Raw genomic sequence first — 72,089 nt, 5'->3', positions numbered from 1 at the left:
CCTCCGGCCAGCAGGACACTTGGGTTACACTGCAGGCGGTGGCTGGACGAGGTCTGGTGGCGGGTCTGCCATCTTCGGTAAAAGGCTGGAGGCCAAGGTGGTTCTTTGTGACGGCAAACGGCGGGGCGGGAGTTCGTACAACTTAGAAGGTGCCCACCAAATTGGTCAAGCCTAAGCTAGACAAGGCGACTGAGGACCGAGTGAAGAGGGTGAGGGATTGAAGGAAGGAGAAAGGAGTAAGGTGGGACGAGCTTGTCCTACGTCGGTTCTATTTGCCTTAAACTTGGGACCACAGCCGCTGGGAGGAGGTCCAGAAAGGAAGGAGTTGGAGGTGTAGAGGAAAGCGGAGGAGGAAGAGGAAAGGAGGTTGTTCGCGCGGGCGAACAAGTATAAGGAGTCCCAACTGGGGCCTGCTCCGAAGCCGGTCGCAAGAGAGCGGATCCGACAGCACCCCAAGCCGTTGGGAGAGAAAGACTTAGGCAGTTTTGTGCCCCGACCGCCCCCAGTGGATCCTGTGAAAGAACAGGCGAACAAAGAGGGGGATGCTCTGAAGAAGAAGAAGAAGAAGAAGAAGAAGAGGGTGAGGAGGAGTCAAGAAGAGCCTGCCCTGAAGAGAATGAGGGAAGTGAAGGCAAAAGAGACCAGTGTGGCCAATGAGGCAGAAAGAGGGGTAGTGGAGGAGACCCCAGGAAGGGCGGTCGTCCCAGAAGTGGTGGACATCGCGTTGGAGGGGATTGAGGTCGTCCCAGTAGTGGTGGGGATCGCCACAGAGGTAGCGGGGGCCGCCCCTGAAGTGCAAGTAGAAGGTGGGGCGACTGGCCTTGAGCCAATGAGGGGAAAACAGCACTAGGGGGGTCCTGCACCCCAAGGAGAGGGGTTAGTCTGACTACTGTGATCTACCACACTCGTGCAGTGGCTGGGCGGCTGGAGGGAGAAGAAGGCCCAGCCAGGACAGGGGCAGACCGCCTTGTGGGGATTGTGGAAGAGTCAGCCTTGCGCTCAGCAGCCAGATTCAATGAGGTTGAGCTGCTGAGGGGGTTATGCTCCGCTCAAATAGAGGTAACCACCTTAGTAGGGGCTCTGCTGAGAAAGGTGGGGGCTGCAAAACTCAAGGCAGATGAGACCAGGGCTCAACTTGCAAAGTTGAAGAAGGAGAGTGCAAGTTGGGAGAGTGCCCACGCTAATCTGCAAACGGTCAAGGTGGAGCTGGAGAACACACGCCGCCAGGTTGTGTTGCTCGAGTTCCAACTGGCTGGTGAGCAGAAGAGGTTGGATGAGGCCCAAAAAGCCTGCGCGGTCGCGGTCGAACGACATGAATAGGCAATGAGCAGTAATGAAGAGCTGGTCAAGCAGAAGGATGAGGCAGACATGAAGATTGACGGTCTGCTAAAGGAGCTGGAGGGCGAGCGTGCTAAGGCAGTGGAGGAGAAGGAGAGCCTTCAGAAGGAGTTAGAAGCAGAGAGAGCCAAGGCGGCTGCTGAAAAGGAGAGCCTTCAGAAGGAGTTGGAGGCAGAGAAAGCCAAGGCAACTGCTGAAAATGAGAGCCTGCAGAAGGAGTTGGAGGCAGAGAAAGCCAAGGCAACTGCTGAAAGGGCGACCCTGGATAAGGAGTTGGCGGAGAAGAGGACTAAGGCAGCCTCTGAAAGGGCGACTTACCCCGATCTTTATGTGGCAGCAGTGGACCAGTTCAAGGGGTCTGCTGAATTTCAGATGGCAGTAGATGCCGCGGTCGCCAGTAGCTTGGCGAGGGAGGAGTCTGGGGGGGCGGGTCTGTCGAGGACGACTGCTGTAGGAATGACTGAGGCAGAAGTGATTGAGAGCTTCCAGCGGCCAGACTTTTATAAGCACGAAATGGCTGAGCTCTGGGACAGTGGTTGGAAAATGTTCAAGCGTAAAGCTGAGGAGCTGTTCCCAGACTTGGACCTGATTAGTGTGAAAATCGATGACGACGATGTGGCCCAGACCCCCCTTGATGAGGGTATTGAAGAAGAAGACCTTGTGTCCAGTGAAGAGGAGTAGTTTGAAGAAGAAGAAGAAACCCTTGCACAGACCTTGTGTGTTTGTGTTTGTTTTGTTTGTTGTTTTGTTTTGAATGGCTGTAATGAACTCATGTACAAATTTCTGAATAAATAAAATTGCAATTATGTTTTCATTTGATTATCTGTGCTTGTGTAACTGAAATGAATGAGGCGTGGGCGAGGCGTGTGTATAACTCATTGTGAAGTGCAAAGTGGAGTTAAACTTGTAATAAGAACTAAATTTAAGAACTCCTCAATGTAGAGTGAAATTGAAGTTGTAATAAAAACTCAATGCAGGGTAAAGTTAGGAACTCCTCGATGCAGAGTGAAATTGAAGCTGTAATAAAAACTCAATGCGGGGTAAAGTTAGGAACTCCTCAATGCAGAGTGAAATTTAAAATGTAATAAAATTATAAGTTTGTGTTTGCCACGCTGCTGAAGTAGATTAGTGGTTTATTGGAGTGAGGTTTGGCTTGTAAGGAAACAGGCTAACTTGTAAGAGTTTGATTGAGAAGAAAATGACCTGACTTGTAAAGAAAACGTGTAAGAACGTCTTTGGAATTTGACTAAGCAAAGAGTGGTGTAAAGACTTGGACCTGGAATTGTAACTAAGTGTGTCTATTAATTCCACAAGCATGAAGTTTGCATAGATGGCTTTGATCGAGCCCTGCACGCGTGCTCAGTTGGGGCTAAGCTATGATTCACTAACGTTGTAAGGAACTCAGTCTGAACCTGAAATTGTGGCGCTCGGTCCGGCTGAGACTTGTTATGCTTAGGCTGGCTGAGGCTTGGTCTGGCCGAGTGTTTCATGCTCAGTCTGGATGAGGCTTTTAGTGCTCAGTCTGGCTGAGGCTTTTCGTGCTCGGTCTGGCTGAGGCTTTTAGTGCTCAGTCCGGCTGAGGCCGTTAGCGCTCAGTCTGGCTGAGGCTTTATGATGCTCAGTCTAGCTGAGGCTTTTTGATGCTCGGTCTGGACGAGACTTTTCGATGCTCAGTCTGGCTAAGGCTTTATGATGCTCAGTCTGGCTGAGGCTTTTCATGAGTGCTGTAATCAAAACGTCATTGAGACACCATACAGATAACTGAGATATATAATTGTTGGCAGGGAAAGTGTAACCCAGTTAATCAAAAAGTTACATTGTGTGAGGGGATAACAAGAATGTGTAAATTTGCCGAAAATAAAATACAATAACTGAGCAATACAAAAGTTGGAGCTTATTGAAAGTAACGTTTCAGGTGTTCGGCGTTCCATGGGTGGGGAGGTCTGGACCTTCCATGTCTTGAAGTCGGTAGGTGCCCGGACGTGGTCGGGCTTTCACAACGTAAGGTCCCTCCCATTTGGCTGCCAGTTTACCCTCAGTCGGATTTTTGGTGGCAAGAGTTGCTTCTCTCAAGACAAGGTCCCCTACAGTGAACTCCCTTAATCGGACTTTGCGGTTGTAGTGTGTTCTCATTTTCTGTTGGTATGAGACCAGTCTGACAGCAGTGGCCTCTCTGAGTTCTTCAATTAGGTCCAGGTCTGCCCGACGGCGCTCTTCGGTTAGTGCTGGATCCGGATGTAAAACCCTGGGAGTAGGTAGACTGACTTCTACTGGAATAACCGCCTCAGCGCCGTATGTTAAGCGGAAAGGGGTTTCCCCAGTGGGAGTCCGAGCTGTAGTTCGGTAAGCCCAGAGTACATTCGGTAGTTCCTCAGCCCAAAGTCCCTTAGCAGCTTCTAGCTTAGTTTTGATGATCTTTAGGAGAGAACGGTTAGTGACCTTGACTTGGCCAATGGCCTGGGGATGACCGGGGGAAGAGAAACATGGTTGAATGTGGAGGTCGACACAGAACTTCCTGTACTTGGCATTGTCAAATTGTTTGCCGTTGTCGGAGACGATAGCCTGAGGGATGCCAAACCTGCAAACGATCGATTGCCAGATGAACTTGGTTGTGTTCCGCTCGGTGATGGTGGCAAGGGGTTCTGCCTCTACCCACTTAGTGAAGTAATCAATGGCGATAATCGCGAACTTGGTCTGGCCTCGGCCGGTGGGAAGTGGACCGACCAAGTCGATTCCCCATTTGGCGAACAGATAAGGGCTGCTAAGTGTGATCAACTCTGTAGGAGGAGCATGGGGGATGTTGGCAAAACGTTGACACTTATCACATTTGAGCACGAAATCAGTCGCATCTTGATTGAGAGTTGGCCAGAAATAACTAGTACGGAGTATTTTGTGAGCTAGAGACTTGCCGCCCGAATGATTACCACAAATTCCCTCATGGATTTCCTGCATTACGTAGGTTGCTTGAGCCAAATTGAGGCATCGCAGTAATGGGCGTGAAAAACCACGTTTGTACAAGACACCACTGACCAGGATGTAATTGGACGACCGGGCCCTAACTTTGGCAGCCTGCTGTTGGTCATCTGGGAGTTCCCCCGTTGTCAAAAATAAGAAGATGTCGGACGCCCAAGGGATAGGTTCATTTTGGAGAAATTGCACTTCTTGTAGGTCGGGTGAGATGGCCGGGTGGGCTAGGTATTCGAGGCAGACACCGTGGCTGAGGTCGGACTAGTCTGCAGAGGCCAACTGAGCCATCTCATCAGCCTTGGAGTTTTTCGCCCGAGGTATGTGCTTGATGTGGAAGGTATTGAAGAGGCGAACAAGGGGGAGGGCCATATCCCTGTAAGCCCGTATTGTGTCCTCCTTGGCATCAAATTCCCCCGTAATTTGGCCGACGATGAGCTGGGAGTCGCTGAACACCCGGATGTGGCTACCTCCAATGTCCTTGGCGAGGCGGAGTCCTACTATCAATGCCTCATATTCAACCTCATTGTTACTGGCATTAAACAAGAAAAGAAGAGCACGTTTGAAATAGCCACCCTCAGGGGCGGTGAGAATGAGGCCAGCCCCACTACCTTCCCTGCGGGATGATTCGTCGATGTTGAGAGTCCATGAATACGGGTCTTCTGGCTCGGTAGGGGTTGGTGGGGGTGGGGGCGCAGCGGTTGGGGTAAGGTTAGTGAATTCTAGGATGAAATCTGCGACAGTCTGTCCCTTAATTACTGTTCGAGGCTGGTAGGAGATGTCAAACTAACTGAGTTCCACTGACCACTACATGAGTCTGCCGAAAAGTTTTGGTTGTTGCATGACCTTCTTCAAGGGTTGGTCGGTGAGAACCACTATGGAATGGGCCTGGAAATAAGGACGGAGCCGTCTAGAGGCGGTGACCAAGGCCAAGGACAATTTTTCTAACAGCGGGTAATTCTGCTCTGCTTCCCTAAGAGCCCGACTGATGTAGTAGACTGGCCATTGGACAGAGTCGTCTTCCCTGATAAGAGCTACGCTGACTGCGGTGCTTGAGACGGCTAAATAGAGGAAGAGGGGCTCGCCCGTAATTGCTTGTGAAAGGAGGGGGGATTGGCCATGAACTGCTTCAACTATTAAAAAGCCTCTTCAGATTCAGTTGTCCATTCAAAAGTTTGCCGAAGAACTTTGAAGAATGGTAGGCACTTATCTGTTGCGCGGGAAATGAAGCGGTTGAGGGCCGCAACTCGGCCAGTGAGCCTTTGAACCTCTTTAACCGTTCTGGGTGACTGCATCTCAATCGAGGCCTTGATCTTTTCAGGGTTAGCGTCAGTGCCCCACTGACTAACCATAAAACCCAGAAACTTCCCAGATCCTACACCGAAGGCGCACTTCTCTGGGTTGAGCTTCATTTGGTACTTGCGTAGGGTGGCGAAGGTCTGTCGCAGGTCAGAAAGATGATCAATAGAGAGTTTGCTCTTGACTAGCATGTCGTCGACATATACTTCCATATTCCGACCTATCTGATGATGGAAAACGGCATTGACCAACCGTTGGTAGGTGACCCCAGCATTCTTCAGTCCGAATGGCATCATGCGGTAGTGGTAGGTACCTCGGTCGGTAATGAAGGATGTATGTTCCCGATCGAACGGGTTCATCAGGATTTGGTTGTACCCAGAGAAAGCATCCATGAAGCTGAGCATTTGAGGACCGGCCGTGGCATCGACCAGCAGATCTATGCAGGGAAGAGGATAGCTGTCTTTGGGACAAGCTCGGTTTAGGTCAGAATAATCGACACAGAGTCGCCATTTGCCATTATTCTTGCGGACTAGGACCACGTTTGACAACCATTTAGGGTAATCCACGTTTTTGATGAATTGGGCCTCAAGAAGCTTGTCAACCTCTGTGGCTATAAGTGTATTGCACTCTAGATGGAAGATGCGTTGCTTCTGGCGGTAAGGTCGGCAATGCGGTTCGATGCTGAGGCGGTGAGTTATGAAAGAGGGGTCAATGCCTGGCATGTCTGAATGGGTCCATGCAAATACATCATTGTGCTCGATCAGAAGGGCGGTAAGGTCGGCCTTAGCTTGGGGGGATAGTTGGCTGCCGATCTTAGTAGTTTTCATTGAGTTGGTGGGATCGATGGGAACCTAAACGAGCTCCTCCACCGGTTCTCCTCTAACCAACTCGCCCTCATCTCGGACGTCAAGTCCTTCAATGATCATGGCCTCCTTCAGCTTGACTTCCTTGAGTGAGGCGACATAATATTCCCTGGCTACGATCTGCTCTCCCCTTACTGTCCCGACGCCCAGGTCGGTAGGGAACTTTATGGCGAGGTGATAGGTTGAAGTGATAGCTTGGAAAGCGTTGAGAGCGGTGCGGCCAAGGATGATGTTGTAGGCAGAGGGACAGTCGACCACAAAGAAAGTGAGAAACTTGATAGTCTGCCGTGGGTATTCGCCGATGGTGAGGGAGAGATCGATGGAGCCGATGAAGGTCACCCGGTCACCAGTGAAACCGACCAAAGGGATTTGGAGAGGAGACAGACTTTCCTTTCCAATCTTGAGCTAGCGGAAGCAGTTGAGAAATATGATGTCTGTAGAACTGCCGTTGTCGATGAGAATCCGTCTGACCTTATAGTTGGAGAGGAGAGCAGAAATGACGAAAGGGTCATCATGAGGGTAACGGATGCCTGTACAGTCGGCGTCCGTGAAGGTGATGGGCTCTGTCCACTGCTTGGGCTGTTTGGAGGGTCGGTCTACCGTGGCAACTGCTTTGTCCGAGCCTTGCCTTATCTTTCTGAGTTCTGCCCTTTGAGCGGAGCGGGATGGTCCGCCACAAGCAAGGCCACCTGAAATGACTCGGATTTCACCAACTGGCGGAGGGAGATTACCTGGCGGCCGGGGCTGTTGTGGGGGGCGATCATGGCCTTGGTTAGGTGGACTGGCTGCCGGGGTGGGGTACGCCGGCGGTTGTTTCTGAGGGGCTCGGTTCTTTGCCTCTACTGTGGGCGGGTGTCTGTGAACCGGCTGAGACGCCCTTGACGAATTAAGGTCTCGACCTGATCCTTGAGGTTGATGCAGTCATCAGTGTTATGGCCATGGTCCTGGGGGAAACCACAATATTTGGACTGGTCTTTCCGATTGGAAAGGGTGCGTGAGGGTAGGGGCCATTTGAGGGGGTAGTCCCGTTGGATCTGGTGGAGGACTTGTTCCATAGGAGAATTAAGGGACGTGTACCGCTCGAACCGACCGGGCGATCGGGCTGGTGCCGACCGGTCAACGCGAGGAGGTCGGTCGGTATAGTGAGGTGTTTGGCTGTTATACTGGGTGTTTCTGGATTCTGAGTCTTTTCTCTTTTCTCTGGGGGTCGGATTTTTAGGTATTGGATCCTGCCGAGCGGTTAATGAATCTTCAGCATTCATGTATTTCTGGGCTTTGGAGAGTAGGACTGCCATGGAGGTCGGGGGATTTTTGGAGAGGGAGAAGAGGAAATCAGACGATCGTAGCCCGGCCATGAAAGTCGTGAGGATGACCTTGTCATCGTTTTTCGCTACTTGCAGGGCTTCGGTGTTGAAGCGGGTAACGAAACTGCGCAGCGACTCCCCCTCGGTCTGACGGATGTTGAGGAGTTGGGTTGCAGGGCGGCGTTGGCGCTGGGCTCCAATGAAATGGCTAAGAAAGGAGTCGCTGAGATGCTGGAAAGTGGAGACAGAGTCTGCCGGTAACTGGCTGAACCGCAGTCGAGCTGACCCCTTCAGTGTCACGGGAAAAGCCCGACACATGATCTCGTCAGGAAAGGCATGGAGGATCATGAGGGTACAGTAGGTCTCCAAATGGTCGACAGGGTCCATTGTACCGTCAAAAGAGTCAATGGTGGGCATCTTGAACTTGGCGGGCAGAGGTTTGTCCCGGATGGAAGCAACAAATGGTGAGCTTGCCGTGGTAGAGGGTTTATGCTGAATATTCTGCATGACCCCTTGGAGTTGGAGCTTCATTGCTCGGAATTCAGCGTCCCAGAGAAGAATGTGGTCACCATGGTCAGTCAATGGGGGCTGGACGCTGCTGGCTTCCCCTTCAGGGGCTGGTGCCACGACCGAAGGATGTGGGGGTGGAGGTGGTAGATTTATATGCGGGGGAGGAGGTTGCAAACCTTCCAAGTTGGGTGGATAGGGTTGCGGAACAATATGGCTCGGGGCTCTTTCTTGGTTGGGTGGAATATCTGGAGGTGGTGGAGGAGGCATCGGAGGGTTTCTTTAGAGTAAAGCATTTATCAGGGCCTGGTTTTGTTCGGCCATGCGGTTAATGCTATTAGTAAACTCAATGATGTACTGTGGTGGGTTGTTTTGATTTGGAGGGTCAGTTTGATGGTCGGCAGCATTATGGTGAGAAGCTATGGATCTAGTCGTGACCATATACTTGGATGGGTAGGGGGAAAAGGTTGTTAAGACAAGGTCTCCGGCGACAATGAGCACAACTGGCGTCCGGATAAGAACCAGTTTTCCACAGACGGCGCCAACTGATGATACAGTTTGTTCCAGTGAATGGATCGGATTGGTCCAAGCTCCTCGGGTCCAGGTCCAAATGATCAAGTCCACCGGATAACCTGCAAACAAGTTCAACGGGGAACGGGGTAGTTCCCCAGTGAACCCTCTGACGAGCAAGTTAGGAAGGGAAGTAGAGTGTAGAGGGAGAGATTAGAGATAGAAAAACTTAACCTTCTTCTTGTCTTCAACGTTTGCTTATATCCTTTGGTAATCATTTCGCTGTCCCTTCCGACCTGACCTCCTCGCTGAAAGTCTATGCTGTAGCTTACCTTGTTCAAGGTAAGAGGGTCCTGTTCCGACGGAGATGTGTTGTCATAATAAATGCTGTGATGGACTACATTAATGGTGATGTGCAATGGCAATAACTTTACAAATCTTTGTCTGCTGATGTGGCTCGTCCTTCACCTGCCATGTGTCTGAATATCATTGACTCTTTATGCCATGTTGGATTCCAACTGTCCTGGACCTCACCAGCTGGGTTATGTATTGGACTCCAAATGATGGGCTTGGGTTGTTCATAGTGATTCATGCCCTTTATGGGCTTATACACGTCAGGCTATATAAAACTCACAAAATTCATAGTCTAATCCCCTCACCTATAAAGCCAAACAAACATGACCTAAGGTTTTTAATATTTGAATAAAAATAAAAAGTTTTAATTTTAAAACTCGAAAAAAAACCTACTAATATGACAAAGAATGAGGTCCACAATTTTTTCTGTTATCCTATTATTAAAACTCTTTTTAAAATTTTAAAATTAAAACTCTATCTCATTGTCGTTAACATTGGCCTATTTTGAAAAGATGATAAAAAGTGACTTTTTGACTTTTAACCAAACTTTTGACTTTTTTAGACAAATAATTTGAGAAGTTGGTAAAAATTTACTTTTGGCTTTTTTAATTAATATTTATTTATGATGTCAAATCACAATAAAATGATCAAACTATCCCTATTTAATTTAAAATATTTATAACTTCACCCATATAGCACATTTTGACCTATGAAAAATAAAATTATAATTTCACCATTAAATAAAAATCAACTTCTCAAATTAAAAAAAAAATCAAAAAAATCAATTTCTAACTTTTGCTATAAACCAAAAAAAAATTAACTAAAAACTTGTTCCAAGAGGGGCCATTTTTCCGACTGCAAAGCTTTTCCATGAAAACGCGGTGCAAATGACGAATCGGACATGCGTCAGCGCTCACTTGTTAGTTGCTTAAGTCATCAATTTATCATCATTCTCAAGACAACTGTGCCCAACTGCAACCACCTCTTAATTCTCGGTCACACGTCCCATTCACCGATATTTACGTATAAGTAGGACCCACCATCACCCCCCCTTCACAGATATATTCCCAGATTTATCATCAATTTTTTAATTTATTAAGGGATAAAATAATTTAAAATAATTAATAAAATAAAATATTACATTTAATTTATAATTATTTTGTTTTTATTTCATAATTATCAAACCAATTACAAAAAAAATAAATAAAGAATTAATCAACTTCTGAAACGCAACTTTTTTTTGATAAAATAAATAGTCAAAAAATAAAAAGTTATCTTAAATAGTTAACTTCTCAAACGAGTCCAGTATAAGGAAAAGAAAAATTGTAAATCGATTATAATTTCATAAAATATTTACTTACAAATTGATAAAAAAGTTACAATTTGAAGTATTAAAATAAATAAAATTTATTATTATTTTAAAAAATCTACACTTATTTACATATATATTTAAATTGTATACACCTTGTTTGGTTTTTATTTTTTGAATTTAATTTTTTATTTTTCCTTTTTTATTTTTAGTGATTTAAAAAAAATTAGGCAAAATTTTTACTTTCTAGATGCACCAAATCTAGATGTATCTAAAAAATGGAATTTTTTAAAAAATCAAAAAATACACAAAAATATAAAAATGTATTGAATTTTTTTTATTTATATTTTTAGTACTTAGTGAATTTGTCAAAAAAAATTCACAAATATTATACTTTTAATTGTATTTATATTAAGTGCATATAAAAAGTAAAAATTTTACTTAAAATATTTAAAAAATTCACTAAAATTTAAAAAAAAAAATTTAGACTCAAGTAAGATGATAGTGATCTTGAAAAAATTAATTCCTCAATTTAATTTTTATTAATTAAAATAATAATTTTTTTTTTTTTTATTTTTAAGTCACAACCTCACAAATGTCATCATATGCAAAGTAATTCTCCAAAAATGTGACCTCTCTCACTAATGCCATATATGATGGGGTCATGGCATCTATGATCATGGGGGTCCATAACTGGAATATGGTCGAGATGCGTGCCGATACGTATCTTTTCTAAAACGCGTGTCGACACCTTGCCTACGTATGCCAATACTTTCTACGATCTTACTTCTTCCAGGACCATTCTAATATACACCTTTTTAAAAATAATATATCATATCTATTTTTAATTATATTAAAAAATTTAATTATAATTACTTTTTTATTTAATTATGACTCATGAATTTTTTAATTATAATTTATAAAAAAATTTCTTTTTTAATTATGATTCAAACAATTAAAATAATGTCATTTTTCTTTTAATCATAGAATTATGGTAGTGATCTCAATTTTTTTACCAAATTTCTTGGGACTCATTTGTGTTGGACTCACACACATGTAGGGCTGCAAACGAACCGACCCGAGCCGAGTTTTAGTGTGTTTAGACTTGTTTATTAATATTTTAACGAGCTCGAGCCGAGTTGGCTTAGGCTCGACTCGAGCTCGAGCTTTGAGAGGGTAATTTTGGTAGAAATTGGGCCGAGCTATGAAGTGGACTTTATGGCCCAAAGTACGGACTGGGTAGAAAGGGCCGAGAAGTTACTCCGGCCCAAGAGAGAGATAAAGTTACTCCGGCCGAAAGAGATGAAGTTACTTCGGTTGAAGAATTGTAAAGCTATTTTGGTCCAGGCAATTTCGAGCTAGGCCGGTCTCAGAGTCAGTCCGGTCATGGTGTATTATGAATAGGTCGATCTAGCTGTACCTTTGAGTTAGACCGGTCTTGGAGTTATACCGGTCGCGTTTTGTTAGTTCGGTCCAACCATGCCATGTGCTGTACATGAGAAGCCGATGTAAGAGAAATGAAAGGAAGAACTAGTTCGGCTTATTCTGCGGCTATACATAGCCATGGGTACTTCGGTCAAATTGTAGTCCGGCCATGATAAAAATCATCCCACTTGGTTTAAGCAGTGGGGGGTGTAAAAGGATAAGCATTATCCTTTTAGAGTATGAATCCTAGGAGGACTCAGCATGGAGGAATAAAAGTCCTACTAGGATTGTGCCACTCGAAACCTATAAAAGCTCCCAAACATCACCTTGGAGGAGGTAACACTAGACAACACACAACATACAATTTTGCTTTCTGAATACATTGAGCTTTGTCTATTTGTCAAGTTTGCTGACTTAGACATCGGAAAGGTTTCCGGCACACACCCGCCGGCTAGCTCACGTTTGTGCTTTCAGGTGACAAAGCGACGTCGTACGAAGGAGCGTGGACTTAGTCAACAGGATTATACGAGGAGAATTATTTCTTTCTCGTATAAGCTTGTTCATGAACCTTAACAAGCCAAAAAAATTATAAATTCATGCTTGCAAGTGAGACTAAAGTTATAATTAAAACTTTGATTATATAATTATATATACAATATATATAAACATACTAAAAAAAGTCTATATTTTACTAAAATAATAATATCTACTACCACTATTATATAAATATATTATCTATAGTTAAGTATTATTTACATTTATATTTTTTAAATATATAAATAGCATATTTCTCTTATTTTTTATACATAATTTTATATTATTTAATATATAAATAATAAATATTAAACGAACCAGCTAACGAGCCGAGCTTACGAGTCAAGCTTTAGACTGTTTGGGCTTGTTTATTAAAAATTTAACGAGCTCAAGCTCGAGCTCGAACTCGAACGGAAAAAAAAATTAACGAACCGAGTTCGAACGAACTCTTACCGAGCCGAGCTCGAGCTTGTTCATGAACGGCTTTGTTCATTTGCAGCCCTACACATGTGAGAGATTTTGTAAAAAGTTAAGTAAATTATTTGAAATCCATAACATTTTTCTTACTTATAAGTGCCATTTTGGGAACATAGCAAAAAGTCACGTTTTTTGACAAAATGTCCAAAAACGCTAGTGCCAAAAACGCCAGAAAATTGGTTTGGCAAGCGCTAAAAACGTAGGTGTAAAATTACAAATTAGGGCCTATGAAAAATAAATAAATAAATAAATTTCTTATGTTGGGTAAGGGTATTTTACTTATTTTAATTTGATTTGACACCATAAATAAATATTAAACTAAAAAGTAAAAAGTCAACTTTTTACCAACTTTTCAAATCACTTTCCAAAAAGTTAAAAAGCTTAGTAAAAAGTCAAAAGTCAAAAGTCAATTTTTTACCAACTTTTCAAAACACTCTTAAGTTGCATATAATGTACACCCTTCAAAAAAGATGTGCACCATAATATTTCCCATTATTCTAACATTAGTACACATCTAGGGCCAATTTGGGAAGTTAATTTTTGACTTTTGACCGGTCACATCATCTTTCTACCTTTTTACATTTTTTTTTTAAAGTCAAAAGAAAATTAAAAAATTAATTTTTAACTAACTTTTCAAAACAACCCTTAAAACATTATTATTCAAAAATTTGCACAAAATCATTAATCAAAATGATATAATAATGATAATTTTGATATTGGACATCTTAACGGGATTTTGTTTTGTGTAAATCATTATTCTAATTTTTTTAAATAATATCATTAACACATTTATCTATAAAATGTTGTTTATAGTTTAATCTAATATATTAAAGTTTCATTATTTATAAAATATAGGAGCATTTTTTTTAAAGTCCCTGATATTATGATTTTATAGTAGAAAGGACATCAAATATTTTCATGACGTCTAAGGTCTCTCAACATCAATCCAGAGAAAATTGGTCCAGAGAAAATTCAAGTCAGAGAAAATTGGTCCAAAGAAATTCTGGGAAGAATTTCTCTGGACTTCCCTAAACTTCCCACTATAAATTTCTCTACCCTTTTTTTTTTTTTTTGAACATAAGAATTCCCCTACCTCAACTCACTTTCTTGCTTCTCAAAGGTGAGGAAGAAAGGCAACAGTACAATATTATATACATACTTTCCATTATCAAATCTCTGCCAAGGTTTCCTATGTCTTCAAACATTGATAGCCTGCTCTCAGCAACAAGTTACAAAATTCTCTGGTTTGGTTGGTCAGAATTTTCTCTGGATTGTTGGACTGAATTTTCTCTGGGTTAAACCCAGAGAAATTTTTCTCTGGGTTTAATGTGTATATAAGAACCAGTTTGTGTGTATACTTTTAAAAAAATCAAATTATTCATTTTATTTTTTCCTTTTGTTATTTATTTGTTTAGTTTATGATATGAAAATTTCCTTGATCTGTAACTCTTCTCAGCAATCTGGTTTTCATATTCCAAGTTTAGATGCAGTTTTGAAATTGGTAGAGGAGAAATATATTAAAACATATAGAATTAGTGAACCTGGTTTCTCTGTGGTGAAGTTGATGAAAGATGTCTGTGAATGCTTCTTGGCGGAAGGCACCAATTGTTCTGATGATGGACAAGTAAGATCCACAAATTTAACATCATCTCTTGCTATATCTAAGGAATTAAATCCAGAGAAATTTCTCTCCAGAGAAATTCTGGACTTCGGAATTCTGGAAATTCAAAATTTCTCTAGAAATTCTGGAAACCCACATCAGTCTTTGGAAATGGTTGTGCAGAAGATATTTGCAAGTCTGAATTTAGCTGCAACAACCGATTCTTGTAATAATAATCACGAAACTACTCTGGGATTCCTAGGCAAGTGTGAATGTGATATGCCCGGTAAACAGGCGTAAGGTCAAACTTCAGAACAAAATCTTCATTAATTTCTTCAACATCTAAAGTATATGTAAAATCTTCAGACCCTGAATAACTCTATTCCTCAGCTTTCCTCTGACGAGCTAGCATGTCCTCATCCCTCTAACGCTCCAATGCAGCATATCCAATTGCTGTTTGTCCAATATCTTTTGCAGTGTTCCTAATGAGAACTAACCATTCATTAACAAAGCATGTGGCTCGTAAACCCTAGACGAAAGACAACAATGCAGGTAGGTGGGTTTATAGATCCATGAAATCAGGTTGAGAGACCTAGAAAGTATAGAAAAAAAAAAAGGAAGAGAAAGAGATTGGGAGGTTCAACTAGAGAGAGAAGAATCGGGCAATGAGGTTTTGAGGAAGAGGATCAAACCCAATCAAATTTCTCTGATCTATATTTAGGGACCTTAGATATCAAAAAATAATTTTGTGGATCTCTTCTATTATGAAAAGTGAGAGAGGGACCTTAAACCAATTTTTCTTAAAATATAATAAAAAAAACAACTAACGTGACATTATTAATTTTACACACAATACTAAAGGCAAATGTCATACAGCATCCATCATTGGAGATATAGGACATAAGTGTAAGAAAAAAAATTAAAGAACTAAAACGTTTAAACAAAGAGTTGATTTGAGAAGTGTTAAAAAAAGTTGATTTTTTTTTGTTTATTACAGAAAATATATATATATGTATATATATATATATATATATATATATATATATAAAATAAAGAGATGATATCACCTAAATCGATTTTTTTTGCACTTCCTAAAAAAAGGCCAAAAGGCAGCTGGCAAGTGAAGCGTGTCAAAGTATCAAAATTGTTGAATTAATAAATTTTTTTAAATTGTCAAAAAAAATATTAAGAGAATTATATTAAATTGAATAATCATTTATATTTAAAAAAGTCCAACAACATATACTTTTTGTAAGCCCAATACCAACAATATGAATTAAACAAAAAAAAATTCTCAAAATAAAACATAAATAAATAAATAAGTTAATAATACAAGGATTGATAATATATGATTACTAATTTTTTATATTAAATTTTGACTGCAATCTTACGTGTTATAAATTATTAATTTAATTGTCTCATCTTTTATATCTTATGTCAAATGTATTTGTAATAATTTAATTGTCTCATCTTTTATTTATATCTTATGTCAATGTATTTGTAAAATAGACGTGTCTAAAATTTAATATTGTTAAAGAAGAAAAACATACACACTACATACTTAGAATTTTCCGCAATGATTCAGACCATTAATTTTGATATTTTAATAAAGTACTAAGGACATGACAATGAACAAAAAAAAAATAAAATAAAAACAAACCAAGACCAAAACATCACATCACTGTGGGTGAAGCCCACTTCCAACTTATTAGAGCTTCCTTTAGAGGTCAAAAATTAGAGTTCCAAAGCATTTTTAGTTAGAATAATAAATGTCTGTTACAAATTTAAGAGAAAATATTATTTTACCTCCCAAATTTTTACGTGTTTTTCAATTTAATCTCCATACTTCAATTAATATCAATTTTATATTTAAACTTTCGAAATTTTGATCAATTTGACCCCTGTCGTCGCATTTTGCCTACAATTGGACTGAATATGCGGACATGGTACCAAAATTCATTTGAAATTTCATTTTACCTTAAAAATCAATTTGTCCTCCAAATGTAAAAATAAATTAAATTTAAGTATTTAATAAATAATTTTTTTTATCTCAATAATGAAAAAATTAAATTTTAAATAATATATACTTTGCAATATATATATATATATATATAAAAATATAAAAATACTCATTTAGAATTATCTTGAGAATATGAAGTATGGATACTTCAACAAGTATGTCGTATCCGTACCGGGTACTTACCAAATTTTTAAAAAAATTTCCCACTCAATTTTGAAATCATTATTAGTTGATCAATTTTATTGAAATTAATTTAGGTAATAAACTAGTTACAATTGCGAGCGCGCACACACATAGAATAGCAAAGAAATTAATTTTTGGCTCAATAACTTTCTCCAGGATAGACTCAAGATAATTTGAGACTTATGAAGCACAGTTACGGATATAAGTACTGGTATTGGTACGATACGCGTACGTTGACATGGTAAAATCAAAAAAAAAAAAAAAAGTAGGATATGGGTATAGCTTAATACATTTGTAAAAAAATATTCACCATGTTTGTTTCTAGTTTTTTTAAAACACTTTTCAGAAAATTCTATTTTCTTGTTTTCCGTATTTTTTTACTGGTTTTTTCTAATATTTTAAGCAATTTTTTAAATTTTTAGACACGCCTAACATAAATACACTTAAAAAGTATAATTTTCGTGAAAAAAATCTTTAAAAAATTCACTAAACACAAAAAATACAATATATATATATATATATATATAAATTTAGTATATTTTTTGTATTTTGGTGTACTTATTAATTTTTAAAAATATTTTGTCACAAAAATTTTACTTTTTGTATACATCTAAGTAAGATGCTTCTAAATAAGTAAGGTGCATCTAAAAAAGTTAAAAAAAAAATGCTTAAAATTTTTAAAATATGCACTAAAAATTAAAAAAAAAAATCAAAAAACAAAAAACTCAATTTTCAGAAAACTGAAACCAAACACTTTTTTAATACAAAAATTGATCAAATGGTTTAATTCATTAAACCCAACATACAATTGACATTTAATGCCAAAAGTACATGTATAAGATAAACTAAAATTAAATACTGTCACTTAGGTAGGCAACCCAAGAGAGGGGTGACTCGGGTAATTAAAAAATATGAGCAGAAAATTGATTGCAATTAAACAAGTAAATAAATTCAACGAGCAATCAATTATACCGAAAGTAGGGGAGAAAGGGAGAGCTGAAACACAAAGATTTATAGTGGTTCGCTTCATTGACATACGTTCACTCCTCAAAGTACCTCCTTGAGAATTCCTCCACTATGAATCGAATCAATACATCATAAAGCTTCACCTAGTTTGTGGATTTTTACACATGACTTACGTTATCTTTTGAGGACCTCTCAACGAAATGCCTCACTTTACAAGTGTTTCACTTAGAAATAAGGGAATAAGAATAAGTAGTACAACTGTCCTTTTTTATAGAATTTTCTCTCAAAAGATAAATATGAAAGTGAAGGAGCAGAAGGATTTTTGAACACACTCAGATATAAAAGTGGAAGTACAATAGAGTATGACAAATGAAAGTTATTGAATGCTTAGATTTTCTGTATTGAAGAGTAAGTGCTTTTAGATCTGGATGGCTTCTTCATTTATTGCTTTAATGGCTTCTAGCCGTTGGAGAGAAGCATATGTTAGTATTCTAACTGTTGGGGAAGATCATGGATGATATCTTCTAGCTGTGTAGAGTAGATCATGGATGATATCTTCTAGCCGTATGGAGTAGAGCATGGGTATGCATAGGCTATCATCAAGTCTTTGGAAGTGAAGCCTCATTAAATACACAAGCTCATAAGTCAAATATTGAAAGTTGGTAGAAGAAGATATTGTGTCATAAAAGTCTGTTCACAGATCAGAAATGATGGCTATTCTACGCATAGATCAAAAAAAATGACTAAGATTTGAGTTGTGTCAGAATAAATCTGAAGGGGCGATTAGGTTTTTTGAAACCCAAATTTAAAGGTGTCTACCCCCTGTAGATTAGGTGTTGACCATTTGCTCTCTTTTCTTCTTTGTGTTGATTTCCAAGTATTCTTGGTGTCGACCCTTTGTATACTGAAATTTAGTGTTGACCCTTATCATTCTTGATTTCGACCCTTGCTGCTGGGTTGTCTAAGCATTGCATATTGAATTTTAGTGTCGACCCTTGGTAGCTATAGCACTTAGGCATTGTGTACTTCATTCTGGTGTCGACCCTTGTTGTCTGGGTGTCGACTCTTGGACCTGTTTAAAGCACAAATAGTGTTTTGCATACAAGTGCTAATTTCATTTTTTTAAGGTACCAATATTCATGAGAAATTGACAATTTTGAAGCATTCATCTATTAGAGACAATGAAGAGCAAAGTTATAATATTATTTTGAAAACTTTGAATAAACAAATAAGTTCAAAATATTTGTCGATAATCAAAATCAATAAGAATTTAAATTCAAATAACCTTGGGGCTAACATAACTTACAAACTATAACTTAATTTTTAAAACCACGCTAAGTACAAAACTAAAAATAAAAAAGAAGACTAGTAAAAGGAATTTTATCTTTATAGTACAAGAAAATATTATTTCGACTAAGGTATGGCACGGCTTGAGTATATACTAGATATATCTGGGTATGCCAAAAATTAAGAAGGAAAAATTTGAGTACGTATTTTGTGTACCTGGTACGTATGCAGAAATATCATACGTTGGTAAGTACTCAATACGAATATGACATGTTTGTCAAATTATCCATACTTCATAGTCTCAAAATAATTCTAAATGAGATTTTTTATATTTTTAATCATTTTTTTTGCAAAGTATATATTATTTAAAATTTAATTTTTTCGTTACTGAGATAAAAAAAATATTTATTAAATATTTAAATTAATTTTTTTTATATTTGGGGGGTAAATTAATTTATAAGGTATAGTTTGGGGGTTCAAATGAAATTCTAAATGAATTTTGGTGTCACGTTAGTACATTCCGTTTAATTGTACATGAAATGTGACAGCAAAGGTCAAATTCATCAAAATTTTAAAAATTTAAATATAAAATTAATATTAATTTTTTGAAGATCAAATTAAAAAATACGTAAAAATTTAAGAGTAAAATGATATTTTCTCCAAAATAAAATTAAAGTTGTCTGAAAATACCTATAAACAAACCAAAACTGTCAAAGTCTACCTGTTAATTAAGTCAATATTATCATAAATGCATTGCTGAAAAAAAAAATATACATTGGAGTTGGAGATACCCATTTGGTTTTTCCATCCCATTGATTTCGCATTCCGTTTCCAACTTGATAGACTTTCTACCATGTGTTCCTCACATTTGAAATTTATATCCTACATTATTTCAATTTCATACCAAACTCACATTTGCTTTAGAGATGAGAAGTAGGATTAGATTGATAATAAGGTGTGACTTACTAAAATCATATTTATATTGGAGCATTATTATGGGATTAAGAGTCTCACGGACTATGAAACTATTTCAAGACAGAACTAGCAATCATATAAGGGACTTAGGTTTGCTAATCCAGTCTCATATAATTGGAAATGAAAAGATTGTATTGGCCCCCATTTTACAAAAAACAATAAAATCACATTTTATATAATGAAAATTTTTACATAATTTTATAGATTTAAGAGGAAATATAATTTTGTCTCCAAAACTTTTACGCTTTTTTTAATTTGACTCCAAACTTTAATTTACACCCAAATTTTCAAAATTTTGATCAATTTGTCCCCCTACCGTCACATTCTGTCTACAATTGAACAGAATGCTCTAACGTAATATCAAAATTCATTTGAAATTTCATTTTATCTCCCAAACTATATCTTAAATATCAATTTGCCTTCCAAATATAAAAAATTAAATTTAAATATTTAATAAATAATTTTTTATCTCAACAACGAAAAAAATAAATTTTAAATATATATACTTTGCAAAAATATATAAATATCCTCATTTAGAATTGTCTTGAGATTATGAAGAATGGATAATTCGACAAACATGCCATACCTGTACCGGGTACTTACCGACGTATGGTATTTCTGCCTATATACTGGGTATACAAAACACGTACTCAAACTTTTTTTTTTAATTTTTTACTTAGATATATGTAGTATATACCTAAGCTGTGTCGTACCTTAGTTGAAACAATGTTTTCTTCTACTACAAAGATTAAATTCCTTTTACTAGACTTCTTTTTCATTTTTAATTTTGTGCTTAGTATGGTTTTAAAATTAAGTTATGGTTTGTAAGTTATTTAATATAATAATATTTAATTTTGGTTTATCTTATACATATACTTTTGGTATTAAATGTCAATTGTATGTTGGATTTAACAAATTAATCTATTTAATTAATTTTTATATTATTTCAAATTAAAAATAAATATTTTTTTTACAAACGTATTAAGCCCTTCAAATACCTTACTCTTTTTTTTTTTGGATTTTACCATGTCAATGTACGTGTATCGTATACCAGTACTCATACCCATATTCATACTTATACCTGTGTTTCATAGATCTAAAATTATCTTGAGTCGACCCTAGAGAAGCTTATTGAGCCGAAATTTCTTGGTTACTCTATGTATGTGTGCATGTGCAATTGTAACTAGTTTATTACCCAAATTAATTTTAATCAACTAATCGTAATTTTTAAATTGAGTGGAATTTTTTTTTTTAAAATTTGGTAAGTACCCGGTACAGGTACGACATGTTTGTCGAAGTACCTATGCTTCATTGTTGCAAGATAATTTTAAATGAGAATTTTTATATATATATTTTTTATTTTTTTGCAAATTATATATTTTTTAAAATTTAAAACTTTCGTTATTGAGATAAAAAATTATTTATTAAATATTTAAATTTAATTTTTTTTATATTTGGAGGGCAAATTGATCTTTAAGGTATAGTTTGGGGGTAAAATAAAATTCTAAATGAATTTTGATGCTACATCAGCACATTCCATTCAATTGTAGGCGGAATATGACGGCAAGGGCCAAATTGATCAAAATTTTGAAAGTTTGAGTGTAAAATTGATTTAATCGAAGTATAATGATCAAATTGAAAAATTCGTGAAAGTTTGGGAGGCAAAATGATATTTCCTCTAAATTTAATCTATACATAGACTTGCAATACACCATTTGAATTGCACCACTTCATTTATTTTCTTGGTTAATTTCCTAATACCTTGTTGTAGGTACTAAGAGGTGATTTGGAAAGTTTGTTAAAAGTTAACTTTTAATTTTTTTTGTTCTTTTGTGTGTAAATAATATGAGAGGTGATGTGACCTAAAATAAATTAAAAATTAAAATTTATTTTTTTTTTGCTTCCCAAATGGCCCCCAAGTCGTTTTGAAAGAAAAAATAATATGCCCAATAAATGTGTTGAAATGCCTTTGCTTTGAAAAATGAATATGTTTGGGGTAATTTATTACAATTTAAAAATTAATAATTAAAAAGTAAAAACTAGATACATTTATCTCTAACTTTACAATAATTATTATTATTATTTTTTTTTAACTTTTACAACTTATTCTGCCTATTGTAAGCATACTAAACAAAGTTATATATATATATATATATATATATATATATATAAAATAGCATCTCAAATTTATTAAGTTAATAATTTTTTTTATCAAATTTAATAAAAAAATTTAAAATAAAAAGTAATCTTTTAAAAAAATTAATAAAAAAATTTGAATAATTTGTATCGAATAAAACTTTTTGCTATAACTTTAAGAAGAATGCTACGTACCTCGAAATATTAAAGGCGCGAATGGCTCGAAATCTCAAAACGACGTCGTTTTAAGGGTTTTTTTTATTCTCTTACCGGTAAGATAATATTTTCCGTACTATTCGCGCCATTCGCGCTCCACACATTCGAGGCCTCAATCTTTAATGTAACTTTAAACACGCAAATCTTGACCCCACGACATCATACATATAATGTAATAATCGCTTTTTGTTTAATTATTACTAATGTCCGTACTTTTATGCAAGGTCTGCAAATGAAATGCTTGTGAGATCATTGATGACATGGTCAGAGTAAGGGAATCAGGACCCTCTCTTTAATGTTTTTACTTGATTTCCTACTTCATAGGTTATTGGATTCACTTTTAAGTCAAATTTTGATAATCTCACTTATTTATATTTTAAAATTTATTGAATATATCATATCTATAAAAAATTAAGTTGATCAGATATCAAAAAACATGTGTTCGGAAAACTAACTAAAAACTATTTTTTTTAAAAAATTTAATAAATAGTTTCTGAACACATACTTTCTGATATCCGATCAACTTGATTTTTTACAGGTATGATATACTCAACAAATCTTAAAATATGAACGATTTAGATTATCAAAATTTGGTCTAAAAGTGGACCCAATAACCTAACAAGTAGGAAGTCAAGTAGGATTGAGAGGATCCTGATTGAGTAAGGGAATGGTTGATTTTTTATTCTCTTTTTATTCTCTTCATTATTATACGCCTATAGTTCTGGTTTGGTATGGACTACCAATTTAAATAATTACAAAAAGATAACATAAATTAAAAAATTAATAAGATAAAAAAACATATTAAAATTAAAATTATTTTTTTTTTTTTCACAAAAGTTAAAAAAATTTAAAAATTCATTCCAAATGAGTCTTTTAATTCTAAACTAATTAAAAAGCCAACCTACTTCCCAAAAGAAATCAGAAATTGAGATTAGATTGCTTGATGCTTTGCTCAAGTTTAATCTAAATTTGAATTCAAATTAAAATTTGAATAAAAGTGTTATATAAACAAAATTTGCTACAATATCATTGTGCCTTCTGATTTTGAGTCGGTGTTTGGCATGCACTAAAAAAGTGTATTTTTTTTTGCATACATACACTTATTTAGGTCACATCTATCAACATATTCTCTCTACTTTTCTATCTATTTTTTCTACTTTTTTACATATTTTTTTTATATAAAAACTCAAAAAATACACTTATTTAGAATATCTCAAACCGTTCTTGTATAAAAATTTTGTGTATATATATCATTTTCTAAATTTTTTAACTTGAGTCAAAACTCGTATTTTAATTATATAAATCAAATCTAAAGATTTAATGAATTGAATGGTTCCCTTTTTATTTATTTTTTAGTTACGCACTGTGCATTAGTAACGGTTATTTTGTTAGTTGTTAGTATGAAAAAAAATATATGTATATATATATATATAAAGAGTCTAAAACTTCCTCTCTTTTTTTTATATATAAAAAATATAACTAATAAACTCATACACACAAATTGGTACTAAACAAAAACAACCAATAGGTCAAAAATCAAAATTAAGGGTTATTTTAGAAACACGGTTAAAAGTCATTTTTCAATTTTTAACCCATTTTGAGTAATATCATCTTTTATATTTTTTACATATTTAAAAAAAAATTAAAAATATAACTTTTAACTATATTTTCAAAACAACCCTAAATAGCTAAAGATATCCAAAACTAGACTCAAATCCATGGCACCAAAAAAATAAAAAAAAAAAATCTGAGAGAGAGTATAACGTTGGGAAGATGGTAAAAAGTGACTTTTTGGCTTTTAACCAAACTTTTGACTTTTTTAGACAAATGATTTGGGAAGTTGGTAAAAAGTGACTTTTGAATTTTTTGATTAATATTTGTTTATGATGTCAAATCATAATAAAATGACCAAACTACCCCATTTATTTAAAATATTTACAACTTCACCAATGTAACATATTTTGACCCATAAGGGGTAAAATTGTAATTTCACCGTTGGCTAAAAACCAACTTCCCAAATGAAAAAAACCAAAAAAACCAACTTTTGACTTTTGCTACTAACCAAAAAAAGTGGCTAAAAATTATGTTGCCAAAATAAGCCGAAGTAGTAAGAGTTTTAAGTGAATAATATTTTAGTCCTTCTCATAAATTAAAATTATTAAATAAAAATAGAGTTATATCATTACTTCACATTTGCTTGCCATAAATTATTTTAACATATTTTTTATTTTTTTTAAAGTCATATTCAGTGTGTTTAGTTTGAGTTTGTTGGATTAAATTTTTTGAAAATTGAGTTTTTTTGTTTTCTTATTTTTTTGTTTTTAGTGAATATTTTTAAAATTTTAAATATTTTTTTTTACTTTTTTAGATACACCTTACTCAGATGTATCTAAAAAGTAAAAAATTTGTGAAAAAATTAATAAATACATAAAAATATAAAAATATATTGAATTCTCGTATTTTTTTATATTTTTGATATTTAGTGAATTTTTTAAATATTTTTTCACAATTTTTTTACTTTTTAGGTATATTTATGTTAGGTACGTCTAAAAATTAAAAAATTTACTTAAAATATTTTTTAAAAAAATCAGTAAAAATAAAAAAACACAAAAAAATAAAAAAGTAAAATTTTTTTAAAAGTATTTTTGAAAAACTTTAACTAAGCAAAATGATTATTTCTTAATTTTTTTGGGTACAATTTTTGATAAAAATAACCGCTCAACAACCATTGATATAAGCATAGAAAAATGCGTTGATTAATGAGTTGCACGAATCCGAAGAAAAACAATATTTTCAAATAATCAATAGCTGACCAGACTCTGACATTTGGTTCAAATAATGGAAATAGCAAAAGCTGACATCACGATTATATGTCATCAACAAATGCAATGATTCAGTACGTCAGGCATTTGACGCCCACAAACCAAAAGCTACGCCATCATTGACGCAATTGGTGTTGTTAATCCAAACGCCTCCAAATACAAGGGCTTGTTTGGTTTGTTTTTTAAAAAAAATATTGAAAAAAATTCTCTTTAATTAAATTTTTAAGAGTAATTAAATTAAACAAATTTTTTTTAAAAAAAATTTAAAATTTTGTTTGGTTATCTACTTTTCAAAATTATTCTCTCTCATACACATTAAATTAATCACTTTTTTTAAAACTCTCTCCCCAAAACAATTTTTTAAAATCATTTCTAAAAAAAAAAAAACCAAACAAATTTTTGTACTTTTTATCTCAAAAACTACTCTACAAACACAAATCAAAGAATTGAGAGCGGCAGGGCATTTCAGTCTTTTTACTCGTACGGTAAAACACTATAAATTGGTTCCCCTTCTGGCATAGTAGTTGGCTGTGTTGTTTCACAAAATTCGATTCGAATGTTGCTGTGAGTGCAATTGTTTACCCCTTTGATTTGTAATTATTATAATTATAATTTATTGGCGGCAGGAAAGAAACAATGGATTTAAACGAGAAGAACAAGAGGAGAATTAATAATTATGGAGAAGGAGGAGGAGGAGGCGAGCCAGAGGAGCAAGAAGATGATGAGAAGAAGATGGACAAGTTCTTTGCCCTTCTAAGAAGCTTTCGGGAAGCTCGAGATCGCAGAAGAAATGAATTGAAAGAAATGGAGATGGGGAAGAACAAGAACACGGTGAACATGATGAAGACGACGACGACGACGACAAAGAGGGCCAAAACAGAGCATGAGGAGGGGGGACAAAAATCGAGTTGGGTTCCCTCGTTTGAATGGGAAGATTTCTCCGAAGAACAGGAGTTGAGAAAGGCGCCTCTCTTCTTTCCTGCTCCCTGGAACAACAACCACCACCACCACGAGAAATCCAAGAAGAATGATCAAAAAGATGACAATGAAACTGGCTTGGATCTTGAACTCGGACTATAGTTTTATTTAATAAGTGCTAATGTTGATGTTGATGTTGTTGTCGTTGTAACCCCTTCCCTCCCCTCCCTCCCTCCCTCCCTCCCTGTTTCATATTTGGTCTATCAATTATTAACTAGATTTTATGTACTCATATTCTTGAAATTTGGAAATACAATATTAGAATTGCATGCATCAATGCCAAGAACTGGAGCAATTGTTATTACATTTCGTTCGCTTATGATTGAATGATTTCACAAAAAATATGAGCTGTTTTTATTCAAATTGTGAAGATCAGGATGATAACAGAGGAGTTAATGTCAACAAAAATCAAATGAGAGGTGCGACTTCATTTTCGCTGAAAAGGTAGACAAATAAGAGGTGCGACTTCATCTTCGCTGAAAAGGTAGACTTGAGAGAGAGAGAGAGAGAGAGAGAGAGAGAGAGGGGTGCTGGTGCGAAGGGACATGGTGATCGTCATGATATCATCAGTACAGTAGGTATTGTTGTTTGTTGTTGTGGTACTAGATGGATATGGATGTGGATGTGGATGTGGATGGATGAGACGATGCTTCATCAGAAATCAGAAATGCTCTAATGTAAATTAGGTGTGGTGTGGGTGGGGTACTAGTGTAATAATTCTCATATTGTTCTAACCATACTCATATGTATTCATATGATTCTGTCTTGTTAAGTTTGTATTTCAAGTTTTGTCATTGTTCGCTTAAGTGTTACAGCATGCTTTGTACCTTGCTTGGTGTGAGTTTAGCCGAGGTCACCCTGAGCCTAGGTCAGTTTTGAACCTCTTACATCTAAGACCATCTTGGAATTTACTTTGGTTGACTCCACCTTTGCTCTGACATGTTGGCCGAGATGTCACTATCTAGGCCGAGGTGTTCATCACCTAGGCCGAGATGTGTATTATCTAGGCCGAGATGTTACCCTTTACTCCTGGATTGGTACGACCTAAACCAAGGTGTGGCACATCTAGACCAAGGTGTGGCACAGCTAGGCCAAGTGTTGTCCTTTCTAGCCGAGGTCTTTGCCCTTTGCTTGTCGAAGTCTTGTTGTTAGCCGATGTCGTTACTTGTCGGAGTGCTCTTGCCGCCTAGCTTGTTGAGTACACTTTGTCATAGTCTTGTCTTTTCACTCAGTCGCCTTTTTGAGTAGAACCAAACAGCCGTTACTACGTACCCCTGCAGAGGGTTAAGTCAGCCGACAGACCCAGAAAACATACATTTTTGTATTATATCCTCGCCTTGTAGAGAGAGAGAAGCTCTAGGAAGGAGAAGAAGTTTTAGAGTGAGAGAGTGAGCTTTCGAACTTGATTCCTAGAGATCAAACCGTTAGATTTGTGTATTGAGGTTAGATTCTTGATTTACTCTTGTTGTTCTTATTGCTCATCTAGCTGCATTGCACGATCAAACCTAATTTGCAAACCATGCATCGATTTAAAATTGGTTTTAGAAAGAGAAAATAGTGTTCATGTGTTTTTGAATAGAAGTCTTGTTTTGATCCGAAAGCTTGCATCAAGATTCATATTTTGTGTTTATTGTCACGAAATCTTCGAGTATGGGTGCCCAGGTCTATGTTTTTGAATTCATAGCATGAAATCTCAGATTTTGTAATGATAAGTTATGATCTTTGCATCCATGTTCTTCATGTTCATGTTCTTCTTGTTCGTCATGTCCTTCAAGAAAAGGAAACCCAGATTTTTCCAACTTCATTCCCTTGAATGCGGCCACGGGACCACACCTCGGCAAGGAGGTGTGGGACCTCGGCCAAGACCTGGTTGGTGCCCAGCATGTCTTCCCGAGATGAGAAACAGTGTTTTGTTTTGGTTTGCCTTGGCTTCGAAAGAATGCCGAGATCATTGCGTTCATGTAAAGCTTGTTTGATAGTGCATTCAATAGACTTTGCCATGTGTTTGTAGGACTTGGACTCTCGCTTGACCCCGACATTGAAGAACTATGTGAGTAGTATTTTTAATAAAGTTATGTTATTAAGTTTTGATAAAGTTTTGTCTTGCTTGTTTTGGAAAAGTATTTGTTAAGCATGAATGACTATCCCTATTTTGTGTATCAAGTATTAGCTTTGGTTTTGACAATCTTTGAAAGTCCGTACATGCTAGGGGACTATAAGCATTTGTAGCACAATCTTTGAAAGTCCGTACGTGCTAGGGGACTATAAGCATTTGTAGCACAATCTTTGAAAGTCCGTACGTGCTAGGGGACTATAAGCATTTGTAGCACAATCTTGAAAAGTCCGTACGTGCTAGGGGACTATAAGCATTTGTGGCACAATCTTTGTTAATGTCATCCCTTGGAACTTGAAAGCCTTGAAAGGCTTTAATTGTTGAGTCTTGAAAGATTTGTTAGATAAACTTGATTTGCCTTGGATTTTATACAAGATGTGATATGCCTTGATTTGATAAAGATTTCGGATATCATTCATGTAAACCCCTTTATTATTTATACCATTCACTGAGTATCTAAGCTCACCCCTCTCTCTATATATATAGGTGACGAACAAGACAGCGGTGACGCCTAGACGTGCTTGCAATTTGTTTTGGATTTAGCATTTCTGTAGTATCTTGAAGATCATGCTTCTTGGTTGTATTCCCTTGTATTTTGTATTTGACGGCTTGAGAAGCCTTTTGGTCAAGATGTATTTTTGTACTTCCTTTTGTTTGTATTCAAGATTGTAAAGCTATGTAATGATGTATGCCATTCCATTTGACTTATGCACAGCTCTTATGGACTACTTAGTTTTAAATTTATTACTTCCGCACTTGTAAGCCCCATATGTATACTCTGTTGTGTGTGAAACCTTGCAAGTTGGCCTTGGGTAATTGTGAATTACTGGCCATCATGGCACCATTCTACTAGGGGCGGAATGGGGTCATGACAGATTGGTATCAGAGCCAGGTTCCTTATGGTACGTTATTCACACACTTTGAGACCTAAAGAGCGTAGGACTTCCCTTAGAATTGATGTTAGGATTGCATCATGTTGCTTGCTATTTGACAAAGTGTGCATCATCTCGGCTTGATTGTTTGTTACTTGCATACATGTCTATTTGATTGTTTTATTTTAAAGTTATATTTTGCATACTCTTAGCATCATAAGAAGGGGGAGACCACCAGTTGGCCGAGATCATTCCGAAGACAAGTTGGATAGATTAGAGAGATTGGTTGAAGGTTTAGTCTGCGAGTTGAGACAACCTAGGCCACAAGACACTGATACTACTTCTACCCAGGCCGAGCAAACAAACGGCCGACATGCTGTTCCACCTCCACCTCCTCCAGCGCCGCAAGTGCCTCCACAGCAAGCTTTATATGGGGACGGCACCATAGCCCTGATCCGAGAGTTTAAGAAAATGAAACCGCCGAGATTCTCTGGGGGTATTGAACCGATGAAAGCCGAAGCATGGGGTTTGGAAATGGAGAAGTTGTTTGAGATTTTTCCCAGCACCGACGCCCAGAAGGTATCATTGGCTGCGTTCACATTAGACGACGATGCACGAAGATGGTGGATGATGACCCGAGAGAGCAACCCAGGTCTAACTTGGGCCAGATTTTTGGAGTTGTTTTACAACAAACACTTTCCCCTTAGCGTTCGAGACCGCAAGACCATAGAGTTCCAGACTCTGACACAAGGCAACAAGACAGTGGCAGAATATGACCGTGCTTTTACCGAGTTGGCGAGATATGCGCCTCACATGGTCGATGACGAATATAGAAAAGTCAGGAAGTTCGAAAGCGGGCTTCGTGGGCTGATACAAGACCAAGTTAACATACTCAACATGCCGACCTACACCGGAGTATTGGATAAGGCCATCCTTGCAGAAGCTAATTTGAACCGATACCATAATTCAGGAGAGAGCCAGAGGAAGAGACAGAACTATGACACTCGTCGAGTTCCGTTTAACACCAAGAAGACAATGAATGTGGGCAGCTCCAGCAACTCAAACCAGGAAGGTAATCCTAAGCCGACATGTGCAAGTTGTGGGAAACCGCATTCCGGAGTTTGCCGTTGGGCATCGGGAGCCTGTTTTGAATGTGGTGAAATGGGTCATTGTGTGAAAGACTGTCCGAAGGTAAGGACTAATGACGGTAAGAAAAATGGGAGCACCTCGGGCTCTACATATGGAAGCAGCGTCGGAAGGACATAGATGAGACAGGGCAGAGTTTTTGCTCTAGTGCCAGGAGACACCCAGAATACTGAAACGGTAGTGTCAGGTACACTCTCAATTTGCTCTCAAGTTGCATACATCTTGATTGATTCGGGCTCTACGCATTCATTTGTATCTGTTAAATTTGCCGAGAAGTTGAACAGATCACTAGAACCCCTTGATTATGTGCTATCCGTATTTACTCCATCTGGGGGAACTATAATTGTTGCATCTGTATATAGGGCGTGTGTTGTGGTGATTGAGGGTGTAGAATTATTAGTTGATTTGATGCCATTAAGCATGACTCACTTCGATGTCATATTGGGAATGGATTGGTTAGTGGCGAATCATGCATCCATTAATTATGTTACTAACAACATCACATTGAAGACCCCAAACCAAGCCGAGGTCATTTTCCAGGGTAAGGGAGTAGTACCCCCACCTTACTTAATCTCATCCATGAAAGCCTATAAGTTGATCCAAAAAGGGTGTCAGGGTTATTTGTGCAGTATACTAAGTGATTTGAATGGAAGTGTTGAGTTAGCCGACATACCAGTTGTTAAGAAATTCCCCGACATCTTTCCAAATGAGTTGCCTGGCCACTTAGTCGATAGAGAAGTAGAGTTTACTGTGGACATCATGTCGGGAACGCAACCTATCTCCAAAACACCCTATAGGATGGCCCCAGCTGAACTTAGGGAACTAAAACTGCAATTACAAGAATTGTTGGATAAGGGATTCATTAGGCCGAGCACTTCACCATAGGGAGCACCCGTTCTATTTGTTAAGAAAAAGGATGGCACACTTCGCCTTTGCATTGATTACAGAGAACTTAATAAGGTAACCATTAAGAACAAGTACCCATTGCCTAGGATTGATGATTTGTTTGATCAACTACAAGGAGCACGAGTCTTTTCCAAGATTGACCTTAGGTCGGGCTACCATCAGTTGAAGGTTAAAGCTGAGGACGTTGAGAAGACTGCTTTTCGGACAAGGTATGGCCACTACGAATTTTTGGTGATGCCTTTCGGAGTGACCAATGCTCCTGCAGCGTTCATGGACTTGATGAACAAAGTCTTTAAGCCGTACCTAGATGAGTTCGTGGTTGTTTTTATTGATGACATATTGATCTATTCCAAGAGTATAATTGAGCACGAGAATCACCTGAGACTTGCCCTGCAAATCTTGAGAGACAAGAAGTTGTACGCCAAGTTGAGCAAGTGCGAGTTTTGGCTTTTCAGCATTTCATTTTTAGGGCATGTGATTAATAAAGAGGGTATATCGGTTGATCCCAATAAGATTGAAGCCATTGTGAATTGGCCGACGCCGACCAGCGTGTCCGAGGTTCGTAGTTTTCTGGGTTTGGCAAGTTATTACAGGAAGTTTGTGAAGGACTTCTCAAGTATTGCAGTACCATTGACACAACTAACTAAGAAGGGAACAACATATGAATGGACCGATGATAGAGAATCAGCCTTTCAAGAGTTGAAGACGAGGTTAGTTACGGCACCAGTTCTTGTACTTCCATCAGGTAATGAGGAATTTCAGATTTTCAGTGATGCTTCACATAAGGATTTGGGTTGTGTATTAATGCAAGGGGGCAAGGTCATAGCATATGCATCTCGTCAGCTGAAACTTCATGAAAAGAACTATCCAACCCATGATCTAGAGCTAGCAGCCATGGTGTTTGCTTTGAAGATTTGGCGTCACTACTTGTATGGAGCCTCTTGCCAAGTTTTTACAGATCATAAGAGTTTGAAGTACTTGTTCACTCAAAAGGAACTAAATTTGAGGCAGAGAAGATGGCTTGAATTATTGAAGGATTACGACATGCAGATTCAGTATCACCCAGGTAAAGCAAACTCGATAGCCGACGCATTGAGTAGAAAGTCAGTGGGAAGTTTGGCATGCCTAGCCGTGATTTCAATGGAGCCGACTACTATTGGGGAAGTAAGGGCAAGGCAAATGGAGGATGAGTTCCTGAAGAAGGTAGCCGACGAGATTATCACCAGGCCGAGGTCAGGTTACACCCTTGAGAATGGAGTGCTTAAGTTTGAAGGAAGATTGTGCGTGGCTGACGTCCCAGAGTTGAAAGGAAAGATTTTGCAAGACTCTCATGGATCCAGATTTGCAGTTCATCCAGGAAACACCAAGATGTATCAAGATGTAAAACAAACTTTTTGGTGACCGAATATGAAAGAGAGATAGCCGAGTTCATGTCCCAGTGTTTGTATTGTCAACAAGTGAAAGCAGAACATCAGAGGCCAGCAGGACTTCTCCAATCTTTGCCGATTCCTGAGTGGAAATGGGAACACATCTCCATGGACTTTGTGATTGGTTTTCTGAAGACACAGAAAGGGATGGATTCGATCTGGGTTATAATCGACAGATTAACTAAGTCAGCACACTTCTTGCCTGTTAAGACTTCGTTTAATGCTGATCAACTTGTTGTGTTGTATATGAATGAGATTGTTAGACTTCATGGTGTGCCGATGTCCATTGTGTCAGACCAAGATCCAAAGTTTGTTTCTAGATTTTGGCAGAGTTTACAAAGGGCTTTGGGGACCGAATTGAGGTTTAGTACGGCTTTTTATCCCCAGACCGATGGCCAAACAGGGAGAACAATTCAGACACTTGAAGACATGCTTAGACTATGTATATTAGACTTCAAGGGAAGCTGGGAAGTGCATTTGCCATTAGTAGAATTCACTTACAACAACAGTTATCAAGCTAGCATTGGCATGGTGCCGTATGAAGCCTTGTATGGAAGAAAGTGCAGATCGCCGATATGTTGGACCGAGGTAGGAGATAAAGCTTTAATCGGCCCCGATCTAGTTCAAAGGACAACCGAAAAGATCAAGCTTATCCAACAAAGAATCAGAACCGCTCAAAGTCGACAAAAGAGTTAGGTCGATCAGAGAAGAAAGGAGTTAGAGTTTGAAGTTAGGGATCATGTATTTCTGAAGATCTTGCCGATGAAAGGAGTTTCAAGATTTGGGAAGAAGCATAAATTGGCACCCCGTTACATTGGGCCGTTTGAAATTCTTGAGAAAGTTAACCCGGTTGCCTACAGACTCGCTTTGCCACCGAGATTAAGTCAAGTTCATAATGTGTTTCATATCTCGATGTTGAGAAGGTATATTCGGGATCCACTGCACGTGATTGATCATTTCGGGATTGTGGTTAACGAAGATTTAGGCTATGAAGAGAAGCCGATGTGTATTATTGACAAACAAGTGAAACAATTGAGGAACAAATCGATACCAATGGTGAAAATTGAATGGAAAGAGCATTACGACAGGGATGCTACATGGGAAATGGAAGAAGAAATGAAAATCCGTCATCCGGGATTATTTATAGAGCAAGGTAACTCAAGTTTGGGGACCAAACTTCTTTAAGGGGGGTAGGATGTAATAACCCTCACACTGTCCTAACCATACTCATATGCATTCATATGATTCTGTCTTGTTAAGCTTGCATTTCAAGTTTTGTCCTTGTTCGCTTAAGTGTTACAGCATGCTTTGTACCTTGCTCGGTGTGGGTTTAGCCGAGGTCACCCTGAGCTTAGGTCAGTTTTGAACCTCTTACATCTAAGACCATCTTGGAATTTACTTTGGTTGACTCCACCTTCGCTCTGACATGTTGGCCGAGATGTCACTATCTAGGCTGAGGTGTTCATCGCCTAGGTCGAGATGTGTATTATCTAGGCCGAGATGTTACCCTTTACTCCTGGATTGGTACGACCTAGATCAAGGTGTGGCATATCTAGGCCAAGGTGTGGCACAACTAGGCACTTGGCCCTTGCTTGCCGAAGTCTTGTTATTAGCCGATGTCGTTACTTGTCGGAGTGCTCTTGCCGCCTAGCTTGTTGAGTACACTTTGTCATAGTCTTGTCTTTTCACTCAGTCGCCTTTTTGAGTAGAACTAACCAGTCGTTGCCACGTACTCCTGCAGAGGGTTAAGTCAGCCGACAGACCCAGAAAACATACATTTTTGTATTATATCCTCGCCTTGTAGAGAGAGAGAAGCTCTAGGAAGGAGAAGAAGTTTTAGAGTGAGAGAGTGGGCTTTCGAGCTTGATTCCTAGAGATCAAACCGTTAGATTCATGTATTGAGGTTAGATTCTTGATTTACTCTTGTTGTTTTTATTGCTCATCTAGCTGCATTGCATAATCGAACCTGATTTGCAAACCATGCATCGATTTAAAATTGGTTTTAGAAAGAGAAAATAGTGTTCATGTGTTCTTGAATAGAAGTCTTGTTTTGATCCGAAAGCTTGCATCAAGATTCATGTTTTTGTGTTTATTTTCACGAAATCTTCGAGTATGGGTGCCCAGGTCTATGCTTTTGAATTCATAGCATGAAATCTCAGATTTTATAATGATAAGTTATGATATTTGCATCCATGTTCTTCATGTTCATGTTCTTCTTGTTCGTCATGTCCTTCAAGAAAGGGAAACCCAGATTTTTTCGACTTCATTCCCTTGAATGCGGCCACGGGACCACACCTCGGCAAGGAGGTGTGGGACCTCGGCCAAGACCTGGTTGGTGCCCAGCATGTCTTCTCGAGATGAGAAACAGTGTTTTGTTTTGGTTTGCCTTGGCTTCGAAAGAATGCCGAGATCATTGCATTCATATAAAGCTTGTTTGATAGTGCATTCAATAGACTTTGCCATGTGTTTGTAGGACTTAGACTCTCGCTTGACCCCAACATTGAAGAACTATGTGAGTAGTATTTTTAATAAAGTTATGTTATTAAGTTTTGATAAAGTTTTGTCTTGCTTGTTTTGGAAAAGTATTTGTTAAGCATGAATGACTATCCCTATTTTGTGTATCAAGTATTAGCTTTGGTTTTGACAATCTTTGAAAGTCCGTACGTGTTAGGGGACTATAAGCATTTGTAGCACAATCTTTGAAAATCCGTACGTGTTAGGGGACTATAAGCATTTGTAGCACAATCTTGAAAAGTTCGTACATGCTAGGGGACTATAAGCATTTGTAGCACAACCTTTGTTAATATCATCCCTTGGAACTTGAAAGCCTTAAAAGATTTTAATTGTTGAGACTTGAAAGATTTGTTAGATAAACTTGATTTGCCTTGGATTTTGTACAAGATGTGATGTGCCTTGATTTGATAAAGATTTCGGATATCATTCATGTAAACCCCTTTATTATTTATACCATTCACTGAGTATCCAAGCTCACCCCTCTCTATATATATATAGGTGACGAACAAGACGGCGGTGACGCCTAGACGTGCTTGCAATTTGTTTTGGATTTAGCATTTCTGTAGCATCTTGAAGATCATGCTTCTTGGTTGTATTCCCTTGTATTTTGTATTTGACGGCTTGAGAAGCCTTTTGGTCAAGATGTATTTTTGTACTTCCTTTTGTTTGTATTCAAGATTGCAAAGCTATGTAATGATGTATGCCATTCCATTTGACTTATGCACAGCTCTTATGGACTACTTAGTTTTAAATTTATTGCTTCCGCACTTGTAAACCCCATATATATGCTCTGTTGTGTGTGAAGCCTTGCAAGTTGGCCTTGGGTAATTGTGAATTACTAGCCATCATGGCACCATTCTACTAGGGGCGGAATGGGATCGTGACAATTAGGGAGGGCCTTTAGCGTAGAGATATTTTCATTGTTTGGCAGGGGGGGCAATTGATTTCAAAAAATACTAAGCTTTATGAAAAATGCTTCATAATGATTGGTGGTTGTATCAGAAATTCTAGATTGAAAGGATATATATTTCTCACATTATTAAAAAGAAAAAGAAAAAATTCACAATAAACAATAACATGATACCATTAAATTTATATATATATTTTTTGATTTATTGTTGAGATTTAATATTATAATTATCACGAGAATTATTTCAATATAATTTAGAACTCCACAGTTAACAACCCAATTGAATATATGATTAATAAATTCAACACTATCAACTCAACAAAAAATTTCACAATAGAAAAAAATAATAAACTAAACAAATCTGATAATAAGAATGTAATATTTAATTAATTCAATTCTTATCATTAACTTTCTAGTTTAAAATATAAAAGAATGAACAAAATATATATATATATATATATTTATATATAAATAGAGCACTTTTAAAAATTTCAAAATATAAAAGAATTTTGCATGATTTAAGGAGGAGGCACTACTATAATTTTATAAAAGACAAATTAAATATAAACTTTCTATATGAGGGAAATAGTGTAAATATGAAAAATTGAAGAAGTCACGGTCCTTCTGGTCCTACATTGGCTTCGCCTCTTATGAGGATGGTTATGAAAGAATCATCATCCTTATATTATATATATTGTGATTTATTATATATATATTTTAAGAATAAAAAATCTTTTATAATTATTTAAGAAATATTTTTTTATAATACCCATCATTGCTTGATTTCTCCGGTATCTTCTAGAGAGAAGTAGGCAAATTATTTACGACTGTGTCAACTAATCTCATTTCATTTCTATTGCAAGAAAAAGCCATCAACGGTTCAGGCCCATTACCAAAACAGACACGGCGTAGAGGTCCATAAAGAGATGATTGGTTTGGGAATAACATATTTTAATATTTTTTTTTGATAGAGATCTCTTTTTGGAAGACTTTTACAATCTTCAAAGTGATTTCTACCACTCATGATGTGATTCCTACCACTCATGATGTGGGCCCCCGCATTATGAGGGGGTGTGGATTATTTTGAGAATTGTGAGGTTTTTCAAAAAAAAAAAAAAGGATTTTACTCATTTTTTATAAAAAAAAATAGTATGTTTAAGATAATTTTTTTTTAACAAAAAAAAGTACAAAAAGCATAAAGAAAATAAAATTTGACTTTTTTTTTGTTGTATAATTCTTTGATTTTTTAGTAACTTTTTGACATTTTAACTTTTTTATTGCTATTCAAAACAAGCCTATAGAATGGTCGAGGATTCAGAACTCCTCCCTACCAATAATAATAATAATAAATGATTGAGGATGCGCAGGCATTGATATCATAGATAAACAACATACTCTTCGCCCGTGTTTGATTGTCTGATTATATTGGTTGATATAATGAGTGCAATAAGATTACGTGATGGAATTACTAGTATCGTGGTATTAAATTAAAAATGTAAAATAAAAATTATATTTATTTGTGTATCAGTGTTATAGCTTAAATTGTTTAGCATTATGTCAATTACTTCTATGAAATTATGACAAAAAATGAGACTTTATTATTTTTATTGAATGTCGATAAAATAGTGTTTTTATCCCTAATCTCTTATCTTTCATGACAACGTTAATCTCACCCCGTGGAGAAGGATCAATAGTTGGAACTTTTAGTGGCACTCACTTGATTTGTAATTCAATCCAAAGCTAAACAAGCATTGCCCTAGAGATGAGTCAATTTCGTCATGGGCATTCGAGTATTGAATTTCCTTTTCTTTGTTTTTGTCAATTTTAAGATTGCGTTTGTATTATTAATTTGAATAGAAATTTATAAAGAATGAGTCCATATTTATAAAGAAAAAAAATAAAAAATATATTTTACTTACATTACCCTCTCTATTGACATAAATTTTATAAAAATTAAAAATTCAAATACAGGCTACAAAAATGGTTAGAAGACCCTGTAGAGGGTAGGTATTAGTAGGGGCCCGATGCCAAATAATTTATCGAAAAAAAGGAGTGGTGGAGGGACAGGAATTACGTAAAGGTCAGCAAAGTCATGAAAGGTGCAACACACTTTGATGGGATCACATTTTTCTTTTTTTCTTTTTTTCTGTTGAGAGCTGGTAATCATCAGATCAGATGAATGACATTTTTTCTTTTCTTTACTTTTTTTTTTTTTTTTTCTTTTTTTTTTTTCTTTTTAAACTCTGGCGCTGTTTGGGAACTAGATTTTTTATTTTTTTTCACTAAAAGATAAATTGGTTACAAAATCAAAAAAAATAAATCCAAACAAAATATCATATCAAATCCTATAATCATTTCACTTTTCTCTTACAAACATAACATCTAACCATAAAAAAACTCAATTATCTTTCCAAACACAACAATTTTTTTCTCTAATAATATCTTACAACTAAAAAAACTTGAAAAAAAGCACTTCCCAAACACCCCCTCTATATCCTGCATTGTATCTTTATATACAGAACAATGAGTTTTACCCAAAAGAAGGAAAAGTAGAAAAACCAAAATTGAGTTGTGTAGAAAACAGCACTCACAGTACGCAAAGCCCACGTTTTCCTCACGTATACTGGATTGCCTACGATGGGCTCAGGCCTTGCTGTTCAAATAGTCTCAGAATCATTTTGGTTTTTTTGGTAAAATTTATTATTATTATTTTTTTGGGTACAAAATCGCTTATCTCATAATCATTTTGTGATAGTATTATGCACATGACCCCTCCATTGATCAATGATGTCGCAAAAATGTTAATTCGTATTTATTAGGTAGTTGGTAGATATTGATAATTCATTCAATTAAGTTTTCATTTATATTATAAAAAAATCAAATTGATTGAATGTTCAACTAATTAACACTATGCTTAAAATCAATTTTTTATTTTATTTTATAAATAAAACTAATTTAAATAATAAATTATTTGGCCCGACTTAACTCGTTTATAACTTTATATTTTTTGGGTCAGATTCTCTCTAGCTCACAGAGTGGACTGGATAGTGTAGTTCGATTCCATTTGTCTCATCTAGGTTATGTTTTGATAATTCGAATATTCAATATATAGAGTTTGTCGAGTATTTCTTTCTTATGAAAAATCACGTTAATTGAATATTGATAGCTAGTTAATCAGATCAAATTTTTATCAATAATTTTTTTTAAAATCATATTTATCGTTGACAGAAATATGATTTGATCAAGTGGTTATAGATATTTGATTAACGTTTTTTTTTTTTTTGGAATGAAGCATTCAACGAGTTCTACACATTAAACAGTTTGGATTATCGAAACAAGACTCGTCATGAACCTATACGGGCCTAACAACATGCTCCAATCCGATCTCGGAGCCTGGCTCATTATATATATATATATATATATATATATTATTAGGTGGCATATTTTGGCACATTGTAAAAACTTACTTTTTTCATAAAAAGTCACATAAGCATGTCTTTTTCATTTATATATAAAGTTATATACAAACTCAATTTCAATTATAATAAACAATTTTATATGGACTCTATTTAATAAATACTTATTTTTTTATATATTTTTCATTGTGTATTTAATTTTTTTGTTATCAAATTTCTTTTATATAATTAATATTTTAATTTAATTATTATGATATTTGAAAAAAAATTATCTTGATATATAAACAAATAAATAAGATAGAATGTGTTTAATTATGTGTATAAATTAATTTTCATTTTCATTTATATTTTTTATTTTTTTATCTATTTCATTGATGTCTTAATATTATTTTTTTAATTTAACATGAAATTATTTATTACAAAACATTTATATTTAATTTAAATTTTATATAACTATATACAATATATACATAATTAAATTAAATTTTATGTATGAAATTATATACAATATATATTTAAATTAATACTCTACATAATTAATTTATGTATTTTCTTCTTAATCCAATCACAACATATTTATATTTAATCTGTTAAATATATTTTGTATGGTTCTATTTCTACATATTTTTATTTTCTAAATAAATATAAAAGTAAAAATAAAATTAAATAATTAGAATCACTTTTAATTTTATATTATTAATTCTCTTTCTAATTTAACTATTATTTTTAATGTCAAAATGAATTTGTTTTACCATATTATAATTTAATATATATATATATATATATATATATATATATATATCACATAAAATCATTACATGATAATTACACTTCTGTAATAGAACTAAAATGATCAAAACAAACAAAGAATATAACTAAATTTATTATATATAAGTATTCAAAGTAGTGCTTTTATAGAATGATAAGGCTAAGATTATGAAAATAAATAATTTAAATTTAAATTAATTTTATTCTTTTGTAACACATATCATAATATAAAATATCATTACATTAAACTTAATTTTATTGTGATTTTATATCAGATATCATATTTCTAGAAGTGATTTATATACACATGTATCGTCTAATTTGATATTGATTGATTAAAATAATAGAACTTAATACATTTTTTTGTTAAATTTTTAGAAGATAAATTGACAAAGGTCAAATGATAAATAGTGTGAAATATTATTAAAAAATAATGATTCATAAAAAATGATTGTATATATTTAAGGCATCTATTGATTTTTCTTAAATAATTTTTAAATAAAAATTTTGAATTTATAATATTATTGATAATGCACTTTCATGAGCTCTATCAAAAAAGATATGCAAAAATAATTTGGTTGGAATAAAAATTTTGCGATTATTATGATGTGTCACATGTTGGAAACATGGTTTAATATAAGCATATTTTTTAGCCCAAAATTGAGTGGGTCCCAAACGTCTTTTGGGGTGAGTTCAAAGAGGTGACATGTTCCTTGCCGCGTGGCAAGTCACACGGTGAAGACGGAACGTCAAAACCATTTATGAGTGAATGGGAAGTTGACGTCATTTTCGAGTTTAACATTAATTTGAAAAGACAAAATTTATTTGAATTTTTCAATAAAAATTATTGTGGGAATTTAATTTAAATATAAATTTATTTTTGGTTTTTTAAAATGGTTTCCTAAAAAATAATTAAACTATTTCAAATAGTTTAATATTAGTATTCCAGTTATTTAGAAACCTTTCCCCTTTAGCTTTTTTGAATAAACTATTCAAATTATTTAATGTTTTATCCCAACAGTTCCAACAGGTACTATTCCGTCTTCGGAACCTTTTTCAATTTGCTTGAAAATAAGCAACGGTCAGATTCATTTTGCAAACAGATCTGTTCATTTGAATAAGGCACACGTTGACCACTTTTACACCGGTTTGGGGCTTTGGAAATTTGTCTATAAATTCAGCCTTGATTCCATCAGTCGGGAAGTTAGAAAAATAGTCTGAAATTTTGTCCCATTGTTGTCCAAAATTTTCTACTTTTGCATTATTCTTCATTTTAGTTTTAGAATAAATTAAAGAGAGTGTTAGAACACAAGGTTTGGTTCGCCGAACAAATTGTTTGGAGTACTACTACAATTTGTGAAGATCATTGTATCCTGGGAGATAGACATCACTCATCCGTAAGTACCATAGCGGGGCGAATCTGTCTTAAGGACAGAGTGTCACACACTCGACTTGGTCTTAATTTTTTATTCGGTTCGATAAATAAATCTGGTATGTTATTTATTTATTTTGTTTGAATTTATTTCAAGTTATTTACACAGAAGATTGTTTCAACAATCTTAAGACAGATTCGAATTATTCTGCTTACAGAATTTTTCGTTTGTTTTCCTTTTTCATTCTTCGTAAATAATGTCGGAAGAAAATTATTTTCTGTGAATTTACAAAATAATATTCTGGTTGGAAAAACAAATAGTGATTATATGCTATTTGACAGATAGTAGTAATATACTGTTTCTTTTCTTTGACAACAACTAGTAGTACGATACTGGTGTCATTAACAATTCAAAATATATTTTTGTGGAATTTTGTCAGGAAATTAATTTTGGTTTTTTAGAAATTATTTTCTGAGTTTTCATTAATTAAAATTCTGTTTCAGTATTTTAATTATTGAAGTGTTACTGAAATTAATTTTCTGTGTGAAATTAATTTGGTTAAATAAAATTTTATTTTATTTCCAAATTAATTGAAAAATAAAAGTTATAGTTTTTATTTCTTTTATTTTTACAGAATTTAATTTCTTGTGTGGAATTATTTTGGTTAAATAAAATTTTATTTTATTTCCAAATTAATTGAAAAAATTAAAGTTATAGTTTTTATTTCTTTTATTTTACAGAGTTTAATTTTCTATGTGGAATTAATTTGTTTAAATAAAATTTTATTTTATTTTATTTTCAAATTAATTGGAAAATAAAAGTTACATTCTTGTTTCTTTTATGTTTACAGAATTTAATTCTGTGAATTTGGTTTAATTTTTTGTGTAGTATAAATTCTAATTATAATTTTGTTTTATTTATTAGAATTGATGGCTACTAAAACAAATGTCCAAACAAGTACTACTGTGGTGGCTGCAATGATGCCAACCCCCTCTCCTGTTGTAACAGTACCGGTAAATCACGGTGAAAAGCCAGAGAAGTTCTTACGAACTGACTTTAAAAGATGGCAACAGAAAATGTTGTTCAATCTTACAACTCTAACCTGGCTCGTTTCCTCCGTGAAGATGCTCCTATCCTGAAAGAGGATGAAACCGACCGGCAAGTGGTTGCTGCGGTTGATACTTGGAAACATGCCGATTTCCTTTGCCGGAATTACGTCTTGAACGGACTTGACAACACATTATACAATGTCTATAGTCCAATCAAAACAGCAAAGGAACTTTGGCAGATTTTTGGATTTTATAATGGTTGATTCAAAAACTGTGATCAGCCAAGCTCAAGATTTCCAACTCATCATGCATGACATTCACGCAGAAGGTATGTCTCTCAGTGAATCCTTTCAAGTTGCAGCCTTAATTGAAAAATTACCAAAAGGCTGGAAGGAATTCAAGAACTACCTCAAACACAAGCGCAAAGAAATTTCTATGGATGAGTTAATTGTGCGTTTGAGGATTGAGGAGGACAACCGCAATTCTGAAAAACGGGCTAGTAAGCTTCCTATGGAGTCTAAGGCAAATGTGGTGGAACATACTTCAAAAACCAAGAAACGAAAGTCTTTTGGAGAAAGTTCATCACAAGGCTCTAAAGGGGGGGGGGGAAATAAAAAGTACAAGTTTAATGGCAAATGTTACATCTGTGACAAAGAGGGACATCGGGCCAAAGATTGTCGCAGCAAAGGCAAAAGCAAAAGAAGAACAAGCAAGAAGCCTGCTCAAGCCCACATGACCGAAGTGGATAATATTTCCAATGGTGTCGATGACATCAATCTTTCTGCAGTTGTTTCCGAGGCAAATCTTGTCGGAAATCCTAAAGAATGGTTGGTGGACACTGGTGCTACTCGCCATATCTGTGCCGACAAAAAGATGTTCACATCTTATTCTACAGTGGATAATGGTGAACAACTCTTTATAGGCAACTCCTCAACTTCCAAAGTTGAAAGACAAGGAAAGATTGTACTCAAGATGACATCTGGAAAGGAACTCAGTCTCAACAATGTGCAGCATGTACCGGACATTCACAAGAATCTTGTTTCCGGATCTTTGTTGAGTAAGAATGAGTTTAGGCTAGTATTTGAGAGTGATAAATTTGTACTTACTAAGAATGGGATGTATGTAGGAAAAGGTTACATGTCTGATGGCCTTTTCAAGTTAAATGTAATGGCCGTTGTACCCTCAATTATTAATAATACTACATCTTCTTCTTACTTGCTTGAGTCTTCAAATTTATGGCATGGTAGACTAGGACATGTTAATTATGGATCTTTGCGTAGATTAATTAATATGGAATGTTTACCTAAATTTAACATTGATTCAAATCATAAATGTGAAATTTGCGTTGAGGCAAAATTATCTAAAACTCCTTTTCATTCAATTGAAAGAAGTACAGAACCACTTGAATTAATTCATAGTGACATTTGTGATTTTAAATCAATTCAAACTAGATGTGGGAAAAAGTATTTTATCACATTTATAGATGACTATACTGGATATAGTTATGTTTATTTAATTCGAACCAAGGATGAAGCTTTGGAAACTTTCATTCAATATAAGAATGAAGTTGAAAATCAACTTGGTAAGAAAATCAAGAAACTTAGAAGTGATAGAGGTGGTGAATATGAATCACCTTTTGGTGAATTTTGTAAAGAATATGGAATAATTCATCAAACCACCGCTCCTTACTCACCTCAGCAAAATGGAATTACTGAAAGGAAAAATAGGACTTTAAAAGAAATGATGAATGCCATGTTAATAAGTTCTGGATTACCTCAAAACTTGTGGGGGGAAGCAATACTTTCTGCTAATTATATTTTAAATAAAGTACCCCGAAAGAAAATAAATCAAACACCTTATGAATTGTGGCATGGAAGAGTAACATCCTACAAATACTTAAAAGTGTGGGGGTGTTTGGCTAAAGTGGTTATTTCTAGTCCTAAAAAAACTAAGATAGGTCCTAAGACCATTGATTGCATTTTCATTGGTTATGCCAAGAATAGTAGTGCATATCGGTTTTTGATTCATAAATCAGAACATTCCGAAATGCATGTAAATATTATTATTGAATCTCGGAATGCATCTTTCTTTGAACATGTATTTCCAAAGAAGACTGGACAAGAGACTAGTACTAATAAAAGATCTTTTGATGCTATTACTAGTCAAGATCAAAAACATGATAAAAAACAAGAGTTAGATCAAAATGAGGAAGAGGAACTTAGGCGTAGTAAACGTGCTAGAACCTCAAAATCTTTTGATCCAGATTTTCTAACATATTTGTTAGAAAATGAGCCTTTAACTTTTAAAGAGGCTATGTCCAGTCCTGAAGCTCCTTTATGGAAAGAAGCTGTCAACAGTGAAGTTGAATCCATCTTGCAAAATCACACTTGGGAATTAGTGAACTTGCCACCAGGTTGTAAACCTCTTGGGTACAAGTGGATTTTTAAAAGAAAATTGAAAGCGGATGGATCAATAGATAAATACAAGGCAAGACTTCTAGTCAAAGGTTTTAGACAGAAAGAAGGTCTAGATTACTTTGACACATACGCACCGGTTACTAGAATCACATCCATTAGAATGCTAATTACCATTGCATCTCTATACAATCTAGAAATTCATCAAATGGATGTTAAAACAGCTTTCTTAAATGGTGAGTTAAATGAAAAAATTTACATGGAACAACCAGAAGGGTTTTCTGTTCCAGGGAAAGAAAAGAAAGTGTGTAAATTGGTTAAATCATTATATGGTTTAAAACAAGCGCCAAAGCAATGGCATGAGAAATTTGACAAGGCAATGATGTCAAATGGATTTAAAATTAATGAGTGTGACAAATGTGTTTATATTAAAAACACAGATAAAGGTTATGTCATTGTATGTCTTTATGTAGATGATATGCTCATTATAGGTAGTAATAATGGTATGATTAAAACTACCAAGAAAATGTTGAATAAACATTTTGACATGAAGGACATGGACATTGCTGATGTAATTCTTGGTATGAAAATTACCAAAACATCAGAAGGATATGCTTTGTCACAATCTCATTACATTGAGAAAATACTTGACAAATTCAGCAAAGATGATGATCATCTTGCTAGAACTCCTGTAGATGTTAATTTGTATCTTTCTAAAAATGTACAGAAAAGTATTTCTCAATTAGAGTATGCCCAAATTATTTGAAGCTTAATGTACTTGATAAACTGCACTCGCCCAGATATAGCTTATGTAGTAAATAAATTAAGTAGATATACGAGTAACCCGGGAGTAGAACACTGGAAAGCAATGATAAGGGTTCTAAGATATCTCCGATTTACTCGTAACATTGGGCTTAACTATACTAGATATCCAGCAGTACTTGAAGGATACTGTGATGCAAATTGGATATCGGATACTAGAGACTCGAAGTCCACCAGTGGGTATGTCTTTACTCTTGGTGGGGCGGCTGTATCTTGGAAATCTTCCAAACAGACTTGTATTGCTAGGTCTACTATGGAATCTGAATTCATAGCTTTAGACAAAGCAGGGGAAGAGGCAGAATGGCTTCGCCACTTCCTTGAAGATATTCCAATATGGCCAAAACCGGTGCCTGCTATATGCATACATTGTGATAGTCAATCAGTAATTGGTAGAGCACAGAGTCATATGTATAACGGTAAGTCACGACACATTCGTCGCCGACATAACACCGTAAGACAACTACTCTCTAATGGAATTATTTCCATAGAATATGTTAAGTCTAAAGACAACATAGCGGATCCACTAACCAAAGGGTTAGCAAGAGAGTTAGTTGAGAATTCATCGAGGGGAATGGGACTTAAGCCTATGAAATAAGAGTTACCACAACGGCAACCCAACCTAGTTGACTGGAGATCCCAAGATCTAGGTTCAAAGGGACAACCGAGTTGTGATTGACTCAGAAGGATCACTGTGGAGTCCAACTCCTACCCATTTCTATGATAAAATAAGTGATGTCTGCAGCGATTTAGGTTAAGTAATACTTTTAATGATTCTTATATTTAGGTAAACCTAGTGGAGTATGACAGGATACTTTTCATAAGAATCACCTATGTGAGTGTGAACTGGGCCGGTTCTATAAGATTTGTGAAGGGCTACAAGTCTTTAGAGCACTCATGAAAGACCAGGTTGTTCAGGGCCAAAATGAACACAATAGTGAGAACTAAACTGTGTCTGAGAATATACTGTGTGAGTTCTATTGTCTTGATTTACACAAACGGCTGAACAGTTCAAGACATCATGTTCACTGGTTAGCTAGTAAATCCGATAGTGTCTCATAAGGGAAGGTTCAAAGCCAAAAGCTACCTATCCTTTGCAGAATATTTTTAATTTCTGTACTCTCTGATTAGATCATGTTGTTGCATTTTCTCTCCGTCAAATTCCATTCATGTGGGGGATTATTGGAAAAATGGTTTAATATAGGCATATTTTTTAGCCCAAAATTGAGTGGGTCCCAAACGTCTTTTGGGGTGGGTTCAAAGAGGTGACGTGTTCCTTGCCGCGTGGCAAGTCACACGGTGAAGACGGAACGTCAAAACCATTTATGAGTGAATGGGAAGTTGACGTCATTTTCGAGTTTAACATTAATTTGAAAAGACAAAATTTATTTGAATTTTCAATAAAAATTATTGTGGGAATTTAATTTAAATATAAATTTATTTTTGGTTTTTTAAAATGGTTTCCTAAAAAATGATTAAACTATTTCAAATAGTTTAATATTAGTATTCCAGTTATTTAGAAACTTTTCCCCTTTAGCTTTTTTGAATAAACTATTCAAATTATTTAATGTTTTATCCCAACAGTTCCAACAGGTACTGTTCCGTCTTCGGAACCTTTTTCAATTTGCTTGAAAATAAGCAACGGTCAGATTCATTTTGCAAACAGATCTGTTCATTTGAATAAGGCACACGTTGACCACTTTTACACCGGTTTGGGGCTTTGGAAATTTGCCTATAAATTCAGCCTTGATTCCATCAGTCGGGAAGTTAGAAAAATAGTCTGAAATTTTGTCCCATTGTTGTCCAAAATTTTCTACTTTTGCATTATTCTTCATTTTAGTTTTAGAATAAATTAAAGAGAGTATTAGAACACAAGGTTTGGTTCGCCGAACAAATTGTTTGGAGTACTACTACAATTTGTGAAGATCATTGTATCTTGGGAGATAGACGCCACTCATCCGTAAGTACCATAGCGGGGCGAATCTGTTTTAAGGATAGAGTGTCACACACTCGACTTGGTCTTAATTTTTTATTCGGTTCGATAAATAAATCTGGTATGTTATTTATTTATTTTGCTTGAATTTATTTCAAGTTATTTACACAGAAGATTGTTCCAACATCACATAATTAATCAAAACCCATTTGAGAACTGAAATTATTAATGTTATAGATTTTTTATGCCTGGTTCCCTTTGAGGACACTGTTTATGGTTTGAATTTTGATTTTTTATACATCAATGTAAATAACTCTTATGATCTTATTGATATAAGCATAAAATCCTATATTTGAGTCAACACACCTTAAACACATTTTCATATAATAAAATATTTAAATATTATCATATAAAAATTTTATAATAAATCATAATCAAACAACACTTGAAGCATTATTGATGACTCGATGCACCACTTTAGATAGCTATAAACATAAAAAATTAGCAAAGACATTTTCGATTAATAACCAAAATAATACATAATGCGTTATAACTAAGTCATAATTCGTATATTGTAGAATTTTTTGTTATTTTTATTTTTTTCAGAAAAAAATATTTTAATACAAGTAAAATTCATGATTTTTGATAAATTTGATCAACACAAATGAGGATTTGATTTCAGGTTGAGAATAATTTTTTTTTTTTTAAAGAAATTATTTTTATAAACTTATTTTACATAAGATCACACAGTGTGACAAAAAATCTCAACAACCATTAATAAATCTATTCCTATTTAGCTTTTAATTGTTAAATATTTTTACACGTAACTCATAATTAATTTTCCATTTTAAAAATAAATTTTCATACGTTATCACTAACTAATATTTTCATATAAAAGTGTAGAGGCATTGTATCATCACCAACTAACTAAAGCAAGCAACGTGGTACAAACAGTAATGAGTTGAAGACTACAAATCAAGATGTAGCACATTTGCACCACTTTAATTAAATAATTAGGTATTTGACCTCTTAATATGTGTCCCGATCCTCTCCAGCTTCTCTCTCCAGCGGTTTCTTCGGACAACAGTTCAGATAGAGCCACATCATCTCTAAAGGAATATACGGCTCAGATTTATTCTTTAAACCAAAAAGAAAAAAAAAAAGTACACACCTACACCCACTAACATAGACTCTCTCCGTTGAACGTTCCTTTCTCACTGACACACACAGACTCACAGCACACATTCTCTCTCTCTAACATAGACTCTCTACTGAGCTGGTATGTCTAAAAAAAAAAAAAAAAAAAAAAAAAAAAAAAAAAAAAAAAAATTTAAGGTAAAACATCACACCAAATTAGACCCCACACAATTCCATGTCATTAGTGCAAGGCTTAGAGCTCTTATCCTAGAGCTCTCAAGCATTTTTCGGGTGGGATATGACTAACGTGTGCGTGCAGTGCAGTGAGGTGAGGGAGAGAGAGGAGTGTCAGAGAAAATGAAATGATTTGGTGTGGGTGTGTTTTGAAATTTTTTGTTTAAGAAAATAAATATGAACCATTTATTTTCTTGTGGGGGTGACGTGGCTCTATCTAAACCGTTCCCCGGAGGAACAGCCGGAGAGGGTAGCTGGAGAGGATCCAGACTCCTTAATGTCGGCGACTTTCCAATTGTAAAAGGTTACATCTAAGATCATTTGCAGAGGAGTCGCGCCTTTGGGTGGCAGAAACGTGTCGTGCATGGGCCATGTCGCTTTTTAGAAATTGAGTAGTCAGTCTATCGGCCCATACATTCATACAAACCCACCACAAAAACAAAACAATAAATTAATTAAGCATGGAGCAAAGCCCAAACTCTGAACTCAATTTACCTAAATATCTTATGCTAGTCCAATATTATGGTTGTTGCAGTGGTCGTTGCTGGGATGGTTTAGTCATTCTAGCTCTCCTTCTTTCCCTTTTTCTTATTTATTTATGTGTAATTATAAAGTGTGCCAAGAACATCAGCATGACTATATATCCATTTAAATACGCGCTTTCAAGTGTTCATTATATTTTTATATTAAAATTTTTTAAGTGATGACACATTCCTTATTACTGGGTGGATGTATGAGCATTTGGTGCTCCAAAAACACCTAATAACTCCTAGTGTGCTGTGCCAATTTCGCTCATCATCATCTTCTTTTGGTTTGTGCCATCTATACTTTTTTGCCAATGGCTGGCTATACAAGGGGAGGTTAAGTAATTGTTACACAACACAGCAAGCACAACACATGGCAAGTTGTTATATATAAAATTGCTATCCTAATGAGAAAAACCAACCACCAAATAAGAAGAGAGCAGAGCTTAAGTTTGTATTATATAGTGAGTGTATTATATATATATTTAATATTATATGGAAGGAGGAAGAGCAAAAAGGCAAGTCAACGACGACGAAGAAGAAGAAGAGAAGATCAATACATTCTTCACTCTGATTAAGAATATGCAAGATGTGCGCAATCAAATGGTGAATTCCTCAGAAGAAAATAAGCCAAAAGGAAAAGAGAAAGAAATAATGAAATCATCAAAAGGGAGTCTATCGTTGTCGTTCGAATTGGAGGACTTCATGAAGGATGGGCACTTTGCTGCAGTGCTTCCTAGTTCTTCAACCAAGAATGAAGAACAGGCCAAACTAGAAAAACAAGCTGGATTAGACCTCAACCTTTCACTTTGAGTTTATTAATAAGGGGGTTGGTTCAAAATTATGTTCTCTGCATCTGCTGTTTTGAAGTAACCACTAAAAAGTACCATTTTCACCTTTCTATGCTTTAATATATGATCTCTTTGATTATTAATATATATATATATATTTATATATATTCTTTCTTTCTTTCTTTTATTCTCTCTCTCTCTCTTTCTCTGTATATATATATATATATATTATATTGATTGATTCTTAGAAAAATTGAAGTGGTTGTTTGTATTGCTTTGATAGTCTTCTCTTGTGGGCGGGCGCCTTTCATGTTTGTATTTGAAGAGAGAGAGCACATAACTTTAGTAGTAAAGTACAAAGCAGCATTGTGACATGCCATAATACAAGTCTACCTTCCCAGGATGTCCTGTTTCAATGTCAATCTAAAGGAAAGGAAAATTCTTCGGTAAAAAACGTGCTTCGAATCATTATTATTCGGACTTGTTTTAATAAAGTTCAAGTTTTTTGGATTCTTTATTGACAAAGACAAAGCTAGTATTATCTCTTAGTTATAAAATTTTATGATCTTAGTTATAAAGGGCTTAATTACGAGGTTTTGTGATGGTTAAATTTATGATAAACTTAATTATGAGATTTTATGATGTTTTATTATGAATCGAGCTGGTATTGATTGAGGCTTCTGTAATATTTCGTTACAAAGCAATTAAGGTTTTTTATAACCTAATAAATTATTGTGACCCAAAGTTTTAAATCTTATTTATAAAAATATATAAGACAGACACAATCACAATTGAGATAAGAAAGAATAGGGTTTGAAAAGAAGTAAAGAATAAAAATGTACAAGCCACACACCATATCTTTAAATTCACCAAATAGTCGGTTTGGATTAATTGATTTGAAAGAAGAAACTCTGTTGGACAACTAAAGAGGAAAAAAGAGAAAAAAAATATTGAGAGAAAACCAATCTCTTTGAACTTCTACAATGATTGGTGTTAAAATTAAATTTTGATACGCTACAGTGTCAAGGTATTATAATTTAACAATATTTTTCTTGAACAAAAATTAGATTTGTTCTTTTATTTATATCACAAAATGTCAAATGAAATGTTATTTGTAGTCTCATATAACGAGAGGAGAGGTAGACATAGAATTTTATCAAACATTGATAACTGTCAAGTTTGACACACAATTTAGTAATATCATAATTTGACAAGAAGAACAAAGTTTTTACTTTGGTTAGCACACCATTGAAGATGCTCTTAAATGTACAAAAGAAATGAAAATACAGTTAATACCTGTTTTACCCCTATTTTTATGTTTTTATATTTTAAATGGTGAATTTGTTTGCCCTTATTACTCACCTAATAAAATTTTATATTTTCTTCTTTCTCCTCCATCTTTCTATTCTTTTCTGCTCTTTAGTTATTCAAACAAGAGAATATTATCATTTCTTTTTCTTTTTCCCTTTCTTTTCATTGTTTCCATATGTACTGTACTTGGAGAACTGGTGGAGGCCTCTACTTACACATCCACATATGGACCACACAACTGAGCTCATTTTGGATCTGAAATCAATGAATTAATTCAGTGACTGGTGTGTTCCCATCTAAAAAAATAAAAAAGTAAAAAATGAATGGTTCATTGGTTACAAAGAGTGCAGTGCCCCGTGGTTAAGGTCAACTAGCCTATCAAATCTTCACTTATGCCATCCAAGTTTGGTGTCTTCAGATTGATGATGATGATGATGATGTTGCCCGGCTTTTATCTCAGAAAATGAAATAAAGAAAAGAAAAGAAAAGATGATGATGTGAGGATAGCTTGTTGCTTTGGCGTTATTCATTGAACTTTGGAAGGAAGGCAAAGACAGAGATACACTGTAATCATTAGAAAGGGATAGAAAGTTCTCCATATGAGAGATGAGAGTGACAGACCATGAACATTGAGAATGAAATCCCACTCACATTACCCACCCCCTACCCCCATTGAATGAAGTCAATGCTATTGAAAACCACACCTCTCTCTGAGTAATTGAGAACATGTAGGACCTCAGTCTCTTCACTTCATCCATTTCCCATACTCTTTGCTTTCTGGGCTAACAAATTCTGGCCGCTTCTTTTCCTTTTGCTACTATTCCAATAAAGTTTTTCATCTGATCAATCTACTAGTTCTGTTCAGTGTAACGATGACACGAGGATGAATCTCAGCCAGAATATATGAAAGTCTTTTTATTTCTAGATAGAACTAGCTATATAGCTAAAGAGTAATAGGATGATTGATCATTTCACGAGCCTCGTTTGGATTCCTTAGTGATACAGATTGTTCTTTTCCTTCATTTGAGCAATAAGATTCAAACAATTCTTCACGCTGTGTATCAGTATTTTGTGAAGTTTGTTAATTGAGATATAACATGTGCAAGTAGGCCCTGCTTCAATTGTTCAAACCACAACTGGTTGTTCTTAATGATTTGCTTATGTATATGTATGTATATTATCTTAATCAGCTATGTAAAGAACAATCAAATCAGTGAGGACTGATGACTGGAGAAAACTGAGCAGAATAAGATGCTTCAGTTTTTCACACCTGCAGGTGCACCAGAGGCATCACCCCACAATTCTCATCCAATGACAAATAAGCTAACATTAAACAGGTCATCATGTATGTGGGACCCGCCACACGAATTCAAAACATGCTCCAAGTGCACCAAATAACTTCATCCAGGAGTGGTTTGATTCATCTACATAGATATAATTAACGGGTCAATAGTATAACAAAATGTTAGTGTTATTAGTGTAATATTAATGTAATACAGCTGCACTATCTAGCTGTCCTACTCATGTTGTTGTATAAATAATGTTGTATCTTTATGCTTTCGGTGGGTTAGCATCCAATGTATCCTATCTACTCTCTATAAATGAGAGTGTTGTAAATCACTGAATAGATTATCAATCATAATACATACAATTTATTTTCTCTGTAATTCTCTCTCTATCAATTTATCTTACATGGTATCAGAGCTTGGTTAAGAACTTAGTATTTTTCGCCTCACCGGCGGGCGGCAACCTCGCCTTGGCCGCCCGCCGGACCTCAACCTAGTCCCCTAGAATTTTCTACACATACCTTCACTTTCCTGCATCTTCCAACTCATCAACAAAATCAACAAAGATTTGTGCAACTATAAGCAAACGATCCAGAGTCTCTTCAATCAACAACCGTGGCCTTCCTCGCCTGAATCTGAAACTCCGATGATCGCAGAATCAAAGGCGTTTCCTAAGCAAAGAGAGAGCTCGTCGAGTTCGTCTTCATCGGAAAGTTCTCAGGCGGAGGTGGCTCGTGGATGCACGCACTGCGCGTCGGCAACGACTCCACAGTGGCGCACTGGACCAACTTGTCTTCTTCCACGCTTTCTAACACCCATGTCCTGCACTTCCTCTTGTTTGGACTCTCTTCTTCTCTCTCTCTCAATCAAACCCATCAATGGCAGCAGTAGTCACAAATATCGGCATTGTCGACCACCACCAAGCTAATCAAAACAGAGTCTTTAACAAAACCACCTTATCTTCTTCAGCATTTGGAGCCTTTGTTTGGTTGAACAAGCTGTTCATCCTATAAGCCCTTATTGGTGGCCATCCCACAACCTGGCTGACAGCAGTAGTCGAAGCAGATCCAACCTCTGGGGGAGCAACATAGTGAGTAGCAGCTCTTTTAGTTCCAGAAACAGAAGAAGCTCTGGTTGAGAACCCATTTGGGAAATCATTGGCAGTCAAGATTCTACCATACTCACCCCATGGAGACCCTGCTTTAGTCTTCACAAAACCACCACCACAACCACCGAGGCTCAGACCAAGACCCAACTCCAGCTCAGCTTCGTTTTGGTAAGATGAAGCCTCAGAAGCAGCCTCTCCACCACCACCACCACCACCACTGTATGGTACATCCGCACTGTTGGGTTGCACCCATCTATAATCAATTCCATCACAGTTTGCAAATACAAGAGAGGGGATGGACTTGTTGAAGGAACAGATTGCTCTATTTGTTTGACTGAGTTTAACGAGGATGAGACTCTTAGGCTATTGCCCAAGTGTAACCATGCCTTTCACATACCTTGTATTGACACTTGGCTCAGATCACACACCAATTGCCCCATGTGCCGTGCCGGTCTCGTCAGTCACACGACCGACAGTGCACCCCGAATCCACGTGCGACCTGCTGGAAAAGGATGTGCGCCTTGGCACTTTGCTCTGCTCTTCCAGTTATAATAATAATAACCAACAGTTTCTGCCGTAGCCTGGCAGCATGCATCTTTGTTTTCCTCTTTGATTTTGGCCCCTCTCCTCTCTCGGTCTCCGATCACACACAGCAGACACACGCGGCACTCTCCCTCTCTCTCACTTTACTTTTTCAAACCCACTTGACTCGGCTTTGATCAAATGGGGCAGATCACACCCACACTCTCACCACCCAGTTGGCTTTTCCTTTTCACCCACCAACCCCACTAAACTTTCTTTTCTTTTATTATATATATGTATATGTATCTGTTTATTCTCATCTATTCCTCCCCGCACACCCACCACGATTTATTTATTCAACACAAATCCTCACACGGCACCCCAATTCCTTTTTATATTTCGAGACCTGACTTGACCCTCCTCGGGCAACTCACTTCACTTTTCTTCTTATTATTCTATACCCTTTTTTATTCTAACCTATTCTCCACCCACAACCCTCATCACCTTTTTCCCACGCCAACAATTCTTTATCTTATATATCTATATATATATCTATTCTTTCTACAAAAAAAAAAAAAAAAAAAACAAACAGAGAGGAAGAAGACGAACTGCACACCATCTTATTTTATTCATGTCGGGACTCACCCCGATCATCCATTTTACACCATAAAAAAAATTAAAAAAAAAAAACAAAAAAAAAAAAACAACAACAACAACAAAACAACAACCAAACCACACCAACACAAATCGGAACAGTGGGCTTTTTCTTCTCTCCTATTCCGCCGGTCTTTTCTTCTTGCCTCCGTCCTGGGCGGTCCTTGACGGTGCAGCCTCCGTGTTTTCCACGCCGCCGAGCACGTTCACTCCCCCATACTCCTCCACTGCAGCATATGGCGGACCTCCAAATCGGAACATCACGGTGGCCTTCCGCTTCAACTCCTTGTTTTCTGCCTTTAGCACGCTTATCTCTGCTCGCGCATCCTTATACATGCGTTGGAGCAGAGCCAGCTGGGAGTTTAACTGCTGCACCTCATTTGTCCTACTCTGCAGCCGGTGTGACAAGTTTGTGACCGCCGTCATGGACTCCACACATGCCTTCAAAGTATACTGATTCGCCTCCACATCCGTTTGCACTGCCATTTTTTGCTCCACCGACTGCATCGGAAAGTTCAATGGAGCAAACCCAGTGGTGTTTGGTTGAGGTTCACGGGACACCGCACCAGTTTTCTCTCTTGTTGACTCGTTGAGGTCTGGAAAGAGAGTGAGCAGACTCCGGGAAGACGAGGCCATTTTCTGGGCAACAGAGTATTACAGACTATCTCTCGCAACAGAGTGTTACGGACTCTCTCTCTCAGCACAACGAAGAGTTTTTCAGAGAAATTCGCAGGTTTTATTGCCTCAGCCTCAGGTTCAGTCTTGGTTATATAGCCGAGGCAACCACGCGCATCGCGCGCCTCTTGACGCCAGACAAACCGAGCACGCCAGCCAAGGCACTCACGTGCCTCGCCATCATATCTGGCACGCCTTTTGATGCATCGGACACGCCTTTTGATGGCACGCCTTTTGACAGATTGGACACACCTTTTTGAGGGCACACCTTTTGAGGGCACGACTTTTTAGGGCTCGATATCTACATCCATGTATATCTTTTGGGCAGCCTCTATACACACTCATGCAGTGTCTTCTACACCGGCCAGCTTTATCAATCCCTTTGTTTCAACCTCAAATAGGTTTCTATCTTCACACCTATTTGAGTTTGAGGGGGGTTATACATATATCATGGTGAGCACAGTTACACACCCTGCGAACCACCCAAGCTACCCCATGGCGCACTCCCTAAGTCGCCCCCTTGGTGCACCACCACAAGCTTCTACAACGGTCCGACATGACCCCATAAACTGTCCCGACATTGATTCCGGTCAGCTTCTACAACGGTCCGACATGACCCCATAAACTGTCTTCTACATCGGTCTGACACGACCACACAGTGTCTGCTACAACGGTCCGACATGACCCCGTAAACTGTCTGCTACAACGGTCCGACATGACCCCATAAACTGTCTTCTACAACGGTCTGACACGACCATACAGTGTCTCCTATCCTATTTTATTTTTTTATTTTCCTATTTTGTTACTCTCTCCAAACTCAAGTTGGCTAGTACCTATCCTCCTTGAGTTTGAGGGGGGCTGTTAGTGTTATTAGTGTAATATTAATGTAATACAGCTGCACTATCTAGCTGTCCTACTCATGTTGTTGTATAAATAATGTTGTATCTTTATGCTTTCGGTGGGTTAGCATCCAATGTATCCTATCTACTCTCTATAAATGAGAGTGTTGTAAATCACTGAATAGATTATCAATCATAATACATACAATTTATTTTCTCTGTAATTCTCTCTCTATCAATTTATCTTACAGTATGTATTTGTAAACATATATTGGCACCATATATGCACAATAGTAAATTGTAGACAAACCCAAGTTATGCACGGGCTTGTGCTGATTTTCATTTTGTTTTTCAATTTTTATGGAGAGAGAGAGAGAGAGACATCAACTGGATTAGCTCCATTACAATGAATATCCACTTTGCAAAGGCAACATCTTAGCATTTACAAGAAGCAGTAATGAAACATTACTCTGAAAACTGAAAAGAACAATATCGGCTATGGCATTTTTTTTACAAGAAAACAATGCATTACAATTAGGAAGTAAGATTTTACATCAAGGCCAACCAAAACAACTAGACAAAAGAAATCACAATGTTACAACATACAAGCCATCTCAAACTTAAAAGCAAATAAAAAAGAGCAAAGTCAGTTATCTCTCACTAATTTTAAGTCTAGTTATGAGGACTCATTCCCAGCTTAGATGGTTTTGGGTCTCCAGTTTTTGGGCTAAGAAGGCCTCTTCCACCAGTCCGAGGACTTTGCTCCCCTCTTAGTTCACTTAGTCGAGGGCTGTATGCTTTCTCTGATAAACGTGGGCTCTGGAGGATTTTGGGATCTTTTGTTGGTGTTGCAGTGGAACTTGTGACCTTGGGACTGCATATACGCCTAATCTCGCCACGGCTTCTAGTAACCATCTCATCTAAAATTTCTCCATCCTCCGCAAAAGAAGCTCCAGCACCTAAATCTGCCTCCTGTTTGACCAAATTCAACATACAATAAAAATGAAAATGAGTCTAAGCCATGGAAGTGATCGCCAAATTTTTTAGTAAAATAGTAAAAGATAAAATAAGTGACTTTGGAAAAGTTGAAAGAAATCCTACTGTAGCAAGATTGAATGGTAAAGCTGGTGCCTCTTCATACTCTGCCGCATCTAAATCCTGAAGGTGTGGCCCTTTGAAAAACTTGGGCAGAAGGTATTGTCTTACAGGAACCAAAAGCATAATCATCAGAGGGAATAAAAGTCCTGCAATTGGAACCCATGTGATCCCGAAACAAATAAGCAAGTATGTTGTTTGGAATATTGTAAATAATGCAATTGTCTTGAACGGCACAGTTTCCACAAAGGTGGCATGGTACTCCTCGAGAACTCTGCAGAGAAGAAAATTTAGTTTGTTAAAAATGGTTAGGAAAGATGGAATACGAAAAAAGAACTGAAAGAAAAGTGTCCGAAGCATTACTTGTATCTTCTGCTAGGAGCGGTGAATAGTAATAATATCCTCTCCCAGAACTGGTTACCGGGTAAACTTTCAATTGCCATAAAGGCAAAGTATCCCCATAGAACTGAGGTTGGAATCATCTTGAGGAAAGGCATGGCAGCAACACATCCTCCAACCATTGTGGCTTGAAGCAAGTTACTGACACGCTGTTCTTTAACCTCAACAGGCAATAGATCATCAATCTCCTTCTCAACATCAAAAACTGTCTCATCAACTGGGGCATCAATATTCCCCATGCTTGAAGCTAGTTGAATTGTTGATTCTTTTAATTCATTCAGCCCCTGGTTGTAAATTTTTAGAAAGTCACAATCATCATTGCACTCACTATATTTAAGCAACCAACATTGTTGGTTTGCAAAGAAAACTAAGCATCGAACCCAAAATATTGTGGAAATAAATTAATGTTTGCAACCATACCCGAGCCGAGGGCTCCTGGTAAATCAGAGGGGTCTGCATTTGTTGATAGGCTTCTTGCATATTCCCATACAATTGTCCCAAGCTTGAGTTCTTTCTCATACTTTGGCGTGCTGTCGCAACCAGTCGATTCCGAAGCAACTGCACAATCAATTGTTACTGCTGTCAGTGAAAAATATTTGGAGTAATGAAGCATTTAGTCAACTATAGGCTTGTCGACTGCTAAAATCAGAAGGTCAAAGATGCAGGAACTATTTGAGAACGAAATTTCATGATTCACCTAAGAAGCACAGACACTTCTAAGAAGGTGACGTATCCGTGTCGGACACCGACACTCTTTCGACACTCTTAGGACACGTGTCCGACACTCTTCAAAACGTGTCCTAATTTTTAAATTTTTTTAAACAGCCGAACACTCTTTGGATACTTGGAAGACACACATGTCAATCACATAAACACACGTGTCTATCGATTGGATACATGTGAAACTAATAATAAGTTTAAACAAAATAACTTAAGATACAATAATAAAACAAAAATCATATAAATTTATAAGAATTAGTGTCATATTGCATTTTTTATTATCTTTGAATGATATATTAATATATATACCATATAATAAATATATAAAATTACATATTTCACGTGTGTCCCCTACGTGTCGTGTCCTTCATTTTTTGAAAATTAACGTGTTAGCGTGTCTGTGTCGTGTCCGTGTCGTATCATGTGTCCGTGTCCATACTTCTTAGTGATTCACTGTGAGGTTTTGAGGTAAATTACCTGGTGTTTAAGAGTTGCCAGACTCTTTGTATGCATTGGGGATTGTGGGATCACGCCATTTGAGGGAGGGATTCCAAGCAGGCCGCACATTAATGTCTGTCATCATGAAGCAAGAATTTAAACATATCATTCATCATAAAATCAGGGTAAGAAAACCAAATAAGTCCTGTAAAAGAAAACGGAAGTGAGCTGCAGGAAGCAAGAACTTGCATACCAAGAACCCCAAAAGAAGCAAGTCATAATGGAAAGAAGGCGGCTTTCTCAGATTGAATTCTTTCTGCTGAGCAAGTTGAGATGCCACGCTATGGTCAAAATAGTAAAGTACTGCAATCATCGTAGCAGGAATAAAAGCTCCAAATATGTAGATAATGGGTACGTCGAGCATGTCCTGTCAATTTGGTTGAAATCATAAATTTACTACCCATCATGAGCCAAAAAATTTAGAACCTGAGGGTGATTAAACAAAACAAAGGACCTTTGGGTAAAAATTGAACTTGATTAACATGCCTTAATAACTGTCCAATTCGCATATGCACCAGGCGACCATGGATTTGGGCTGAAGAGACGTCGTGGGATTCCTTTAGGAACATTTCCAGATGGAATGTAGGAAACGGCTGTCCAGATTATAACCATAAGTGGCACACCATAGTCTGCTACAAAGCTTCGAAGCCAACCTGTGGCAAGACATGTATACTATCAAAATTAATGGTGTTCACCAGAAATGACAAAGTTTACCAACTTGGGAATTTTTAATTTTTCACAGGTGAAAAAAGATTATGCTTTTGTTTAATATATGTTCAAGAAACCTGAAATTTTGCAACACCTACTTACCACTCCCATAACGCCATGTCCTTGCTTTTCGGCTTCTTAATCCAGTTAGCAAAAGACCGAATGACAGAACCAACGCAAACATCCCATTTGCAAACCTCCACGAAGGTATGAATTCAATCAGTTTTGGATTTTCTCGCTGTGGTATGCGAAACTCATCCACAAGTCCCTGGAAACCAAATCAAAATCAAGCTAATGTTAGAAATAAAATCTAAAGTGGTATGAGATGTTCATAGTTGAATATAGCTAACATATCAAGATGTCAAAAAAAAAAAAAAAAAAAAAATCAATATTTGAGTTGAAAAAGTGTAATCATGCTGTATTTGTGGAAAATAGGGATTAGAAAAGATAATTCACATCACAATATTGTTCTTACTTTGACTGCTTGCTGCATGAAGAGCATGGCAATGAGCAAACCAAAGAGTTCTCCAGCCACACGAGTAAATCTGTTGATAATGGAGCAAGCTCCTAAGATAGCCAGTAAGAACAGCAAGATCGCAGTCCACACGCACACCCTGAAAAATCAAATAATCAAGTATTATTAAACAGCAAATGACTATATACCATAAGCTTAACACAAGAAATTCAAGCAATAAAACTGCCAACAGACGAAAACCATGCCAATAGTATTATATCATTTAGGAAGACTAGAAGATTAATAGCTCACCATCCAGTCCATGGAAGAAACAGTTTGTGACCCAAATCTGGTCTCTCTTTGGCAAAGTTAAACATGAATGTATACATTAGTACAGTGGGCTCTGCAACTCCCAAAATCAGTAAAGGTTGCCCTCCTATAATGGAGTGAATAATCCCACAAATTGCAGTAGATGCTAAGGTTTGAACCGCAGTTAATACTCCTTCTGCAAGTCACAGGTGGAGCATTTAATGTAAAATCATATAGCAAATATAGCCTTGATACATATCATGATTCATGCATTATGCTATGTTGTAGTATTTTCCTGTTGACTTTCTTCATCTCTCACTTCTTTTATTTATTTTTTTCTTTTTTTTTTTTAATAATTGAAATGCTAAGTTGAAGATTCTAACAATTGTGACACATCTTTGGAGCCATTTAACATCCATTCCAAAATATAAAAAAAAAAAAATCATTTAGGTTGAGAATTATTTACAGTTAATTCCCATACCAGTGTTTCTATCTAGTTGTTCCCCAAATGAAATGACTGGGATTGCAGATGCAAAGAATATATATGTGGTAGGAGCCAAAATCCTGAAAACATAACAAGTTATATTAAAATTCACCAGAAAAGAAGAAAATGGGTTGCAAAAAAAAAAAAAAAAAAAGATTAATCTTCTTTGATTGTAGTATATACCTGAAGCCAGCTCTGAAGCCACCAGTCCAATCTTGCTTGTAGCACAACAACCTGCCCTTAAGATCATTCTTGATCCCGCGAAAAGGCACAAATGTCTCTTCCATAGCGCTCTGCTCTATTATTATTATTAATTAGTTCAATGTTGTACTCTTCCTTCTTTTAATAGGCTCTCATCTCACTCAGGAAAAAAGTTTTTAACAAAGCCGTTGAGCTTTAAAGCAAACAATTATCCCAATAATTACATGACTGGGGTATTCTAGTAAAAGAAATTAAGTTGTACAGAATGTATTGTCCACTTTCAGTCAAGATCGTGAGAAAACTGAAGCAAATGTGGGAAACCCAGATGGATTACGAACAAGAATAGACAAGTTACATGACCTGATTGTAAAAAGGAGACCAAGAAAGCAGCGCCGAATTGAAACAAAAAGAGAGTAGTAGTAGTTCAAAAAGAAAGAGTGACAGACAGAGAGAGAGAGAGCTCTGAGGTCAAGAAAGAGTCCCCCTAAAATCCTTGGGTTTGAGTTTAGGGTGATTTCAAATCAGCGAACAATGTGTGGGCATATACAAGGAAGGAAGGGAGGCGAGATCCAAATATATATATAAAAAAGAAAAAAGAAAAAAAAGAAGCTCCAAAAGGGTTGACAAAAAAGGAGAAGTAGAGATTTGATGCACATGCCTGATGCAGATGCAGATGCAGTGCAGGTCAAAGGACAATGAAAGGGACCTGCACCTCACCACCACCACCGCCCCCCTACACTTCCATTGTTATTATTAGGGTAAGTTTGATTATGATTTTTTTAAGTTGATTTTTTAGTTTTTTTTTTTTGACTTTTTTAATTTGGAATTTTTTTTATTTGTTTAGTTTTTTTTTGTCTGGTTTTAGAATGACAAATTTTTTTTGTTGATTTTTTTATTTTTATTTTTTTAAATCTTTTTGTGATTATTTAGCCCAAATAATTTGCCAAACTAGAGCTTAATAGTAGAAAAATTTTACTATACACACCTTAAAATGATGGATCATATGTAATTTTAATTATGATTAATTTTTTAGTTTTATCATGATATTATTTTAATTATAATTTATTAGATTTTTTATTGTATCTTAGAGTTTGATTATGATTTTTTTATTTTTATTTTATAATTATGACTCAAAAATGTTTGTTATGTTATTTTATTTTTTAATTATAAAATACATATAATACACCTTTTGAAAGGTATGTATCATAATTTTTTTCTTAATATTATGGGTAAATTACACTCACCTCCTCTGAGGTTTCTGACAAATGAAGGGACTTCTCATGTGATTTTAATAATTACACAAACTCTCTTATTTTAATTGACATTGTCTGAATTCTCCCATTCCGTCAAATTGAAACAAATGGTATTACTTGCATATAGTAAATGACCGTATTACCCTTCATTTGAGCGCAAAAAAGACGATAATACCCCTCTCCCCTCTGTTTACATTATACAGTAATTAAATTATGAATTATTTTTTAGGATTTATTACTTTTTACCCTTGTTTTTTGGATTTATTTTTTTTAACATATTAAAAAATATTTAAGAAAATTTTATTTTTTTATTTTAAATATGTAATTTTTATTTAAAATTTTTAAATTTTTTTATTTTCAATATTTTGGTTTATTTTGTAAATATTTTAATTTTTTTAATTTTAATATTTTAAACTCAAAATAAAACTCCATAGTCAAATTGTAATCAAACGCATAACTCAAAACTCAATTCAAAACTTATTCTCAAACCTCATAACTAAACACATAACTCGAAACTCCACACTACTTTCAAAACTCTACACTCAAATCATAACCAAACACATAACAAAAAAAAATTAAAATATTTAAAAATATATTTATAAAATAAAATAAAATATTTAAAATAAAAAATATTTTTAATATTTAAAAATTTTATTTGAAATATTTTTAAAAAATACAACACATAAATGTATGAAATATAATGCACATTAAAATAAATAAATATTTAAAATATAAAATATTTTAAAAAATAAATCCAAAAAATTTCAAAATACGACTCAAAACTCTTTTCAAAACTTATAACTAAACAAATTTTTTTTTTCAAAACTTATAACTCAAAATACAACTCTACACTCAAATCATGATTCTAAACATAATTTTTAAAAATAAAATAATTTTTTTTTCTTTTAAAATAGATTTTTCAAAAAAGTTTGGTTATGAGTTTTGAAAAAATTTTAAATTGAGTTTTGAGTTGTATATTTGGTTATGAGTCTTGAAAATAATTTGAATTAAGTTTTGAGTAGTTTTGAATTGTGTATTTGGTTATGATTTTCGAAAAGATTTTTGAAAATTTTTAATTGGAATTGTGATTTTAAAAGAGAACCAAACATGTTTCTTTGTTATTGTTTGGCTAATTAATTGTTTATGCTTGTAGTATTCATCTCACTATAAATTGAAATTTTGATTTGAGTAATACTATAAATAAATAAATAAGAATAAATTTTAAGATAAATTTTAATAGTTGTGGATAATCTACCTGTTGTGTTTTTAAATAAAAGATTGAAATTGTAAAAAAAAAAAACAAAAAGAAAAAGGAAAAGGGCACTGTTCCGAACGTTTGACCAACTGGACGTCCAACCAACATGGTATTGGTATATGTAGGTGGGTTGATGACATTTGAGGGTATTATGGGCATTTTAGTGTTTGCTTCGATGACATCAACAGATTTTGTGAAGTGTATAAACGGCAGTCAAATAATGAAAATTTTTGACATTATTAAATAAAGTAAGAGAAGTTATTGTAATTATTAAAATTACAAAGAGAGCCTTATATTTGTTAAAAATTTCAGGAAAAATAAGTATAATTTATCCTATTATTATTTATATAATTTTTATTAAAAAAAGAAAAAGAAAAAGAGAAGTTACGAAACCCCAACGAAGAGAGCCAAAGAGAGACAGTTCAGGATAAGCTGGCTTTGAGATTCGCACTACGCAAAGTACAGAGAGAGAGAGAGAGAGAGAGAGCGAGCGAGCGCCTATTATGGACCAGTTCAATTATTTAAATTATTTATTTTATAAATTTATTAAATAGATTATTTGTATAAAAATTAAATAATTACATAATTTGGAGCATGTTTATTTATTTTAAAATAAACAATAAGTATGATTTTGTAAAAATAGATCATTCACCTTTGTAGATAAATGTGATCCAATTAAGTGCCTATTAATATCTTATCAACTTTATTTTGATATATATGATTAATTTAGAAATTCTTATAAAATGAATAATTTAAATCATATAAAGTGGCCAGAGATAGACTTTTTTTAATATTTATTAAAAAGAAAATTACTAAAATCATGTATTTAAATTATTTGAACAATTTTTAAAATAAGACTTATATAAACGGGACCAACTAAGGGTTGGTTTGGGATACACTATATAATCCATCTTTTTATTTTTTTATCTTTTTTTCATCACATTACCTCTCTACTTTTCTACACATCTTTTCGTAAAAAGACAAAAAATACACTTTTTTAGGATACCCCAAACCAACCCTAAATGTGCATGGACAATTGTACAATTATAAGTATATTTATGTCACATTATCTCTTTATTTTTTTATATTTCATTTTATAAAAAGTTAAAAAATATATTTATTTAAATCATCTCAAATATTTTTTTACTTTTAATAGTTATTTTATTTATTTATTTTTAAAAAATGGCAGCCCAATTTCATTTTATGTTTTGATTGATAGCCCAACTTTAGTTTGACCTCTTACATACTATTTAGGCCAAGTTGGGAAGTCTCAAAAAAGTTAAAAAGTCAAAAAATTACTTAAAAAGTTAAAAAGTTATCACTATTCACCAAAAGTCAACAATTACGGCTGCACAACTCTCAATACTAATTTTTTCTTACACATTAATGTATACAATTTTTTAATACACATTTTTCTATAAAAAGTCAAAAAGTTAGCCCAAACATTCATATTTTCAATCTCAACTTTTTAGTCTAAAAAGACAAAAAGTATACTTATTATTTAGGACACCCCAAACAACCCCTTATACTCTTGAGTATCATCAACTAAAATCAAAATAATTAAATTTTCTATTAATGGTAGATATACATGTGGAAATTTAAAGTTGTTTTTTTTTTATTTTTTATAATACATTATTGAGCATTATTATTCAAGATCAAAAAATTAGATTCAATTTTCAAGTTGAGTGATGTGGCAATCAATTAATATATTAAAAATAACACTTTCTCTCATATCTTCTCTAATCATCAACTAATCACTTCACTTACACATCATTGGGTCTATAAACATGAGTTTAAAAGGTGGATTTGTATATTGTCAGGGCAATCACATGCAGGTAGGAGTTGAAAAAAAATTACAAACACATAGGGGTGCAAGTGTATCTGTAGTGGAATACAAATGAAAGACTGTGGGGGGTTGTAAGTGTGTTAACACCATAAATCTGCAATTTTATTATTATATAATTTCAGGACACGTGGCATCCTCTTATTCATTTGGAAGTTAAAAGAAGTTATAGAGATGATGGAGAATATGAAGGACAAAGTGGATGAGTGGAAGGACACATGGCAAGACAAGAATGTGTTGGAAATGGTTATAAAATTCTGGATAAAACCAGAATTTTTTCCTAAGTTCAGTCTATTTTTTAGGTGGGCCCCGTGCGTCGATTTTCACGGGTCAAAGTGGTAACGCGTTCTATGCCGCGTTGTGATTCACGTGGTATATTTGGTTGCTCAAAACCATTATCGAGTGAATGAAAAATTGAAGTCAAAGTGTGCTCCATGGAAATAGAGTTTTGGTGAAAATTCCTTAAGGTTGTAAAATGGCTTGTCCCACATTGATTTGGTGGGAAGTTTTGAATGGGTTTATAAGGCTTGGGTTTGGTACTTGGGGTGTGCCCCAAGGGATACCTAAGTGTTTTAGAGGGAGAGATTATGGGCAAAATGGACTAGACCCATTGGACCCAAAAATCACCACACGCACACGCGACCGCCGTCCGGTCGGGCGGGCTGGGCTGGCCCTGGGTGCGGGTGCGTGATGCGAGGTTGGGCTTGTTCGGCCCAATACTAATCTTTTTGGGCCAAAAACATTTGAATTTAATTTTATTTTTTGGTAAAATAAAATCCATAATTCAAAATTAAAGTAGTTTGGTTTTACTGTACATCCAAACAGGGCCCTTCCCAAAATAAACTAGTCTGGTATTATTGCACACCCAAATAGATTAAAATCTGTTTGAATTCAAAACCAACAGGTTTCATACCTGTTCAATTTAAAACCAATAGCCACCTTTACATCTATAAATAGACTAGCCTCCCATTTGGATTTTAACTCCAATTTTCGTACTCCATCCTCTGATATAAATCTCTGCATTTTGCTGCATTTATTTTCTGAAAGAAGGAGTGTAAACACTTAGTGTGTTCGTAAAGCAAACAATTTGTAGTGCTGCTATTGTTTGTAGTAGATCATTTCATCTTGGGAGATAGACGTCCAATTTCTGAAAGCACCGTGGAGAGGACGAATCTGTCTTAAGAACACAGTGTCAAACACTAGACTTGATCAGATTATAATTCGAAGAAATTAAATCAAGTAAGTTATTTAATTTATTTTCAGTGTTTTATTATTTATTTAAATCAGATTTTAATTTTGTTTTTGTAACAAAATAAAATCTGTTTTTATTTATTTATTTTTATTTTTATTTCGAGTTTGATTTTTGTAATCAAACAAATTTTCTCTTTTTCTTTATTTCTTTTTATTCTGATTATTGTTTAGTACACAACAGAATTTAATTAATTTAAATACAGTGAAGATTGTCCTACAGAATGAAGATGAAAGAAATGGGTAGTTACTAAGTAGTTATTGCTGTATTTTTTCCTCTATAAATAGCCATTAATGGCTACATTGTAATGGATCCAGAACTTAAATCAAAGACAATTGATTTCAATATTTCTTGTCATTTTCCTTATCTTAGGAGTAGTTTAACATAGATTTATATTTCGAAGCATTTATTTTCAGTATTTCATTTTGAAGCATTTTATGCACTTTCTTTTCGAAGCATAGGAGTAGAGGTAAGGAATTATTACTTTGATTGTTCACTCAATCATCTTTCTCCGTCCCTTTTTCTTCTTTTACTTTTTTTTTTCTCTACACTTGACAATTTTGAAGTCCTCTTCGTTGAGGCAAAAGAACCGTCAACACAATCGCTTGATAATTGACTTGAATTTAATCTGTAAGGATTTTTCAATCCTTGCTGGCACGCTCGCATTTATGATATTTTCCTTCGTAGGAAAAATAAGCCAACAAAGTGTTATTTGCATCCATCCATGTGTTGGTAATTTTTTTCACCAACTCTCACCTATATGTAATTCTCCCTATATTTTTTTCTTACATTATTTTTTTAATAAAAATGTCAATTATTAGTGTTTTTTTTATCTACAAATATTATTTGTTAATTGTTAGATTAATACATATGAAAAAAACTATGCTTACACACTCTTAATTCAACTCCCTTATAAAAAAGGAGTTGGGGTCCCTGCTGTATTGGGTGCACAGCAGGCACTATTGTGCAACTTTATGGGCTTATTTCGAGATTCGTTTTAATAATGCGAACCGTTCACATTTTAGAATACATTAAATAAAATATACCTGTAAAAAATTAAATTAATCGGATATCGTTAACTCTTTCATTTACTCATATTTATATTCATTTTAATACTTTAAATCACAATGTCATTTATTTTTGAAGATATAAATGTGAGTGGAAGAAAGGGTTAATGACATCAGATTAACTTAATTTTTTACAGGTATGTTCTACTCAATGTATTCTAAAATGTGAACGGTTCAGATTTTCAAAACAAATTCTGAAATAAACCCATAAAACTGCACAATAATATCTACTATGCTAAGTACACAGTAAACACCCCAAATCCTATTAAAAATTTAAAACCACGACCTCTCTAAAATTTAAATATTAAAGAAAGTATGGTGCCAACTAGATGTCAATTATTAGCGTTAACGGTGAAACTGCTTGTAATCGGCTCATGATGTTTGAATTTTCAGCCTTAGCACTTAAAAAAGTGATGAGTGACGTTGTTTATACACCGAAAAGTGAGGATGGGCTAGTAAGGCACTCCCAAAAATAAAAATAAAAATAATTTAAAAATTCGTACGTCATATAAGAATTTCATTGACATTGTATGAAACATTCAAGTTTTGCACTAAATGCCACTCGAAAAAGATTCATTCGGTTTTGTGAATTCCACAGGGCCGGCCCTAACTTATTAGGAGCTTAAGGTGAATTTTTTAAATTGGGCCCTTCATATATCATTATCTAAAAAAAAAAAAAATTTGTTTGGATAAAACAAAAAAGATAAAAATTTGTTTCTATTGCATTACAATTTAATATAATTTAGATAACATATATATATATATATATATATATATATATATATAATAGTTGAACTTCAATTACTTGAATCGAATCTTTATTTTTTAGCTTACCAATGCTATAAGAACAAAAATTAATTGGGGGTAAGGATGAGAATTTTTGACAGAACTCAAGCAATATATAAAATTAGCAAGTTAAGGTTGACTATTTTCAACATGAATCCAAGTATGACATAACTCAATAACATGAATTATTAGTTATATATTTGAATGTTCACTAAGGGATGCCATAACATTTTTTAATCTTTTATTTAACTTTATCTAACTGAATAAAAAAGTATGTAAAAATAATAATAAAGGCTAATATCATTTTTTCATTTAAGATATATATTTTTTTGTTACCTATTTCAGAGTCAATCTACTAAAAAATATATAGTAATAAGGTACAATTTTTTTAATTAGAAAAATGTAATTGAATTAAAATCAAACATTTTATGAATAATTTCATTTAGTTGAAATAAATTTTATAAAATTCAACTTATGAGAAAAATTTTAATCTCTCAATACACTTGCTAAGTTATTTTTAACTAAAAGTGAAAGTTTTCACATTAAACATCAATCGAACACGAATCAAAATAACACCACACGATAACATAAAAATAAATAAATTGAGCTAATATTAAAATAATTATGAAATAACATGACATGATACACTCCCCTAATTAGAGGTCCTAAATTTTGTTCAAAATTAGAGGTCCGAGGCGACCGCCTCAGTCGCCTCACCCCAGGGCCGGCCCTGGAATTCCAGTTCCACCTGGTTTACATATGCATGAGTATGAAATGATTTGTTCTTAAAAAAGTATTCCCATATAATCGTATTGAATGCATTATGTGTTATTATCATTTTAATGTCACCCCATTTACTTTATTTGGTAAAACTTAAAAAGTCAATTTCTTTATTCGACTTATTTTTTTGTTTTTGTTTTTTTTTTTTGCTTTTGTTTTTAATTTAGAGTTAATTTTTTTTTGGTTTACTTTTTGGCCCTGTTTCTTTAGAGAGTTAGAGAGGGAATTGGGATTGATAGTGAGGTGGGACCCACTAATATTATGTTTGTTTTGAGAGATGTGGAGGGGATTGATAGTGAGTTCCGGATTAGGATGGGCCTCCCCAAGGAGATTCGGATGGGCCTCTAGGACTTGGTATTAGAAAAATAGTCCGGCGGACTAGAAATTTTTTATTTTTATTTATTTTTTATTTTATTTTTTACACGTCGAGCATTTTTTTTTGAACATTAATGTTTAATTTTTTTATTTTTTTTTGTTAAGCAAAAATTATTATTTTATTTATTTTATTTTTTTCTGGAAATTTTTTTATTTTATTTTTATTTTTTAAATTTTTTTTACATGTTGGGCATTTTTTTTAAAACATTAATGTTTAATGTTTTTGTATTTTATTTATTTATTTATTTATTTTATATTTATTTTGTATGAAAATAATTTAACAATCCTTACACTAATAACTATCATCAAAACAAACACAATTTTACTTAATTCCCTCACTATCAATCCCCTCACTATTAATCCCCTCACTATCAATCTCCTCCATTCTATCTCTGAAAACAAGCGGGGCTTTTGGGTCTATATGGTTAAACAATTCTAATTTTTTTAAAAGGATAAATTATAAATACACCCTTTGAGTTTTGTTTAAAGTGCAAATTCTCACTACAAGAATTTACACATTTTGCGACCACTTTTACCGACTAAAAAAATTTTGGTCGCAAAAAAATGACGTTTGGCGACCAAATATTAATTAGTCGCGAATGATCATTAATTTTGGCGACCAAATTTTATTGGTCGCAGAAGGTTATATTTTGGCGACCAAAAAATATGTTGGTCGCAGAAAGTGGTATACTTTTGCCGACCAACTACAAATTTGGTCGCGGAAGGTCACATATTTTTTGGCGACCAAAAATTTGGTCGCGAAAACTTATTTTCAGCAACCAAAAAAAATTAGTCGCAAAATTAGTACTTTTAGCGACTAATATTTTAGTCGCCGTTGATTGAGATTTGGCGACTAAAAAAATTTGTCGGCGAAAGAACCTATTTTTTCGACTAATTTGAGAGTTTGGTCGCCAAAAGTTTGGGGGAAAATTTAAAACGTGGGGCGGGAATTGAATTTCAGAAAAAAAATTCTAGATTGGGGTAATTTTCTACTTCACACACTGTTGATGCATCAATCGAACCCAGATTGGGGTAATTTGGTTTAACTCGTCTCCTCCCATTCCCTCTCTGTCTCTCTCTCCCTCTCTGTTCTTCTTTCCTACCCTCCCTCTTGCGCTCGCTCCCGACGCTGGCCTCGATTTCTGCCTCTCCCCCATTCTCTCTCAGTGTCTTCAAGTCGCAATCCTCCTACTCGCAAGGTAGGGTTTCCGATTGTGAATCGCGACATTGTGCTTCGATTGGGTCACCGAAGGCTAGGGTTTCCACCACCACAGCCACCTTCATCATCATCAGCTTCCTCAAATTCTACATTGACGCCGCTGTCTTCTCTTTCTCTCTCTGCTTCGAACCCCCATGGGAGCTCTCCGGTACCTCTCTCCCTCTCTTTCTCTCTATGCTTCTCTATGCTTTAAGTAAATCGATATTTGTTGGTGGAATTGAGGTAATGGTAAAGACTGATTATTGTCAATAATCAGTCAAGTAAATCGATTACAGAGTGGAATTGAGGTAATGCTTTTCTATGCATTTGAATTCAAAAACATGTATTTGTTGTCAGAAAAGTTGTGTAATTACATATCCTCTGGGATTTTGACTTAGTTAAGGAACTCATCATCTTTCCTTGGACTTGGGATCTCATACTGCTTTTTTTTAGAATTTCAATTAATTTCACTGATTTAGGTTGTGTGATAATTTCAATGTTTACATTGCATTTCTTTAATTCAATCTGAATTTCAGGGTACTGCATCAGTTTCTGAAAATCAGGATGCGACTTCGCTGTTGTAAGGTAATCTTTTTAAAAACCAATA

At 35.2% G+C, this 72,089-nt stretch overlaps 3 protein-coding genes and 1 long non-coding RNA gene across 4 annotated transcripts in view; 2 read left to right on the top strand and 2 right to left on the bottom strand.

Annotated features, from left to right (window-relative positions):
• Positions 1-25,603: 25,603 nt before the first annotated feature.
• LOC114288834 (uncharacterized) lies at positions 25,604-26,350 on the top strand. The gene has a single exon (XM_028232442.2). The coding sequence runs from the start codon at positions 25,726-25,728 to the stop codon at positions 26,167-26,169; it is 444 nt and encodes a 147-aa protein (XP_028088243.2). The 5' UTR covers positions 25,604-25,725; the 3' UTR covers positions 26,170-26,350.
• A 27,108-nt stretch (positions 26,351-53,458) lies between these two features.
• LOC114312865 (uncharacterized) lies at positions 53,459-54,713 on the bottom strand. Its single transcript, XM_082905313.1, has 2 exons — positions 54,618-54,713; positions 53,459-54,481 (listed from the first exon to the last, which is right to left on the bottom strand). The coding sequence occupies exons 1-2, from the start codon at positions 54,711-54,713 to the stop codon at positions 53,939-53,941; spliced, it is 639 nt and encodes a 212-aa protein (XP_082761439.1). The 3' UTR covers positions 53,459-53,938.
• Positions 54,714-57,286: 2,573 nt separating this feature from the next.
• On the bottom strand, positions 57,287-62,431 carry LOC114289459 (boron transporter 1). The gene is made up of 12 exons (XM_082904342.1): positions 61,659-62,431; positions 61,473-61,555; positions 60,995-61,187; positions 60,704-60,842; positions 60,331-60,496; positions 60,007-60,173; positions 59,714-59,887; positions 59,500-59,595; positions 58,723-58,860; positions 58,267-58,586; positions 57,910-58,177; positions 57,287-57,780 (listed from the first exon to the last, which is right to left on the bottom strand). The coding sequence occupies exons 1-12, from the start codon at positions 61,760-61,762 to the stop codon at positions 57,481-57,483; spliced, it is 2,148 nt and encodes a 715-aa protein (XP_082760468.1). The 5' UTR covers positions 61,763-62,431; the 3' UTR covers positions 57,287-57,480.
• Positions 62,432-71,216: 8,785 nt separating this feature from the next.
• Positions 71,217-72,089, top strand: part of LOC114282665 (uncharacterized) — a 3,127-nt gene continuing 2,254 nt past the window's right edge. Inside the window, exons 1-2 of the long non-coding RNA XR_014350176.1 lie at positions 71,217-71,651; positions 72,019-72,067. This is a non-coding gene — a long non-coding RNA (uncharacterized LOC114282665). The remainder of the gene's footprint in view (positions 71,652-72,018; positions 72,068-72,089) is intronic.

Source organism: Camellia sinensis, chromosome 14, assembly GCF_055761805.1.
Source record: "Camellia sinensis isolate YWXY chromosome 14, ASM5576180v1, whole genome shotgun sequence".
NCBI classification, from domain to species: domain Eukaryota; kingdom Viridiplantae; phylum Streptophyta; class Magnoliopsida; order Ericales; family Theaceae; genus Camellia; species Camellia sinensis.
This window is presented reverse-complemented; position numbering and strand designations above follow the sequence as displayed.

What these genes read in the sequence shown, in the direction of transcription:
- LOC114312865 (XM_082905313.1), bottom strand. Translation starts at nt 54,713, where the DNA reads ATGCATGCTGCCAGGCTACGGCAGAAACTGTTGGTTATTATTATTATA. An exon ending in CGCACATCCTTTTCCAGCAG is followed by an intron (nt 54,482 to 54,617) that starts GTCGCACGTGGA and finishes CTTGGGCAATAG; the next exon opens with CCTAAGAGTCTCATCCTCGT.
- LOC114288834 (XM_028232442.2), top strand. Translation starts at nt 25,726, where the DNA reads ATGGATTTAAACGAGAAGAACAAGAGGAGAATTAATAATTATGGAGAA.
- LOC114289459 (XM_082904342.1), bottom strand. Translation starts at nt 61,762, where the DNA reads ATGGAAGAGACATTTGTGCCTTTTCGCGGGATCAAGAATGATCTTAAG. An exon ending in ACAACTAGATAGAAACACTG is followed by an intron (nt 61,188 to 61,472) that starts GTATGGGAATTA and finishes TGTGACTTGCAG; the next exon opens with AAGGAGTATTAACTGCGGTT. An exon ending in TTTCTTCCATGGACTGGATG is followed by an intron (nt 60,843 to 60,994) that starts GTGAGCTATTAA and finishes TTGATTTTTCAG; the next exon opens with GGTGTGCGTGTGGACTGCGA.